Consider the following 60948-nt stretch of genomic DNA (forward strand, 5'->3'; position numbering starts at 1 on the left):
TGTGTACGTGAAAAATGTTATTTGAAACTCTACATCCAATATTCGTTTGTTTTTCGCTTGCATTAATCACTGCAATATCGCAAGCACGGGTAGGTTTTTTTGTATTTTGTTTTCGATCCTCATGCGAGTTTTTTGGGTCTAGGGAGCGTGCGGGGTTTGTGGGTCTTGACTTTCTGCAGATGTTGGGCCCAACGATTTTTTTAGGGCTCTACTCACAATTTCCCTTGCACTCTCTCACCCAACGTCCTATCTTCGCCCAAATCAGTACCCGTGCAGAGTATGGTCAACACTACAAACAGACCGGCACGGCGGCGTCACCTCTAAGACGGCCTATTTCTGCCATGATGCACTCGTGCCCCGGGGTGAGTGACTGCATTTACGTTGCGTTGTCTATAGGCTCGGTAAACCCTTAACACAATGCTGGACGTTCAGCTATTTAATGGAAAAAATGACGCATTACCAGCCTTCTGAGAGGGGTTTTTGGCAAAGAATATTCAATCTGCTGTAACATCTTGATTACGTATCTGGTATATGGTATTTAAATGTATTTCAAGCAAAGAAAACAACACAAGATTAAACGGTAAATGCAGTTTTAATTTCGTCTAAGGCTCTCAAAAAAAGACTATTCGTGGAATTTGTTCTAAAAAACAATTCCTTGATATGTATATACATGGCTTTTTATGGAGCCCATTATTTCATGTTCAAACAATATAAATACATTCACAAGCACAAACAATCATACTTTCTCTAAAATTTGAATGAAAAAATTAAATTCCTTAAAATTTGATACCCTTAAGTATTCCTGTGTGACCCCAGGTACGAGGAACGTGACCAAGAATAATTATTTCATCCGCCCTAATTAAGAACTGCTAAGTATCTTCTGGTATATTCATGCAATTTCCGATATATATTTATCTCACTCTTGCTATTAGCACGCATGAGTGTTTCGTGGTAGAAATAAGCAAAATGGTGTTAATTACCCGTGCGGGTTTTGAATCCGCTATACCTACTACATAAAGGAATTTTATTACAGAAACATACAAAATTTTGCAGGTTTTTGTTTTAGTTCATTATTGTATTTCTTTATAGTGGAAGTCAATATGTGTTAAATGCATAATATGAATAGCCTTTATACTAAACAATTGAGGTTTAGGCCTAATGTCACGGTCATCGTTCTCGTCGAACCTGTCGCCTGCGACGATGGGCTCGGCGAGTAAATTAATACACGACCCAGCCCACTGAGTTTCTCGCCGGATCTTCTCAGTGGGTCGCGTTTCCGATCCGGTGGTAGATTCTGTGAAGCACGGCTCTAGCAACGTCATCAGGTTTGAGCCCCGTGAGCTTACCTATTAATTCGGCGAATCCAGAATAACCCCTCGAGGTTACTAGAATAGGTAGGAAAAAAAAGCCTAATGTCTCAAAGGTGGATAATGGGACTCACGTTGTGTTATCCATGATTCTGGTGCCCGCTTAACAGCGGATGGACCTTGAGCCTATTAACCGGTCGAAGCAATAAATAAAATTAGAATTTTTTTGAATTTTTAATAGAAATTCACGAGAATAGCTAATAAAAGAATTTATGCATTAACTTTATCGAAGCAGGCGATTCTGCAGAGAACCCTCGACAGATTTACGGTAATCGATAAACACGAACTACCGATTCATTATTATTAGCTGAAGGAAATACTTAAATATTGAGAAATCTTCCGCTTTTTTTTTCTGATTGCGTAGCGACAGTTTGCTTTGTTAATATTCCGAATTTTGTGTATTGTTTGCTTTTTTTTTATTGCCATTGTAGGCAGACGGGCATACAGCCCACCTGACGGTAAGTGGTCACCGTCGCTCATGGACGTCAGCAATGCCAGGGGCAGAGCCAAGCCGCTGCCTTAAAGCCATGCTTCGTGTAAAATATATTGGGAATAAACTTGCAATGAAAAATTAAGTAATAAGACGGTGTTCTTATTCTTAGAATTAGGTATTGATGTATTTACTTCCGATTGTACAAATATATTATAAAATTCGACATTATGTTTCTATTCTTATTCTATACATGTTTCTATTTATATTTTAATCATGTTCTATTTTTTTTAATCATAGCTGTACCCGTCCGCTTCGCTGGGCATTTCAAATTAACGTTATTATTTCTCACTCCCACAAAGATTCTCATAATTAACAACTGGTGTAGGGAGTCCAACACTTATATAAATATTAGCCTATCTATTAAGTACATGTATTTTCTACATGGATACCAAGTTTCAAGTCAATCGGATGCACGGTTCGGTATTTATAATGGAACATCCATAAAAACCACTGTAGATTTATATACTTAGTCTGGCCATAAATACTGTTACAATTAAAAATAAACAAAATATTACATTTGAATTTGGAATCTGTCATTTTTATATGATTGCTCATTGAGTTTTCTCATTTTGGCGCCAATACATTGTACAATATTTTGCGATATTAAAATGGAGTGGGGTGGTAAAGAGAACCGAATCACTGTGATTGCATTACACAAAGTAGGTATGGAGCCAAATGCAATTTTTAAAACTCTCCATACGCTTGGTATTAGGAAAATGTTTGTGTACCGGGCTATTAATAGATGCAACGAGACCTCCTCTGTTTGTGACAGAAAAAGATCTGGCTGTCCACATAGTGTTCGTACGAAAAAGGTTGTCAAAGCAGTAAGGGAAAGAATTCGAAGAAATCCTGTCCGAAAGCAAAAGATTTTATCTCGGGAGATGAAGATAGCACCTAGAACCATGTCACGTATTTTAAAAGATGACTTAGGACTTGCAGCCTATAAGAGACGTACTGGTCATTTCTTAACTGATCATTTAAAAGAGAATGGGGTGGTAAAATCGAAACAACTACTGCAGCGGTACGTAAAGGGAGGTCATAGAAAATTTTTGTTTACGGATGAGAAAATGTTTACAGCTGAGCAACATTTTAACAAAAAAAATGACCGTAATTATGCTCAAAGCTCTAAGGAATCTTCCCAATTAGTCGACAGAGTGCAACGTGGGCACTATCCGACTTCAGTGATGGTTTGGTGGGGTATTAGCTATGAAGGAGTGACTGGGCCATACTTTTTGTGAAAAACGTATCAAAACATCGGCACAAGTGTATTAAGATACCATTCTTGAGAAGGTAGTGAAGCCCCTTAACAACACCATGTTCAATAATCAAGAATGGTCCTTCCAGCAAGACTCGGCGACAGGTCATAAAGCTCGGTCTACGCAGTCTTGGTTGGAAACGAACGTTTCGGACTTCATCAGAGCTGAAGTCTAGCCGTCGTCGAATCCCGATCTTAATCCACTGGATTATGATTTATGGTCAGTTTTAGAGAGTGCGGCTTGCTCTAAACGCCATGATAATTTGGAGTCCCTAAAACAATCCGTACGATTGGCAGTGAAAAATTTTCCCATGGAAAGAGTGCGTGTTTCTATTGATAACTGGCCTCAACGTTTAAAGGACTGTATTGCAGCCAATGGAGACCACTTCGATTTTTATACCTTTAATTGTTTTATATTTATGTATTAAACTAACACACTGTTAAAGTAATAAATGTTATTTGCCATAGATTTTTTTTTGTTTTTTTTTGTAACAGTTTTATGGCCATACGTATTAGTATATACTATGACTATCAATGGCTTTTAATTATTATTGTCATGTGTCAAGTAGTGACAGCTTCACCCATGAAAATTATTAAAATGACGGGCTATTCAAAACGAAAAGTTTTATTGGAACTAATGCATATCCACATCTCTATGACAGTTACTCACCAAGAGAATCTGTCTGAACCTTTATGGAATTAAAAATAATATCTTACAGTACTACTACTTGTTTAAACAATTCACTAGTTAGCTGCAGGGCGGGATCGATGGAGACAGTTGGTTGACGAAATCGGACGGAGTCACGATCCTCAGCAGTGAGGAACCGATCGAAGAGAGAGAGAGAGAGTTAACGACCACGAAAATTGTAGAACACAAAATACGTTTACACGTATAAAATTAATATTCTTAATCACAAAATTGTCAAAACCAAACGGCTTGGAAACATCAACATCACTACATAGTATAAAACAAAGTCGCTTTCTCTGTCCCTATATCTGTCTGTCCCTATGTATGCTTAAACCTTTAAAACTACGCAACGGATTTTGATGCGGTTTTCTTATAATAGATAGAGTGATTGAAAAGGAAGGTTTATATGTATGATAACATCCATTAAATAGTGGAGAAATCAATAATAAGTAACAGTTTCCAAAGCAAAGCGAGGGCGGGTCGCTAGTAAATACATAAAACATATCTTTAACTCTGCACGTTTGAAGTTACTTGACAACCGAACGGTATTGACCCAAACTCAATCGTTAAGCCCAGAAAAACGACAACCGCGTGAGTACGTACACCAAAAAATAAACAAGTACCCGAACCAAAATAAACATTTCGCCCGCTATTTTATCGCATTCGAGCAGACAAAATAACCCGAAAGAAATCGCAAACAAAATAAAGTTTACGTCCACCGAAAGCTGTACTATCATTGCTTCGCAACTACGCGCCGGCGTTGGATTTTATTATGTTTATTTATATATTTTATTGAATAAAAGGGTACATTGTTGTGAGATTATCGTATCGGGATAGCGATAGACGCAAATTACATTCGATTTTGAAACGAGAATCGAGTTAAGCCTATATTCTTTTTTTAAATTGTTCTATCTGGATGGGTGTACCAAACTGTTTGGTGGTAATCGGTAATTGGTTGGTAGTAGCTTATCGGAATTCAGATACTTTTTTACTTATTACTGTAATCAATGGGTAGATTAGTACATAAACAAAGTCTTGGGATGGGGCGGTGTTCAATATAATTATGTTGGCTATGGAGGATAACTCCAACATTTTTGTGCAGATGTAATATTGTTTTTTTTTGTTGATTAATGGATGCAAGCTAGAAACACAAAAATATCTTGCTAAGTTTTCAGAGTGGTAAGTAAGATATAATAGTAATTCTTCTTCTTATTCCAGTGCCTCTTCAATCCTGAAGGTTGGCCGTTAGCTTCCTGTATTCCTTTCTGTCAGCAGCCAGCCGGAACAGCTGTTCGACGGAGGCAATACCGGTCCACTCCCACACACACTATAATAGTAATGGTAAGTAGAAAAACGATGTGCTTAAACGTTCATAATTCAGTCTATTAACTGTACACACAAAAATCAATTTTAATAATATTTTTAAAAACATTAGCGATTGCGTGCCCTCTTGATCCCGCTTCATCACAAGAAAGATTCTTTTACAATCCTAATGCTAATACGGTTATAAAACTAAACTTCTAAGCATTGATCTTCGATACTCGTAAACTAGATAGGAATCGACGCTCAAAAACGGCGCGCAAAGAACAGACCATCGTAATTTTCGACTTCAAGACTGTCGTAAAATTTCAATTCTGTTTGTAAATAAATAAGATTTTCAGCTTCGGTAATGTTTTTTTTTTTGGAACGAATTTCCTTATGTGACGAAGCGGAGTGGTACACTAACCGGGAAAAAACGTCCGTAACGTAAGATTTTTATTATTTATGTATAGTCTTAGTATGATGGCTATACAGCGTCTAATGTTTAGTCTACGTGATGACGGTTATTATTATCATTCATATAAACAGCTGTTTCTTTGTATATTATTATTGTATATTTTTTATAAATCATTGTGAATAAAATAAAGTTGATAAACTTTGTAAAGTATTTTTTTTATCAATAAAAAAATCATAATAAAAAATGTATACCCGAATAATTATTTTCTTTATACCTCGAATAGAACTTAAAATTAATATTATTATAATAAGAAGCTTCGATCCTATCCGATGTCCCACGACACCACACATCTTTTATTGTGTTGGTTCATCGATATATTTTTCTTAATCTTTTGAATTTAGTGTCCGATGAAATAATCATTGCTTCTAATGAAATATCAGCTGGGTATTTTTTTTGTTATGACTAGACTTTTTACTGGGGGTAGGACCTCTTGTGTGTCCGCACGGGTAGGTACCGCCACCCTGCCCATTTCTGCTCTGAAGCAGTAATGCGTGGGTGGTGGTAGTGGCGATGGGTAGGTGGGTCTTGGCATTTACGTTGCAGATGTCTATGGGCTCCGGTAACCACTTAACATCAAGTGGGCTGTGAGCTCGTACACCAAGCTAAGCATTAAAAAAAATTACCAGTTATCTTCTTAGGTTTTTTTATTGCCTTTGTAAGTATAGGAGCATACTTCCCACCTGATGATGAGTGGTTACCGTCGCCCATGGACATCAGCAATACCAGGGGCAGAGCCAAACCGCTGTATACCGCACCTTATTTTTGTCGTCATAGTTCGTCTATTGAATAGATTCTCATTTTGAAATTGGCATACATAATACTGAATTCTCGACCGGTTTCCCGATTTCAAACCAAACGTTCTGTCAGTTAGATTGATGCGGAACAGCGACAGAGTGGCGCGGTCGAGTGAATGATTCGTACCCCGTAACGTATGCGCGTCCGTATTTACAATGCTCTTAATCGGAGTCAGTTAACCGACTATAGCTCAGATAAAACCGTCGAAAATACCCGCCGACATTTATAATAAATAACGAGGAAAAAAAATTCTGGGAAACGGTGTTTTTGGAAGCGACGTGAATAGCAAGGCCGTTCTATTCACGTGAATAGGAACGTTGATATGACGTAGAGAGAACTGAAATGTTAAGACCAAGAATAAGCTAAACCAATTATGGTCTTGAAGTATATGAAGAAGTTATACGTTAGGGAGATTATAGCACGTATGTAACTTTGATATAAGGTAATAAGCGATAGAATAATGATAGTAAAAACATGCGAGTAATCATTGTTGAATGTGGGTGATAGAGTTAGTGAATCAGTCAGAGCGTTTGACCGTATTACACTACGCACTCATTACCGATCCTGCGGACAGAATGGAAAGCAGTCGACGTCGCTCAAAACACGTCGTTTCGGATCCTCCCGATCCACTAACGGTGCTTTTAGGTACCTCAAGCACCGGTCATCGTTCTCGTCGAACCCGTCGCTTGCGACGAAGGGCTCGACGAGTAAATTAACCCACAGACACATCCCACTGAGTTTCTCGCCGGATCTTCTCAGTGGGTCGCGGTTCCGATCCGGTGGTAGATTCTGCGAAACACTGCTCTTGCTAGAGCTAGTGTTAGCAAATTCTCTCAGGTTGAGCTCATGAGTTCAACTACTCGTCAGCACGAATAGCCCCTTAGGCTACCCACAAAAAGGCTGGGGGGGAAAAGTACCCACATTTGGCTCATAGAAATAACGGTAAGTGAATACCGGATTTCCAGTGTACACACAATGTGTTTTTCTTTTCTTAAACACTTTTAAACGAGCAATAACCGGATTCCACAAGAAAAATTGTGCTTTAAAAGAACCGGTATTTCGAAAGTCGACTCTGACATTTAATTTTTTCGATCTTAAATTCCAAAGACGACGATGCCCGTTCTGAAGTCATAATAAAATTTTTAGTCCGTTCATACCACAGAGCTGGGCATTCTTTAGAATTACGTATTAAATATTTTTTTAATGAGATTCAAGGCAAATATAGTTTCTTCGTCGGTATTCACGACTCGCAGTCAATATTAAAAGTAGTTTTACGGTTAAGTAGTTAATTTCGAGTTTTTATTTTATTTTCATCATATTATTATTATATAATTTCGGAAACATAGTTTCCGTGGTCACGGACGATTAGTATCATATCGTCGAAATTTGAAAATTTTCCTTCCTTTTCTACCTATTTGCTGCATAAGGGGCTATTCCAGCTATGCCCGGACGGGTAGGTAAGCTCACGGGCTCGACCGGAGAGAACTTGCTAACACTACCACTATCAACAGCAGTGCTCTGCACTTAATAGTCACCACCAATAATTACTAATTATTAAGATGTGAATGGTTCAGAATATACCATCGCACCGCCCGTCACTGGAGTAGAGTTCATCCATCCATAAAACTATGATTACTTTGTGAAGAGCACATAAAATAAACGAGTGCGAACGAGTAAATTGAAATTTAAAGGCTGTAAATTGTTTGAGAAGATACCACCATCTCGTTTTTACCATCGCACCGCCCGCCACCGGAGTAGAGTTCGTCCATACTACCTGGAGCCACTGCGGTCATCCACAGTGCGTTTCCAGAGGTACCTATTTTTTGCCACGTACCATCCGGCTTTCAAATGAGCTCCCCTCCACTATGTTTTCCGAGCGCTATGACATGTACTTCTTCAAACGAGGATTGTGGAGAGTATTAAGCGGTAGGCAGCAGCCTGGCTCTGCCTCTGGCATTGCTGAAGTCCATGGGCCACGGTAACCACTCACTACCGGGTGGGCTGTATGCTCATATGACTACAAGGGCAATAAAAAACAGGTTATATAGTTGAATGGTTTGTGAAGTTTTGAGAACATTTTTTTATTTCCATAGAAGGCAAATTAGTTCACTTGACCCATAAGAATGTCAACTGTATCTTTATATTTAACAGAAGCCTTATTGCAGGTAAATGATTTCACGGAATAAAATGCCCGTTTAATTAGAAGAAAGGGAAAGTCCATGTTTTAATGGAACTTGATTTACTGTATGTCCGAAATGTAAGAGATTTCCAAATGAAACGTGTCCTTTTTTGGGTCAGGACGAACTCGCCGGAGTTCCGCCTACGAATTGAGGTCATATCGAGCGAGGTATCTTGGAATTGAAGCGACCAAAGTCCTCGGTTGCTCATACAAGGCAGAACTCAAGCTATTAGATAAAGATAAAACAAGCCTTAATTCATATTTAGGTACATACTATTAATTTTTTTTCTTTGCATTTGACATTGGCTAAGATTGTTTTGCTTTCGCTTTAACTCAGAAGAACATCAAAAAACTGCAGGTATGCCAACATAGTATGGAGAGAAGCATGCTAAATGCTAAAAGAAAGGATAAAATAAAATTAAAAGATATCCGTATGAAAACAAAAATAAAGGATGTATCCATACACAATTAAAAAATTAAAGTGGAAATGGATAGGTCATTTAATAAAAAGCAAAACAGAAAAATGGGCTAAATTAGTAACTGAATGGTACCCTCGAGAGGGGAAAAGATTAAAAGGACGACCGTTCCAAAGGTGGGTAGACGACATAAAAGCCGTTGCAGCCGTGGACCGGTGGTGAAGCGGTGCAAGGTAGCTCCTGTGTGCCGCTCACGGTGTGTCTCCCGAGACGAGGTTCTACGGGATTTTCCCGGGGATGAAATCCCGTCTTAACATCAGTACGTGTACCGCCTAAGGCGAGACTTTCGGCGCGCATCGCGGTACCGTAAGTAGTCGGTGTGGTGGCACTCGATGGGGTTTAGTCGGTAGTCGTTCTGCGGGGCAAGTGCTTCGCGCGCCTTTTTCAAGGCGTAGTCTCCTGTGAGAAATTGGGGGAGGTGAAGGACCTTGGCCCTTCTCTTCTCCCCTTCTTCCTCTCAGGAGGCGCCGGAGTCCGACATAACCCGGTCCGTTACCCCCCTCGACCGGGTATCCGTAAATGGATTCCCCAGCGCTAAAAAAAAAAAAAAGGCTCTACGTGGACCGAAACTTATGGCAGGATTTGGGGGGGGAGGCCTATGCGAAAGCAAAATTCAAGCTATTATCAAATTTTTAAATAAAACACGACCCTTCTACGGATTTATGCGGCAAGTTCCTGCGACCATCCGTCGCGAGTTCTCTTAAAGGCGCTGAAGTAAAATTTGTTTAAGTGCTCGCATTTTCAGGATCGCACCTGACGTTTTTTTTTTATTGCTCAAGTTGAAAACAGTATTAAGCGTTCACGATCAAGAATCAGGATTATGAATATTAAAATTCTAAGAAACGATGTTAACGGGTAAGATATTTTTTTGTTTCCTCACATATTTTATTGGAGCTTACGAGTCTTGTGGGGAACACATATTTTCATTAACTTACGCTGGTGCTGCTTTATTTAATCCATTGAAGCGATTATTACATTACACATCAAAAATTATTGTGATATTGACAATCTGTATGTCCGAGTAGAGTTAGTTATTCGCTAAATATTCAATTACAGAATCAGTTAGTTGTATATGTAATTAGGTAATTTTTTTTCTGTTCGATTTCATTAAGAAAATGGGCATCAGCCTGTCGGATTTAAGCATCGGCCTGGTCAAATCGCTCGATACTCTCGCTCGCTAGGGTCGTTATTGAGGCCACGGCAAGACTGAACAATATTTGAATTTAAATTACGAACACCTACTAGAACGAATTCCACCTTACATTATACTATTCACTACATCCTGCAAAGCAAAACTATTCAATGAGGAAACACGGAGCAACTTGGCTATTCGAAAAAAAAAATTCAATTACAGAATCAGTCAGTTCTATATGTAATTACGTAATTATTTTTTTTCCGTCCAATTTTATTAAGAAAATGGGCATTAGCCTGCCGGATTGAAACATTGGGCTGGTCGTATAACTCGATACTAGTACGCTAGGGTCGTTATCGTGGAGGCCACGGCAAGACTGAAAAATATTTGAATTTAAATTACGAACACCTACTAGAACGAACTCCACCTTACATTATACTATATCCTGCAAAACAAAACTATTAAATTAGAAAACATGGAGCAACTTTAATACTCGCAAAAAAAATTTTAATCAGACTGAAAAATCCGGCCATTAAAACTCGGCGTCTAGTTCGTAGTAAAGCTGTTCACAACGCGGTGGCTCCCCCTGGAGCACCAAACAGAAAGTTGCCAAATTGAATTTTACGATTCCGCCTCTGAATGAGCTCCGAAGGTGTGATTGTGGAATATAATTGAAATACAAACTGATTAATCACTACATAGTATAAAACAAAGTCGCTTTCTCTGTCCCTATATCTGTCTGTCCCTATGTATGCTTAAATCTTTAAAACTACGCAACGGATTTTGATGCGGTTTTTTTTAATAGATAGAGTGATTGAAGAGGAAGGTTGATGTGTATAATAACATCCATTAAATAGTGAAGAAATCAGTAATACATTACAATTTCCGAAGCGAAATGAGGGCGGGTCGCTAGCACACTTATAAATTTAAGTGCTATATAATCTAACGAAGATGAATTATTTTATATTAAGATCCGAAGCCTGAGGAAACAAGGACCAGAGCCTGCAGTGGAGGGACTGGCTTAACCTGGTTATTATCATCACCTGATCTTACTAATACGTCCTCTCGAAACATTCCACAAAACATTACCTCTGCCACGAAGGAAGAGAGTTCAAGCTTACTGGTGGTAAGACCTCTTGTGAATTTTTTATTGCTTAGATGTGTGGACGAGCTCACAGCCCACCTGGTATTTAGTGGTTACTGGAGCCCATAGACATCTACAACGTAAATGCGCCACCCCACCTCGAGATATAAGTTCTAAGATCTCAGTATAGTTACAACGGCTACCCCACCCTTCGAACCGAAACGCATTACTGCTTCACGGCGGAAATAGGCGGGGTGGTGGTACCTACCCGTGCGGACTCCCAAGAGGTCCTACCACCAGTAATTACGCAAATTATAATTTTGCGGGTTTGATTTTTACTACACGATGTTATTCCTTCACCGTGGATGTCAATCGTGAACATTTGTTGAGTACGTATTTCATTAGAAAAATTGGTACCCGCCTGCGGGATTCGAACACCGGTGCATCGCTACATACGAATGTACCGGACGCCTTATCCTTTAGGCCACAACGACTTAATAGGAGAGATGAGTAGCCAAATGCGATTATACAGAATTTAATCTTAACCAAACAAATAAATTTCCATTTTAAAAGTAAATCCTAGATATTTGTATATTTTTAAAAAAATCAATATATTTTATTTAATATAACATCACATAAAATATATCAATCAAATCAAAGAAGTATTACTCCGAAATTGGCTCAGACAGTAAAGACATAAAAAGGATTGAAACAATTACTTTGAAATACTCTTAATTTGCTTTCAAAAGATAAGTAAGGTAAAAGTTAAATATTGGTATTTTGTACGCTGATCATTCGATAATCATTTTATTTATAGATCTGAAACATTGGCTATTTTGTACCCCAAATAATCGTTAATGTAATAATTTTATTGTTAGATCTGAATTTGATAGAACGAATTTTAGTACGATTTGTTGAAATAAACTGATTTTGAACTTTAATAAAACGTCCGAGTTTATCGACATCTTATCTTCCAATAGCTCACATCTAAATGGCAGGTGATTGTGAAGATCCTCTATTCGAATTATTATAGAGTTATATTTCACTAGCGGCCCGCTCCGGCTCCGCTCGGGTCCTTAACAAAAATGTCAACGATATTTGACGTTGTTTTATTTTTTTAAATATAAGAACACTTATTGCGGCGTAACTACTCGTATAATAGTTAGACATAAAATATGTTGTCGCGACACTTTTTATAAATAATAATGTGCTCTACAAAGTTGTTGTAAATTATTTATTCTATCATCAATAGTTTTCGCAGGGCACGCGATGTAAAGAATATTTTAGGTAATGTTTTTACACCTTGGGTTACATTATTGGAGTTTTAGTAAGGATCCCTAATTGTTTTCAATAAAAGATTATGGCCTATGTCACTCGGGAATAGTGTAGCTTCCAAACAGTGAAAGAACTTTTCAAATCGGTTCAGTAGTTTCAGAGCTTATTCAATACAAACAAGCAAACAAATCTTTCCTCTTTATAATATTAGTAGGTATAGATAAATGTTGTAAATAGTGAGATAAAATAATTTGCGACATATTTTAATGCAATATTTAAATGTTTTTCGCTCTTTGCGACGTAATTTAGTGCAAGTCTAGACTATCTGCAAAATATACGGTGCTCGAGAGAAAAACTTAGTGAGGTTTATCTTTTAAAATGCAGGCTCTAAAAAGACAAGCGTGTCAGAGAAAATATATGTATTTTTTGTTTTTTTTTTTTGAAGTAATTGGGCAGATAAATTTCCAGTGTAACTGATACTAAGCGAATTCAAAGCCCATAGGTACTAAGTACCATATTCTCATTGCCTGATTTTTTATTATTTTTTCTACCTAGCTGAGAGCCGTGAGAGGCTATTTCAGCGTAACCTTAACTAGTAGGTGAGCTCACGGGGCTCGAACCTGACGACGTTGCTAATACGAACCCTAGCAAGAGCCGTGCTTCGCAGAATCTACCATCATATTGGAAACGCAACCCACTGAGAAGATCCGGCGAGAAACTCAGTGGGCTGTGTCTGAGGGATTCCCTGTAATAAATGTGAATGGAACTACATATATTGCAATTGCTAAAACCAATAGATAAAATAGAATTTGTCGTGATTATAACGGATTATTCTTAATTTAATTAATTAGTCAAGAAAAGTATATAAAAGTAACAGAAAGAGGGAAAAGGAAATACGTTTGTAACTAAAAAGTACAACTCGCGCATCATCTTAATGGTTAATTGTATTGTAAAATAGCTCTTATATGCTTCTAACACAAAGTATACTTTTTTTGAGCAAAAAATATGTTTTTATTGCCTTCTACTGCAAGTAATATTGACGTAGACCTATTACCACCTAAAATTCAATGTTCCCAGTTTCAGCTCAGAGTTCTTTCACTTGTAAAAGAATTTCACGGTCTCATTTTTCAATATTATTTATTTACATACTTCTCAAACTTTAGTTTGTCGAGATATTATAAATTACTGTTTTACTTTCTTCTTTTTTTGCCATCTAAATACATTACTTGCGAAAATGCTTCACTTTTTCTACACAAAAATATTTCACAGTTTCCCGCGCAAATGAAAACAAAAACCTGTCGAAATATAAATAAAAGGAAAACAATATCGACCTCAATAATAACGACAAAGGACCGGATATAGAAACCGTAGATCCAATCAATGCATCAAAGAATAAAAGATAGAGAATCAATTTCACGGTAATTGCATCACTTTTCACTGCGCCACCCATTAATGTAACCTTTTTTAATCCGGTTTTTTCCGGTCTGGAACCGGATATTGCCGGAGGAGTTACGGGCCACTTACACGAATGTATTGAAGAGGCCTTCTGGACACTAACAACTACTTCTCGCTTTCCTAACACATTTAACGACTTCTAATAGATTGAGATTGGGATGTATGGCCACAATTTAGTTGGTATCTTAACTTCTCTATCGGTGTCTGTTTTTATTTAATTAATCTTGATACTTTTGATTTCATGTTTGATTATTAAGATCTGTCCCATTCTGGATCAAATACATTCGTAGTAACAAACCTATAAAATTTAATTGAAGATTATAGTTTTTTTGGAACAAAGTTTCTTATGGGACGATGTAGAGGGGTACCCTAACCGGGAAAAAACGTCCGTAACGTAAGATTTTTATTAGTACACAGTGTACGACTTAACTTAATATATACTAACTTAATATATATAACATAATACTGTAATAACGTACAAAAAATAACATATTTTTTATCATTCATTGACCACGATCTCAGAGCGTTCGTTTGCGCAATACACGAACTCTTATGCAAACAACCGTGAATGAAGTGTACCACTTTAAGTTCGCACGTTACTGAATGACCGTACCGTGGGTTGTTGCGAAGCCTCCAGTTTTATTTTCTTTTCGTTCATTCCTATCCGGTGTCCCACGGCACCACACTTCTTTTTTTGACAAATCCACAATAATACAGGGTGGCCCATAAGTCCTTTGATATGAAAAAAAATTATTAAAATAAAACTAATTACATTATGAATTAAATTTTTATTTACATAAAAAGCTTAAAAAACGGGAATTATTTTTTGAAAATAACATCTCCTAAATGTAATCCGTTGCGATCACGGCACTCTTGCAAACGACGTCTAAAATTGTCGATGACTGCGCGGCACGTCACTGCTGAAATGCTTGTCATTTCTCTGCGGATGTTTTCTTTTAGGGCCTTAATTGACCGCGGGTTTGTGTCGTATACTTTAGCCTTAAGGTAGCCCCACAAAAAAAAATCCATCGGGGTCAGATCTGGACTACGTGGAGGCCAGGAAATGTCTCCTCTCTTAGAGATAACTTTGCCAGGAAAAAGTTGACGGATAACGGGCATAGCAGTGTTAGAGGTGTGAGAAGTGGCCCCATCCTGTTGAAACCACGTCCTGGCATTAAAGCCTGAAAAGTTTTGCAATTCTGGTATGAAAAACTCTTCGATCATAGCCACATATCGCTTACGAGTTGACTGTGTCGGATTTTCGCGAATAGACTGTGTCACTGTGTCTATGTTTTGTTCCGTACGTGACGTCCTTGGGCGACCCAACCGCGGTTTATCTAACGTCGAACCGGTCTCCTCGAACTTAGCAACCCAGTTCTTAATCGTTTGAAGAGTTGGAGTGTCGTCAAAGTTGTGTAAACCTTTGTGTTCTCGAAATTTACGATGCGCAACGGTTGCCGAATTGTCGTTTTTATAAAACTCGCGCACACAAAACGCACGGTCCGCTCCGGTAAAACGCTCCATCGCGACTAAATTCCCAGAAACCGAAGTTACTCCCCCCGTTTCCCCTGCACCGCTCACGCGCGCCCTGTTCGTTTTATTCAAATTTTACTTTTCAAAGGACTTATGGGCCACCCTGTAGTTACATCTAATTTTAAGTGTTCACCGGAAGCTATAGATATCTCCATTAGCCGTGAAAAGAAAATTATAATTGTAATACTTAAAGGTTGCTGTATCCTTGAAAGCGTATCGTATAACTGCTTTCTCGGCAAAAGCAGCAAGGACGGCGTTAGCTACCCGTCTGGACTTATTAACATTATTTCGAGTTTTAAGTCCGTTTATCTTTAATAGTTTTGTCCATTTCGATTATCCATATATATATATACCTAGTCAGGTCATAGATTCTGTCACATGTTTAATGTAAACAAGTTACTGAATAACTATATAACTGAAACAAGTTTATTTATTATGTAACCATTCATATACCAAAATGAACTTAACAAAACATAGATTCTTATGACACTAAAGTTTATTCAAAATGACCTCCGTGATTTTGAATACAGGCCTTCAATCTGCGCGGCCAGTCGTCTATCGCAGCACGAACGAGGTCCATGTCAATATCGGCGGCTGCCTTAATCAAGGATGTCTTGTGTGACTCCAAATTGGGATGAGGCTTTGAGCACGCCTTTTCCTCCAAGTGTTTCCATATCTTGTAATGTAACGGATTCAAATCTGGACTGGAGGAGGGCCAGTCTTCGTGCCGGATTAAGTCGATTTCACGCGCCGCCAGCCAGTCTTGTGTGCTCTTCGCTCTATGAGCTGGCGCCGAATCTTATTGGAATACCCAGTGCCTGTTATTGAACATGGTATGAGAAATAGGTTCCACAAGGTTCGTCAAGACTGTATTTTGATACACAGCTGCATTCGTTTTTACACCTTTGTCACCAAAATGTACCTCTGTTAAGCCTCAATAAGAAACTCCCAACCATACCATGAGCGAGGATGGAAAATGACCTCGTTGTACACGCAGAATACGGTTGCTCGCTTCTTCACTACTGTGTGCGTACACCTTATCATTTTGTTTGTTGTAGCTCTCTTCTACGGTAAAAATTTTTTTCATCCGAAAAAAGAATTTCCCGATATTTTTTTCCCGCGTACCGCTTCAACAAAGCGCGGCATCTCTTCAGTCTCAGGTCCATTAGACGAGCATTCAAACGATGTCCTGTTTTTCTTCGATATGCCCGAAGCCCTAAGTCTTCATTTAACACCCTTTTCACCGTGGTTCTGCTTAACCCCATCTGAACGGCCAACAGTTTCTGCTTACGTTTGGGATTTCTTTGAATTCGCGCCTTCACAGCTTTTATCACTGCTGGAGTCCTAACAGACCGAGGGCGACCACTTCTTGACCTGTCATCTACACTAGAGTCTTCATTGTATCGTTTGATGGTACGATAAACGAATCTTTAGGTTATATTCAAAATTTTCAGTATGTTAAAAATTTGAATTGGTGCGTAACCGCAACGATGCAACGAATTACTGCAACACGGTCTTCTTTAAGCGTCCACTCCATATTTAAAAATGAGTAAAATTCTAAAAGTATACATTTTTATTTTCATGAACAATTCGAAATTCGAATTCAATAAACTTTTTTGTGGCCAGCATTCTAAAAGAAAAGTTTTTACTGTGTGACAATACTTATGACCTGACTAGTTATATATAGTTATATTGGTATACCCAAAGCAATTCAGTACTTTTTCTCTTTGATTGGTCACACGGTTTTCTTTTCTTTTATTGCTTACTACCAAATTATTAATAAATTATTTCCTTACATTATAAGTTAGATTAGTTTTCGTTATCGTGTTGTTTTATCGTATAGTTGTAAGGAACGTTGTGTATAAATTCAGCACTTTGTCTTGTTTTGTCGTGCGCACATAGCCTATGTTGCAAGCCAGATTTTGTTTCTTTTTACATGTCTTTTTATGTATTTTTTTAGCTTGTGATGTGTATTGTGTGCTTAATAAATTAATTAAAAATTACAAGGCTTAGTGTTATAAAAAAAATTCAATAATTTGTTAGTTTTCCAAAATAAAAATTCTATAACATAATAAGAGAGAAAATCTAATACGTACTATATGTTACCTTGAAACGTCCGATTAAGGTCGAAATTCAATCAATAGGTGACGTCTAGATTCTTGTATAACTTTTAATATTAATACCAGCTCAGGAGCAACATCGAATGTGACTTGCTTTTCAGCTTAACGTTAGCGTTAGGCAGCACAATAATGACAATAATGGCAATCCAAAATGGCAATTGACCCATACCATAATTAAATTGAATGAATTGCGTACCTACCACAAAATACTTAATACGACGGATTGTTCATCCTGTTCTAATACTCACGTTAGAGAAAGATGGAGATACTAGCCGGACATCTAACAAAATCCCCGGGGCAAAATGATAAAATATTTCTATATAGTTTACAAGCAAAAGATTTTCCGCTAATTTCGTAAGATTCAAAAGAAGAAAAAAAATATTTTTTCTACCTTCAGAAATGTACAGACAAAATTTCAAGTTTTCCCTTTACGACTCAGGTGATTAATATATTAATGTGATTCCTAAGCACTGAATAGTAAGGTAGAATTATGGTCTCGCGGGCCCAACGGTCTCGGCTCGTCTTTAATTCGAAAATGGCGTGTAATTAATTCATGATCGTTCGAATGTAATGAGAAATTATACTCTAATGATTTCAACCGAGAGACTGTTGAATTTTCGAATGCTTAATGAGTAAACGGGAAGTAAGATTTGATGTTTCAGAAGATTTTCAGATAAAACAATGTTATCATTCCATGCCCTTGGAATTTTAGGCTAATTAGAAAATAAGGCTTTAAAAGTGAAAAAAAAAAATTGTTTAAAAAAACAAAAAACACGCTTTATATAAAATTGAGAAAATAAATTTTAATAAATTTAAATTGAAAATAGTGTAAAATATATTTTATTGTAAAAAAGCGTGTTTTTTTAGTTTTTAAACTATTATTTATTTTTCATTTTTTAGTAAAATTTTCTATTAAAGCGTATTTTTAAAACTATTAAGTACTTTAACATCAATTCCTGCCTTATCGACTATAGATAAAAATTATATAAATTGGCAAAAATCTTATTTTGCAAATTGAATAATGGAATAATCTTATCAAATTAGTGTATTGTCATCGGTCCTGGATAAATCTACAAAGTTTGAATGAAATCTGGCCGTTTAAAGTGGGTCAAAATCGCGTCTAAAGGAGTCAGTCACAAACATACAAACACCAAGAGATGTATGAGTCCTTGGCGTAAAAAACTAGCATGATAGTTGAATCTTTATATACACAATACGCACTACCACTCCGACTCTTACGCACTCTTGCAAAAACTACCAGAAATGGCTACAAGAGGAGAACAGATAAAATCGAAGCGGCTTTTTTTTTTTTTTCCTACCTATGCTGATAGCCTTGAGAGGCTATTTCAGCTTCACCCTAACGTGTGTAGGTGAGCTCACGGGGCTCAAACCGGAGAGTTGCTAACACTGACCCTAGCAAGAGCAGTGCTTCGCAGAATCTACCACCGGATCGGAAACGCGACCCACTGAGAAGATCCGGCGAGAAACTCAGTGGGCTGATCGAAGCGGCAACTAGTAGTCATTCGTGCCCGATTAAATTTTTTGGAAGAATTATACATGAAGTAGGAATCAATTGGAACCTTAACCCAATAAACTCGACCTTAATTATAAATAAACTTCATTAATATGCAAATCCCGAGAGTTTTATCTGTTAGCCATCAAACATGGCGGCGCAGGTTAGAGCCGATGTCCATTTTCAAAAATAACACGCTCCGAGCGATATCCTATTGAAATTCAATGTTCAAGATGTACTCACTTTATCTCCTTAATTTCAAAGTCAAATCTTTAATCCTACTAGTATTCCGAGCACGGAATCTTCTGACCCTAACGGTTTTATTGCAATAGCGATCCTTATTCGTAGAGGGATAAAGTGTTTTTTACAACAACACATTGATAATTTAGATAGCCTCCTCTCGTGATAAAATTTGCGAGATGAGTCTAATTATTTGTAAAAAATTCGTGAAGATGCTTCAAATTAAGAGGATTTTTACACTTTCTCAGTTGGTGTTATTTTAAATAAACTAGCTATGTTTATTGTAGTCGATTGGGGTTGAGTTAACGGTCTACCTGGTGTTATATGGTTACAGGAGCCCATAGGCATCATAACTTGGATGCTTTTACCGCCTTGAGAGTCGAGGTCAAAGTCCAGGTGTTCTATGAGCGTCTTTGCTATTCTAGAGAAATAAAAGTCTAATTTGCGTGGACTAGTAATTACGATTATGTTTGCAAACTATCATATACAGTAGATTGGGGGAATAGGGACTAGACTAGTAGAATAGGGAAAAATCTGGGATGTCACAATACTTTTCTCGAGTCCTTAGAGAATTTAACTTTGTTGAACTGAAAATGACTTTTATTTGTTGTTTAAGAATATTAAATAGTTTAACTTAGTCATCAAAGTTTTGTAACTCATTAAATAATTATGTTAAAAAGTTAATTACCAAAAGTTAGGTACCTACCCAACAACTAAATAGTGCCAGCCCTATCGACAAACTATTGTCCCCATACGTAACCCGATTCACTCTAACGCTGGGGTGAATAGGGACAAATTAGTTTTTTGCTATTTTTAAGATTATACTTTCAAAAACTATATATCAATGCATTATAAATAAAAATTTAAACTACCGGAACCATTATGATCTCCGTTTTATTACTATAACTACAAAAAAAAAAGGTAAAAATCAATGTAGAACTTACGGCCTGGCCACGGGGATCGGCGGTGCGAACAGCGAAGCGGTGGACGAGGCGACCATTCGCGCAGCACCGTTTGCAGGCCACGGGTACTCACGTTCGCCGCCGCGACTAGTAAGGAAGTCCGACAGCGAAATGTCTATATCGAAATTATCTCGATATTGCTTACAAATTAATAGTTTTTTGGTTCAGGACCTATTATTTGGAAAATATTGTGAAGTACATGATTTGAATAAGAATCGGAGTATACCTATAGATGGAGAATTCCACAAGAAGTACGAGAAATACTTTGGGTGGCTAGACTTCCAAATAGCTGGTCTAGCTAGTACTTCAGCTTTTTTTTTATTGCTTAGATGGGTGGACGAGCTCACAGCCCACCTTGTGTTAAGTGGTTACTGGAGCCCATAGACATCCACAACGTAAATGCGCCACCCACCTTGAGATATAAGTTCTAAGGTCTCAAGTATAGTTATAATGGCTGCCTCACCCTTCAAACCGAAACGCATTACTACTTCACGGCAGAAATAGGCAGGGTGGTAGTACCCACCCGTGTGGACTCACAAGAGGTCCTACCACCAGTAATTACGCAAATTATAATTTTGAGGATTTCATTTTTATTACACGATGTTATTCCTTCACCGCGGAAATCAATCGTGAACATTTGTTGAGTACGTATTTCATTACAAAAATTGGTACCCGCCTGATATTCGAACACCGGTGCATCGCTCAACACGATTGCACCGGACGTCCGTTAGGCCACGACGACTTTAAAAATAAAAAATAAATAAAAAATTTTAAAATTTCGGCGTTAATTTTTCGCGGCGAAAACAACTAAACTCATTTAATCACTGTACTATTCGCCGCGACTACCGCTCGACTCCGTGGCTCGCGCCGTCCGTATTCATGCATTTGTTTTGCTCGCCCGCCGCATTGCGCGATTCGCTCGGTACATTTCGCCGGTCGCTTCGCCGGTCGCCGGTGCGCGTGGCTTGTTAGGTACATTTCTATGCGCTTATTTTAGTCGCTAGACGCTTCGCCGTTCGCACCGCGCGAATATTCGTATCGGCGAATGTCCCGTGGCCAGGCTGTTAGAAGGTGTCCCGATTCCCCCCATTTTACGGATAGGCTAGCGTATAAATGAAAAAACATTCGGAAACGTGGTCACAAAAATAACAAAAGTCAGTAAAATACACACAAATCGGCCAGGCTGTATGACGGGCTTTTTCTTTAACTTAATACACAACCTAAATTCGTTCATAGCGAACAAACTCCCTAAGCAACAATAAGCAACTAAACACTTAACAATTCTAAACCATTTCTAAAATTAAATTTTCTAATAACCGAATTCGCAAGCGGACCTTAATACCCAGGTACGCTATTTCCGCTCGAACCCAAATTTTCACCTTACGAAAACACAGCATAAAGTAATTATCGATTCTGCGACAATCTGCGGCAGTGTGCTCTCGGTTTTAATCAAATTAGTGAAAGATAGGCTGTTACTCGGATGACTCTTCGGTAAACAAGCGAAATATTAGTCGGCAGGGGCTTCCTTGATAAGCGGCTGCATCTTATTTTAAAGTCAAATCGGCAATCGCAAAATATTCAAAGCCCGCTCGCTGTTTCGACTTGCAAATTGTAAAGACTCCGTTGTGTATTCCCTTGTCGGTAGTTCACCGTTTGAGGGCAAATATATAGGTTTACATTAAATCATAAAGTCAACGATGCCGTGCTTAGGTTGTCTGAAATAAGACTCTTAAAGAAGAACGATTTAGGTATTGGTGTTTTGAATTTTTTTTGTTAAAGAATTTGCAGATTCATACATGAAGGATTTACCTGATAATACTTTATTCTCGTAAGGAGATATGGTGCGTCTCAAACTTTCGTTTGTCGTCGTCGTGGCCTAAAGGATAAGACGTCCGGTGCATTCGTATCTAGTGATGCACCAGTGTTGTTTGTTATTTTATTTAAAACAATTTTTATTTTATTTCTATCAATCAAAATATTCACCCATGGTATAGATGCACCTCTGCCAGCGCAGTTGTAATCAATGTCCTTCTTGAAGAAGTCAGATGTACGGTAGCCAACAAACTCATCAAAGGCATTTTGTACTGCCTCTTGGGTAATGAAGTTTTCCCTGCCAAGAAGTTGTCCAAACTTTGGAAAAAGGCGAAGTCTGTCGGCGCAAGGTATAGTGAGTACAGTGGATGACGCAAAATTTTGCAACCCTAGTCTTGTAACTTAAAGACCGTCTGTTGTGTTGTGTGAAGATGAGCGTAGTCTTGCAGGAGCAGCGGGGGTGAGCGAGTAACCAGGGGTGGCCGGATTTTCGCTAGCTTCTGCGTCATTATGTTGAGGTCCTCACGGTACATACTTCGTAGTAATGCTGGTAGCAATTGATAAGAAGCTGTGTTAAATTATACCGGCACTAGACCACCGAACAGTGACTATGACTTATTATGGGTAAGCTGTCGTTTGGGACATCGCCTAAATGCTGGACCAGGATTTCAACTAACCACCAACATGATGACCGCTTCTTCTTTGTCGTATCACTCGTGTCACATGGGTCGCGGTTGTCATTCGGTATCATTGCTATGGGCAGATGTTATGCGCCTCACGAACAATCGCCACTTCTCCCGGATTGTGGTGAGCCTGGTACACTCAACCGCCAACTACGGACTTGACTTAATCGGCCCATCGCACGGGCGACGTTCCACGTGGTCTGGTGCTTACAATTACCTAAAAGAATCTATTTTTCTTCACAAAGGACAATGCGGTTAAAAACCCGTACGTTTCTGTGTCTATTAAACAACGCAAGAGAGACATTAACGCGCTCGTCGCGGCTGCAGTCATTCGGTTCTTGAAGCAGCCACAACAAGGTTTATTATTTTGCCAATTTGATGCAAGTGGACCAATATTGTTTTGTTTGACGGCCGGGGATCGGACGTTGAGAGAGAGTGATCGATGGGGCTTAGTCGGTAGTAGTGTTGGAGTCCGAGATAACTTGATCTAAACCCCATCGGCCGGGATCACACCATTAAAAAATTACTTATTATGACGCTTTTCAAGTCTCAAGGCGGAGGCGAACTTTCATATCAATTAGGATCGGTTTATAATCTATAAACAAATAACAATAGCTTTGGTTCTTTATCCGACGTTCTACTAGTAAAAATATCTAAAGAAAAAACCATTTTGTTTTCCAATATGGGACGATTCTCTCATCAGTCCCAATAACGAAATAAACAATGTATCGCCCTATAAAGTTGACAGTGGAGAAATCAGCTTGCGTATTTATATTCGAAGTATTGTATTCACGTTTTAAAAAAAAAACATATGACATAATTAAATTTAGTGATTAACTACATATTAATACGTGAAGCAAAAACTTTGTATCCCTTTTTACGAAAATTGCGTAGATGGAGGAATATAAAATTTCCCACACTTATAGAGAACATCGAGAAGAAGTGCATGATGCTAATTTTTTTTTTAAATAATGCATAAAAGATACATTAAATCAATAAAGAAAACATTACACACACTACATACCATGTATTTGACACAACACATACATATTATAAATTTTTTATTGTCAATTGTCAAACTTTTGTTAGTGTTTGAAGTCTGTGGTCAAATTGAGAATAGATGAATATTGTTTGTCTTTATTAGTATAGTGTAGTTTTGGCGAAATCTGTGATTATATTATATAACTATAATACATATATAAGTATAGTATTTGACAATAGAACCATAATAATGTTTAAACATAGAATTTCAATTGATTAAAGTCGAATTTCGACTACTGCGGGACCACTAATCTATATTAATATATTATACCATAGTATAAAGAGGCAGTTTTTTTTGTAAAATGAAGTTGCAACATTCTTTGAAATTTCTACTAAACGCAATCTCTCATTTTGTAGGCCGCATCGGAGCCTCGAGGCGAGCTATTCCAAAGTAAATAAAATCAAATTCTAGAGACAATTTCCTCTCGAAACCTTCATTATATACCGTAACAAACCATGTTATGTCTTTAACTAAGCGATAATAAATGGAACTTAATGACCCCATAAAAACCATTCATTTTTTTCTGCGAACATTTTTATGACCATGTGAAGATTTTGTATTCTTATTATCAGTGGAATAAAGTCAAGAATCGGTTTTCTTTTTCTGAGTACATTTTCGTCGAGATTGTAAATGGAGAAATCGTATTGTCAGTTATGACTGTGTGAATTTCATTCTTTTATGTGCCGGAAGTGACTTCAAGCGTTTGTGTTCCATTGTGTTTTCCTCGTCTCTTAATTTCGTACAAATTTCTCCATACATGTTTTTGAGTTGTAGTTAACGGGTAATGAGATATGATAGAACCGTATCAGGAGTTTAAAAATATGACGTCATTTGTGTTTACGCGACACGCAGTCTTTAAGCAACCGCCATTTATAAATATGATGAAAAGTTAGAGACAATTTAAAACTCAACAATGTACGGCATTGTTAAATTTATTTCTGCCGTGAAACAGTAATGCGTTTCGGTTTGAAGGGCGAGGCAGCCGTTATAACTATATTGAGACCTTAGGACTCATATCTCAAAGCGGGTGGCGGCATTTACGTTGTGGATGTCTATGGGTTCCAGTAACCACTTAACACCAGGTGGGCTGTGAACTCGTCTACCGACGCTTGATGGCTTCAATGCTTCCCTTTATATCACTTCAATTCAGTTTATTTCATTTAATTACACTCTCTTTCTCTCTCTTTCTCTTCCCAGCTATTTAGTCAGCTTTCCTTACTTTACTCCTCCACTTCGCTCTGTCTTCGACATCCTCGTCAGCAACATTGCATTCCCTTTTGTCCTTCAGCACTACATCCTTCCACCTTGTCTTGAGTCTACCTCTAGGTCCGGGGAGGTGGGACAGTAGTGCCAAATTTCCGATGTAGTAAGGTGGCTTCCTTTTTCATTTTATTACACTGCGTTTCATATTAGTAATATTCACGATATCTTAATATCTTAAAAATATTGAATAATCTTAACTATGGCGAGATATCAGATTGTTATCATGATGAAACAAGAAAGCAAAACATCGTTTTCGCTTTGCTTACGACACTAGTAACTGTCATATTGCTTATAAAGAACGCGTTAAAATGTATCATGACCGACACCATGTTTGTCTTTCTGAACATTCACCAAATTATGTTTATATTATTACGTTCTTCTTACAATGACTTTCCTCTGTCAGTAGGCTAGCTGATTATTTTGGAAAATCTCTTTTTGTGAAGTTAATTGATGTCGCCGATTTTATTAACGTGTACTTATAGGGCACTGCAATTAAATATAATAAATAATAATAATAAATGTTTACTAACAATCACGCCACGTTAACCGGTCCCGTGGATAAGTTCGTAAAGAACTTGTGTTACAGGTACCAGATAACGGAAATAAATGTAAGATTTTTATTATACACATACATATATTTAATATACATCCATAACCCTGGAAAAGACATTTATATTTATCATACAAATATCTTCTCTTGGCGGGATTCGAATCCGCGACCCCGTTGTGTAGTGACCATGTCACTTACCACTACACCAGACGGTCGTCGGATTGAAACATCATTGTTGATTTAATTCCATAAATTTCATAAATAAAACTCGTTTATATAATAACGGATGTTAGACGTCCAAATATTTCAGTTACAGCTACAGTTTGGCACGGTCGAAACGATTTACGGCCCTCGGTCAAATCCCTAATTTTATTCAATCGTTTTCAATTTCCCTCCGACGATACAGCGGGCATATCGCGTGTGCGTTATTTGTATTTAGAATTTACTAGAATTTACTAGATATTATTTGTATTTATAATGGCGTCGAATTTTTCCTAAATCGAAAATTCTAGGCTGATTTGGCAGGCAATTTTACCTAGAACGGACGTAATTAATGTGAGTTTTAATTTGCCGTTTCCATTATCTGCTGACGCTGTGAGAATGAGTCCGTGACAAAAAGGGACGAAATAGCCGTTTATAAGCCGAAATTTATATTTAAAAACAAAACGTATATTGGCCCTACTGATTATCACATATAATTCAATAAATAAATAAATAAATACTTACTAACAATCACGCCACGTTAACTGGTCCCGTGATAAGTTCGTAAAGAACTTGTGTTACAGGTACCCGATAACGGAAATAAATGTAAGATTTTTATTATACACATACATATATTTAATATACATCCATAACCCTGGAAAAGACATTTATATTTTATCATACAAATATCTTCCCTTGGCGGGATTCGAACCCGCGACCTCCGTATGTAGTGACCATGTCACTTACCACTACACCAGACGGCCGTTTAAATTAAAGATCATTATAAATATTTCTACTTTTGAAAAACTTTAAAAAGACTGCGCTAAATTTAAGTTGAATCAACGCATCCCTGCAATGGCCGAGGAATAGTAATGGAGTTGAATAACATCGAAATATAGGTATATAGTATTATATAATCAGATAAGCTCATGAGATATTCTTCGTTAAAGAAAAATAATCCTGTTCCTAATCAGTCGGCGTTTGTAGACGGTTGTATCCCTAATATTGCAAGCGGTAGTGGTAGACGGTAACCGCTTACTAGTTTTTCCATACCTATTCAGTGGTAGCCTAGGGAGATATTTCAGCTACGCCTCGACGAGTAGGTGAGCTCACAGGCTGAGCCTCAGAGATTTGGCTAATACTACGCCTAGGTAGAGCAGTGCTTGGCAGAATCTACCGCCGCGCCGGAACCGGATCCACTGAGAAGATCCGGCGAGAAACTCACTGGGATAGAGAGTAACAGTATTTCACTAAAGCAGCTCTAGGTTGCGATAGGGTTCATTGGTAAAACGGCTTATTTTTTTTTGGTCAGGAGGGAATCGCCGGACTTCCGCCCTCCACTGGGGACGACGAATGGAGTATGTCGGAGTTGAACCAACTAAAACCTCCTGTCGCTCAACAACCAACGTCCACGCCTCGCATGAGACAGAACTCTCATGATAAGGCAAAGGGGCCGGACTGGCTGTCAGGGGTCGGTGCCACGACCACCAGCCCTCTCGGTCGGCAGACTATCCGAAGCCCACCTAGATGGCGCCGGTTAGAGTGAGTGGTAAAACTGCTATCTGAATCATTGTTTTTTTATTTCATACACGAGTGAACGAGGTGATAACTAAATCCTATAATATCTAAGTGAATTCCGTCACTAGTCTTGATATATGAGGTCTGAGACTCAATTTGTATAATATAACGCCGGTCTCACCATAAATAGACAATAAGAGCACCCATGAATGCTAACTTAAATAAAAATAATGGGTTCGTTTAAAAATTCCCGAGCAACGACTTCTTTGAAGTTCGAAGTCAGTGTAATGCGCTGAAAATGGCGTCAGTGAAAGAATAAATCGTAAAATGCTTCTCTTCAAAATCTTTTTTTTTTAAATATCCGTGACGTTAATAGCCGCTGACTTTTAATTTCGAGGTGAAACACCCGCAACTATAAAGTGTAAGAGGCCCTTAGATAAGAAAATAAGATATTTAATTAACTTTTTTTTTTCTTTGGACGCGGCGCGGTGACGCCCGTTCCGAACTAATTTTTTAATATTCCTGGAAGGTTAACGGGACCTCGGAGGGTTAATTAAATGAAGGGAGCGCTTTCCCAAGATTATTTAATTATGTACAAAAAGTCCAGTAAAACTTAACTTGAAATTGAATTCAAATAATTTGCATTAGCGAAAACCTCATTAATGGTAGCCTGAATTTTAAATTGTGGTCATAAACATTTCTCTACCAATAAAACGCACATATGAGTCGACTATTATCAAAGGCGGCAATCTGACTTTTTGGACAATGATTGGTAAATCAGAAAAACGAATTATTGATTTTGTATTCCATTGGCAGTCACAAAACTCTTCGGAACGACATCTTAGATAAATAACAGGTTAACTATTAACCTTTATTTAATGCAGGTTTTGAACCGTATTCTTTGAAGGAGACGATTATATTGAAATAAATCTGTATTGACATATCAATAAAAATTTTTTGTCCAAATGTACAGATTGCCGCCTTTGATAATAGACGACTCATATATTAGATTGATTGTTGTAAACGTATTTAAGTAAACTAGTGGTCCCCGTGGTAGTCGAAATTCGACTATAATTAATTGATATTATAAGTTTGTACACTATTATGATTCTATAAAGATACTTCTATAATCACAGATTTCGCCAAGACTACACTTTAGACAATAAAGATAAAAAATATTACTCTATTCTCAATTTGACCACAGACTATAAGCAATAAGAAAAGTTTGACAATAAACAAATAGTTTGCATTCGTGTGTGTGTCAAATACATGGTAGTGTGTGTAATGTTTTTTTTATTGATTTAATGTATTTTTAATGCATTATTAAAAAAAAAATTCACATTCTGCACACCTTCTTTGTGTTCTCTATAAGTGTGGGAAATTTCATACTCCTCCGTCTGCGCAATTTTCGTAAAAAGGGATACACAGTTTTTGCTTCACGTTATATTAATATTAGATTTATTGAATTCGATTACGCTGAAAGTTTAGTTTATCTCGAAACATCCTCGACTCAAATTCAATATTCTGAGTTGTAAAAAATCTCCTTCACTGGGCAACACTCGAAATTATTAAGAAAATTTTTTTCGCGAATTAATTTACATACGTCAAAGTTCTACGATTTCGCCGATATTTTCAAAACTATTCGGACTATATGTTCTAGTGCTAGTAAAACACACATATAGTATTGGTAAGTTTTTTTATTGTAAAAGAAGGATTACTGGTGGCCCGGAGGCCTTTCCAGTTTCACCAAGACAGGTGGGCGAGTATTGGCTCAGTCATGATAATGGGATTTGCTTCGACTAGGTACCGGATCTCCGGATCCGAGAAACTCAGCGGGCTGATGTATGGATTAGGTTGCACGTCGAACACTTTGTCAAGTTCGACGAATACGGTTACCAGAATCCCTAAGCCTGCTCTGAATGTTAGAGCTGAAGACGTCTAATGCAAGAGTTATTGGATCTAATTGATCCGTAAGGATGTGTTGAGTAAATTTCAAGGCTACGTTTGAAAGAGGTAATAATCGCTGCTAGATATTGTAGATTATAAAGGAGGGAATACAATATTCGTCCTTGGTAAACCCACTGAGTTTCCCGCGGGATCTTCTGAGTCGGTCGCAATTCCAATCCGGTGGTAGATTCAGCGAAGTACTGCTCTGACTAGGCCTAGGGTTAGCAAATTCTCTCAGGTTGCGCCCGTGAGCTCACCTTCCCGTCTGGGCGTAGCTAAAATACATTCTTAGACGTCAAGAGAATAGGGCGGGAAAAAAGGCGGAAAAAATGTGTAAAAAAATTATAATAAAATAACCTGAGGAATAAGTAATATTTTCCTCTTGAAATTGTTTTCATTGTTTTCTTGTTCCCTTTCCAGTATCCCTGACAACACGTTATGACATGAAAGCGTAATAAACATAGTCACTTTAGCCCTTATGTCACAGACGTATTGGATTACAACAAAAATTTTACCGCATTATATTTTGACTAAAATAGCGCCATCTATGAACTATATTCAAAATCGCTTGAGATCCAATTGTGACTGTCATGCTGTTTTCTCAAAATGCCGCTAGATGACAGTGTTATAAAAGTTAAACCTCACAAATTTGGCTAGAAGGTGGCAGTGTAGTAAAAAAAATGCAAACTCATAATCGTTCTGCTTTTTGCATGTAACATTACCACGTGGTCGGCATAACCTACTGTTATTATATTTTAACTTGGTCTTTATTTTGATAATTGCTTTCGTCCGTAATTGGCGATCAGGCGACTGTATGATATTTTCATAAAGTACTTAGCAACCTCAGCTTTATAGTTAGTACCACGAGCCCAGCCAATCAGGCTAACAAGTGGCTTAGCGGCCAAATAAGGGCATGTTCGTTTGCCTAAACTGATAATTAAAAAAAAACATCTTACTATTTTTTTAATTCTACCTAAGTTGGTAGCCTTGCTTAAGAGTCTATGTCAGCGTAACCCTAACGTGTAGATGAGCTCTCGGGGCTCCAGCCAGGAGGCGTTGCTAACACTAGCCCTAGCAAGAGTAGTGCTTCGCAGAATCTACTACCGGATCGGAAACGTGACCCACTGCGAAGATCCGGTGAGAAACTCAGTGGGCAACCTTGCTGAGTTATACAAGCTATGTGTGTGTATTTGAAGAGGTGACCTTCATGACTTGTTTGACTTCTAAGCCTTGCTGATGTCCATGAACATCGACGACTACTCACCATCAGAGGGGCGTTTTATAAAACCACCTAATGATAAATAGTAAATGTGACATACACACATTTTACATACACAATTTATAGTCGTCTTGGTATAAGACGCTTGGTGTACTCGTATCGAGCGATACGACTGAGACGATGTCGGAATCCCGCAGAGCAAGTGCCAACTTTTCTAATGAAATACGTAATTGATAAAATATATTCGCGAACTACTTCCACAGTGAAATAATAACATCGTGTAATATTAATCAAGCCGGCAATAATTGGAGTACAACTATACGATTGAGACATAGATGGTTCAAGTCGATGGTGGGAATGATTTTGTCAGATGGGTCCCGGTAACCACTTAAAATCTGGTAGAACATGAGGTCGCTCACGATCGCGAGCTGCATACAGCTTTGACTCCTCGGCTACGGGTCTTCCGCGCAATGTTTCGTTCAGATACGGAATCTTACTTATTATCTTCCCTTGTAAGAGACGAATAAACATTTTTGAAACACAATGCTTTAAAAATGTTTAAAAAAAATGGCTCTTTGAATAAATTTCAATTACTTGTTACTAGGCTGCACTAAAAGTATCTAGAATGGAATATTTCCACTGTTCCTGTCATATTAAAATCTTTTTAATTGAAAACTCCTTGGTTTTAAAAATGGAATACCATTTATTTGTTTAAAAAAAGATTCTCGGTCTTGTCACGAGGTTTTGTCAAACTTGTTTAGTCGTTGAGAAAATGGAATTGACTCAAGAAAATTCAAGAGCGATAATTTATTATGACTTTCGAAGTGGTTTAACACAAAAACAGTGTGTTGACCGGATGATTTCTGCATTTGGTGATGAAGCCCCATCCAAAACCACAATTTATCGCTGGTTTGCTGAGTTTCAACGTGGAGGTGTCAAGCTCAGTGATGATCCCCGTCAAGGTCGTCCAAAAACTGCAGTCACCCAAGAAAACGTTGATGCTGTGCGTAAGCTGATTGAGGAAGATCGACATGTGACACACCGCAAAATTCAGGCAACTTTAGACATTGGCATGAGTCAAATACAAATAATCTTGCATGAACAATTAGGTGTAAAAAAGTTGTTTTCCCGATGGATACCGCATTCGCTCTGTGAAGAGCAAAAAGCGGCTCGCGTAACTTGGTGCGTCAGAACTCTCGAAAGATTCCACGCAGGATCCTCAAATGCTGTATACAATATTGTATCAGGTGACGAATCCTGGATATACGCGTACGAACCCGAAACAAAAAACCAGTCACGAGTTTGGGTGTTCGAAAATGAGTTAAAGCCAACAAAAATTGTTCGTTCACGGAGTGTTGCAAAAAAAATGGTGGCCATGTTTGTCTCCAAAACCGGCCATGTTACGACTATTCCTCTTGAGGGACAAAGAACGGTTAATGCAGAATGGTATGCTAGCATTTGTTTGCCACAGGTCGTTTCTGAACTCTGTAAAGAGAACTGCAACCGCCGCATCATCCTCCATCACGACAATGCGAGTTCTCACACCGCGCACAGAACCAAAGAGTTTTTAGAGCAAGAATACATAGAATTATTAGACCATCCGCCGTACAGCCCCGACCTAAGCCCTAATAATTTCTATACTTTCCCTAAAATGAAGAATAAGTTGCGTGGACAGAGATTTTCATCACCTGAAGAAGCTGTGGACGCCTAAAAAACGGCCATTTTGGAGACCCCAACTTCCGAATGGAATGGTTGCTTCAATGATCGGTTCCATTGTATGGAAAAATGTGTCAAATTTCGCGGAGAATACTTCGAAAAGCAATAAATACATTTTTAAATAGTAATGTTGTGTCACTTCGTTAATTCCCGAAATTTTCAGTGCCGCCCTCGTATCTATACTTTGGTTAACAAAGCTTACGCCCACTGGCCTATGCAAACAAAAAATGATAATGATGGCATCTTCTTATGTTGAATAAGGACTGCCCTATCCTTTCAAACCAGACTGCAAATCAGAATTGAAGTCAGCAGGACTCACCTCAGCTATTGGCAGATTTAGGCTTATTTCACGACCTTCGTTGGCCGTGGAAGTGATTCGTGAACAAGTGGTAAACACATTTTACCAAAAACTTTGGTATTCGCATCTGTACTTTGTATTGTCATTCATACCACTTGATATGAATACAGCAAGGATCGGCCGGATAGCGGTATCTACCCGTACGGGCTTATAACGCCGTACCACCAGTAAATAATAATATTATTAAGAATACATAAATTATTAAATATGAAACTCTATGCCGATATTGAGATTTAATTCAAAATATAAACCTTAAACTAAATAAATCAACAACAAAATTTTACTTAAACTATTTATTAATTTAATGACTGTGAGATTTTTACGTAAAATAATAACTACATTACATTTAGTGAATTAAATACAATATTACAGTTAAAAGCATAACACAGCCTAAATTTATGTTCGCACCGGATTTCAAGTAATCTGGGGTCTCTTTCTCTTGGATACTGCGATGAGCTTTAATTTTATCAGGTTTAGCTTCAACTGAGGTAGCGTCGGGAGCAACAACGTGATTTTCAGGGGGCTTTGCTACAGCTGCAGCCATTTTTGCAGTTGTGTGCCCTTGCGTGACGCTCGTTTCGGTGGTAAAATATTTCGTTGTCAATTTTGGATCAGGTTTCGTTGTGAGTTCTTTATTTAACTCCGTTTTCACAGTCGTGGTGGTGTAAGGACTCGGGGCTTTGGTGTTAGCAGCGGTTGGACTTTTTCTGGTTGTAGTAGTAATTTCACTTTTTGTTTTCGTACCTTTTGTGCAATTCAATAAATCTCTGACGTCAACGTAAAAGAATTTTCCCTCAAGTTGAGTATCATCGTAATATTCGTATTCGGGATTCTGGAATTGGGTCTCTTCGTCTTCCGTGGTCTGCGTGGTATTCTTCTCTATCTCCTCGGTCTTAGACCAAGCTTCTCTTAGAGCAGCATCTGGTTGGCATTTTAGGTTGTTGAGCGCAAGTTTCAAATTTTCGTTTTGTGTCTTATTCATTAACGACGTGAACCAATCCAACTGGCAGCTACACGGGAAGTTGTTGTCTGAAAAATGAGATACGTTAATTAATGAAACACGTATTTAGTAAAAGAGAAAGTTGCAGAAAATCCTTAAAACAGGCGCTGAAAGAAATACAAAAAATTTATATACTTTGAATCCAATAACTAAATCGCGTTGTTACTTCAAGACACTTTTAATCAATTAATATATAGTAATAGTACTTAAATACTATGCAATGTACTAAAAGAACATGTCGCTAGTAATTTACAAAAAAAATCTGATGATCTTACCGTCCACGTCCAGAGTGCTAATACCACCATAGAAATTGTTCAAAATAGGAGCCATAACTTCAGCTTTTAGTATCTTTATTTTATTTCCTCTCAAATTTAACGAAATGAGACTCTTTAGACCTTCAAATACTTTTAAATTGTCTATATCCACAATATTATTGTGCGCTAAAGAGAGTGATTGCAAGCTCGATAGACCAAAGAATGCTTTGTTGTCTAGCATCTGAATCTTATTTCCGTCCAAATTCAAAGACCTTAAATTCACTAGCGGAAGGAATGTATTATCGCCAATAACCTCTAAACTATTGCTGCTAAGATCTAATTTCTGCAATTTCTTTAATCCAGAAAATGTTTCGCTATTCAAGCTAAATATATTATTTCTATCGATCTCGATTTCTTTTAAATTGCTTAAATGCACAAACGCTCTGTCGTGTAGCGTCGTAATCTTATTGTTTGTTAAATAAAGTTTTTCTAATGAGGGTAAATGGACAAACACGTCTCTGTTTATTTCCACTATCGCGTTCGTGTCCAAACCAAGTATAGCGAGGTCCTTGTGATCTGCGAAGGCGTTTACTTCTAATATTTTAATTTGATTGCCCCTTAAAGTTATTTCCTGAACAGCGCTTAGATTAGCAAAAGCGTATGCTCCAACTTTCTCTATATTGCCATATTTAATGTCTAAGTTGAGTACCGATTTAGTGTATTTCAACGCCTCAGTCGGTATATATTTCATGGTGATATTGTTCTTTGTAAAAGTTAGTTTGGTTACGTCTTTAAGGTAGTCAAAGGCTGTCCAGGTGTCATCTTCTGGCTTTACGTGCTCAGCGAACAGGAAGCAATCAGCGCTTTTAAATATCTTCGGATTTTGATTGTCTTTGGTGCAGTAACATCGAACGTCCAGTGTGTTATTGTACACTAGATCACAGATGTTAGGGCGGGTGGCCCTTTTCTGATGGTGCGTTGATTTAGACTGGACAAAAGCAGTTGCAACGCACATGACTGCGATCACCCTCCAGAAGTTCATGTTGGTTGACATCTGAAAATGCAGATGAATGGCAGGTTAATAATCTTATATTTAGAATCATTGCGACCTAATAGTATTCATATATTAGTACAGTACCCGGCGATAAATATTGCACTTACATCTTTGGAAAGAGAACATCGGCTATTTTCGGTTTCGTAGAGCGTTGTCTCTGTCGGACATTAGCTATGTGACGTTTGTCAGTCTTCTTTGTCTCATTTGCAGTAGTATGTGGTGGGACTGTTAGTGTTTCGTGTGACAGAGATAACGCTATACGAAGCCGAAATTAGCTGATTGTCTCTTTCCAGAGGTCGATGTGCAATATTTATCGCCGGGTACTGTAGGAGTAACTTATTTTTAAATGACTGATAAGGGATTTTACGTAATGGCTATGGCCTTCTTTCGTATTCTCCACTCTAGAAGACTAGCTCGAACGATGAACCGTTCACCATATTATTATAAGGTACTTTTGTAGAAATAAAAAAAAAAACTGTCATACAAAGAATTTCAACTTCTATTTTACTTTCAGAATAATGATTAATGAAGCGTATTCGTTTATCGGTTGATATAATTGATTTTATAGTGAAATTTAACAACAACAAGCATTTATCTGTAATTTTTCAAATATCAATTAATTTTTTTAGTTATGTTCATTCAAAAGAGGCTTATAGAAAATGTTTCGTGGGCGTGAGTATTTCATGACCATATTATTTAATTGAAAAATGTATTAAAAGTCTGCATGGGTAGATCTTATTCTGGTTCTGCTTATTTCTGGAACTAAGTAATAATAGGATTCAGTTTAAAGAATGGGGCTGTTATATAAGACTTTTGATTGATTGAATTGATTTTTAATGTAATGACTATTAGCTCTCGTAATCAATTACATCAAATGAATTTAGGAGTCGTCGTAGTCTAAAGGGATAAGACGTCCGGTGCATTCGTATCTAGTGATGCAACGGTGTTCGAATCCCGCAGGCGGGTACCAATTTTTGTAATGAAATATGTACTTAACAAATGTTCACGATTAACTTAAACGATGAAGGAATAACATTGTGTAATAAAAATCAAACCCGCAAAATTATAATTTGCGTAATTACTGGTGGTAGGACCTCTTAAAAGTCCGCACGGGTAGGTACCACCGCCCTACCTATTTCTGCCATGAAGCAGTAATATGTTTCAGCTTGAATGGTGGGGCAGCCGCTGTAACTATATTGAGACCTTAGAACTTATATCTCAAGGTGGGTGGCGCATTTACGTTGTAGATTTCTATGTGCTCCGGTAACCACTTAACACCAGGTGGGCTGTGAGCTCGTCCACCCATCAAAGCAATAAATAAAAAATAAAAATGAGCCGTGAATTAATTCACATATAATTAAAAGTATAACTGTATCAGAATTTGTTTGTTTGATACAAATGAGGAGCGGTTTCCAATTAATTTAAATATACCAGTATCCTACTTCATACATTAATGATGGACACATTCATCTATATGTATTATATTATTATATACATAGTTCTCCGAATTGATGAAGACACGTTTCCATAAAAAAAAAAAAAAAAACTGTACAAAAAGTTTAAGTTTAATATCTCTATCAGGATTCAGTCTAGCCGGATGAACCAGAAACAATAGAGCGCTGCAAAACAGTGAATGTCGAATACTCAACAGTATAATCAAATGGAAATAATAGAGAACGCGAAGAGCTTAAAGCTTATGTTCGTTCAAGCAAAAAAGGCTTACTGAAGCGGAGACAGTCGATATAGTAAATCTCGCAGGCACGCCCTTCAACTGGTCTGTGGCGTTTTATTATGCGTAAGCCGGAACGCACGAGATGTGAAAAAAAGAATATAGTCTGTGACACTAGACCTTTTTACCGCCAAATATGAAAAACATAAAAATAATTTATAATGTGTTAAGTAACTAATTTAATGTAATTACTTTATGCCGCTATATCAATAAAATTTATATTGTTTCAACTGTGGTGTTAATTACATAAAACACGACCAGGCGAAATAAAGAAGGGATTCTATATGCACTCCCTTAGGTCTTTCCCAAAGAGATGGGGAAGAGGAGACCTGTATTTACCGGATGTCTCGTTGATTTGATTACATTAATAGCGCACCTAATTGTTTAGGCAGATAATGTCATTCAGCCTCGAACTACATTTACTAGTTATCAACCGGTCAACCTGTGACATTATCAACGCCAAATTTGTGCATAGGTGTGCTGCAAAATACTGTAAATATTTGGTTTTTGGCCGGTGAAGTCATTCGTCCGTATTATTTTAAGTGTTTTTAGAAAGCTATACGTTGGTGTGTGATTAAATGCTTACCGATATCATTGGATGGTCTTTGATAGTGTCTGTGTCGACATACTGTAGCTCATGGATATTAGTGATGCCAAGAGTACAGACAGTAGCTGCCCGCCTGTTCAGGACTTGAAGACTTTGTTTAAAGAAGGACGCGTTATAGATCAGAACCAACCCACCAACCAAACCACTCCCCTCTTACCCATATCGTCTTTCACGCAATCCATCCATTTCTTCTTAGGTCTACCTCTTCCTCTATATCCTTCCAAATTCATAGTTAACATTCTCTCTGGCTATCAAAGTATGAGAGTTAATATAATTTTACCGTAGTTTCACTCCTAAGCTCCTACTAGACTTACAAGACTTACTAGTACACTTACTAGATTCTATAGTTCAGGAACGTGAACCTCTCAATCAATTATAAAACAATAGCTCCATTCAGAAATAAGATGAATAGTAGTAGTACCTACCAATGTAGGCTTGAAATATCCTAATATCAGTAATAGAGGTCAGCAACTGGCAGCATATCAGCAATTTACTAACATTGTGATGTGGAGACATACCTATTTTGAAGATTTATTCCATTTTAAAAGTTTCACATCCGACATTATGGTTTTGAATATACGAAATATTCATGTCGATTATTGTAGAAACAGGGCGTCGGTAATTTGCGGCGGCTTTATGATAATGGCGATGTAACAGCAAAGAGAATAACTAAACGATGTTTAACATTATATTTCCATAGTTTAGAATTTTGACTCAATTTAAATAAAGAAATACCTAGTCAGGTCATGAGTATTGTCACACAGTAAAAACTTTTCTTTTAGAATGCTGGCCACAAAAAAGTTTATTGAATTCGAATTTCGAATTGTTCATGAAAATAAAAATGTATACTTTTATAATTTTACTCATTTTTAAATATGGAGTGAACGCTTAAAGAAGACCGTGTTGCAGTTATTGCGTTGCATCGTTGCGGTTACGCGCCAATACAAATTTTTAACATACTGAAAAATTTTAATATGACCAAAAGATTCGTTTATCGTACCATCAAACGATACAATGAAGACTCTAGTGTAGATGACAGGTCAAGAAGTGGTCGCCCTCGGTCTGTTAGGACTCCAGCAGTGATAAAAGCTGTGAAGGCGCGAATTCAAAGAAATCCCAAACGTAAGCAGAAACTGTTGGCCCTTCAGATGGAGTTAAGCAGTACCACGGTGAAAAGGGTGTTAAATGAAGACTTAGGGCTTCGGGCATATCGAAGAAAAACAGGACATCGTTTGAATGCTCGTCTAATGGACCTGAGACTGAAGAGATGCCGCGCTTTGTTGAAGGGGTACGCGGGAAAAAAATATCGGGAAATTCTTTTTTCGGATGAAAAAATTTTTACCGTAGAAGAGAGCTACAACAAACAAAATGATAAGGTGTACGCACACAGTAGTGAAGAAGCGAGCAACCGTATTCTGCGTGTCCAACGAGGTCATTTTCCATCCTCGCTCATGGTATGGTTAGGAGTTTCTTATTGGGGCTTAACAGAGGTACATTTTTGTGAGAAAGGTGTAAAAACGAATGCAGTTGTGTATCAAAATACAGTCCTGACGAACCTTGTGGAACCTGTTTCTCATACCATGTTCAATAACAGGCACTGGGTATTCCAACAAGATTCGGCGCCAGCTCATAGAGAGAAGAGCACACAAGACTGGCTGGCGGCGCGTGAAATCGACTTCATCCGGCACGAAGACTGGCTCTCCTCCAGTCCAGATTTGTATTCAAAATCACGGAGGTCATTTTGAATAAACTTTAGTGTCATAAGAATCTATGTTTTGTTAAGTTCATTTTGGTATATGAATGGTTACATAATGAATAAACTTCTTTCAATTATTTTACATTAAACATGTGACAGAATTTATGACCTGACTAGGTATAAGTCATTGTAAGTTATTTATATTTCTATTGAATAAAACAGTATCATGCTAATTTCAATGAATGATTAAAGTAACAAAATAGTTTTTTTTTAATTAACGATTCTTCTTTTTCTTTTTCTCCATCGTATCCCACTCGGTGCGATCGGTACAGCTAATTTTTCTCTTCCATTCTCTTCTATCAGCCGTCATCTCAACACTCACTCCTCTCTCTCTCATATCGTCATTAACACATCCATCCATGCCTTCTTCGGTCGATTTCTTTCCCCTCTACCTTGCACAACCATTTCCATACATCTCTTAGTCACATGCATCTTCTCATTACGCATCACACGTCCATACCACGCTAGCCGTCCGCTCTTTAATTTGTTGATTACCGGGGCTACTTTTACACTTCCTGTGATATCATTCTTTATCTTGTCCATTCTTGTCACTCCACACATCCATTTATTGACGATTAAGAATCGTAAATTAATTACAGATTCAGGTATTGGTTTTGTTTTTCAGTTAACTTGCAGGCTGAGGTTAAGGGCACTCACTTTGTCTACGGTCTCTAGGTACCACTTAACACCGGATAAGTCTAACTCGTATGCATAAATACAACAGGAGAGTAAAATAAGTTTATAAATAAATTGTATACACTTAATGTTTGAAAAACGAAATAAAATATGAATATTTCAAATGTTTTTTTTTTTTTTATTGAAAACTCTACAAATAATACGTTTCAGTATTTAGCTTGCGAGCGAGTCGTGAGCATTCCAAGCTATTTTTCAAATTTCGTAATCGGAACAAGTTTAATGGCTTTGTTTATGGGGATCGGTGCGGCCCACATCGATGTTCATTCGACGATTAGTTACATACAACATAAAATAGAACATAACTTACTTATGAACATTCAGTGAAGACATGCTTCTGTATTTCATTGTTAGTGATTACACTAATACATTAATCTACAGTGGTTTTTACGGATGTTCCGTTATAACTACTGAACCGTGCGTCCGATTGACTTGAAACTTGGTATCATGTAGAAAATACATGTACTTAATGGATAGGCTAATAGGTCTTTATTTATCGAAATGTTAATATTGTTATGAAACAAACTAATGCATTTTGTCCTAGGTGTCGGAAAAGCTATTGGATTTTTTTAATTATTTATCATTACGATAAACGGAGGACCTTGAAAAATAGTAGATTTTATAGGCTTCTCGCAAAGTTCGAGTTCCAAATAAGCACCACACATCAGGAGGCTTGGGAATCATCGAAATCATACCATGGAGGCAGACGCTAACGGGCTCAGGATGTCCAGTTTTGGAGACCAAAGCTACCGTTACTAAGTACATGCATTTTTTTTTATATTGCTTAGTTGCGTGAACGAGCTCACAGCCCATCTGATATTAAGTGGTAACTGGAGCCCATAGACATCTACAACGTAAATGCGCCACCCACCTTGAGATATAAGTTCTAAGGTCTCAGTATAGTTACAACGGCTGCCCCACCCTTCAAACCGAAACGCATTACTGTTTCACGGCAGAAATAGGCGGGGCGGTGGTACCTACCCGTGCGGACTCACAAAACGTCCTACCACCAGTAATAATAATTAGTGGATGGCCACTATCCGTTTTGACCACAATCCGTTTTAAATCTGTAAAATACACCGTTTTGTTGATACCTATCAACGAAAAACTACAACTAAATATCTCTTTTATAAGAAACACAATAAAAAAAATCAAACAGAATCCTAGAGAATATTTAAGTCATAACACACGCATGGACCGCTATCTGACTCAGTATTTCTTGGATGTTAATTTCATTAACATTATTTTTAACGAGTGATTCAAAGTTTGATTACGGTTCGTATGGTTGAGTTCATCGGCCTAGTAGTCTCACAATCAATCTTATAACAACAAACATTCATGTGTTTACATTGCAGCGTAATGTCGGCGATGTAATTCTTAAAATATACTCGTATATTCGAAATAACTATTTATTGACGGCGGATTCGGGTTTAGATATTATTGAACACCACTGACGATAAACTTCAACAGACAGACTCATTATTGAAATACGGTGAAATAGTAAAATTTATCGAATTTTACTGGTGGTAGGACCTCTTGTGAGTCCGCACGGGTAGCCACCACCCCGCCTATTTCCGCCGTGAAGCAGTAATGCGTTTCGGTTTTAAGGGTGGGGCAGCCGTTTTAACTATACTTGAGACCTTAGAACTTATATCTCAAGGTGGGTGGCGCATTTACGTTCTGGATGTCTATGGGCTCCAGTAACCACTTAACACCATGTGGGCTGTGAGCTCGTCCACACATCTAAGCAATAAAAAAAAACAAGAAAAGATACTCGTCCCCGCGGAAACCTCCAAAAATATAGAACCAGCGCACCGCCGTGGTGAAGATTTGTAAAGATTTAGTTTTTCCCACTACCTTTAGTAAAGATTTAATCACTCCCGTCAGTTTCACAAACGCTTAAACTTGTTTGTCTTGTTTGTCTTGTCTTCGATGTCGAAACGAAGTAAATAAAAAAATAATCTAATTTTCCCCTCAGTGAGGTGGAAAGTAATACAAGTACGAGACCTAAGAAACTAAATTAAAAATATTGATAGAAATCTACAAAACTAAGACAATAAAACATCAAACAAAGAGCTTCAGCTGAAAATACGAAAAAAAAGCAATCATGAAATTAATAAAAATTCCGTGAAAATGTGATAAACAACTGTAACATCAACACCAACAGTTACCCAGAGTGAGATTACAAAAATGAATATACTGTTAGTAATCAGTTTTCACAGCACTTTGCTTACATATAAATTTGGCAGCGTTAAGCCTACAATGAATTAATTTTATCGAGATCAGCTATATCGTTCACTAAATCCGGTCATGGACGAACGCTTTAGAACGGGTTCCGTATATTGGAATTAAATGGGAAGTCCAGCGTGATGCCCGCATGCTAACCGATTATCGAAGTCCGTAGAAGGTACTAGAGAAAAGAAGTATGCTGCTATGGATGCGTTAAGGGAATCTATACTAATATTATAAAGAGGAAAGATTTGTTTGTTTGTTTGTTTGTTTCGAATAGGCTCCGAAACTACCGGACCGATTTGAAAAATTCTTTTTCCATTAGAAGCCGACATTGTCCCTGATGAACATAGGGTACTTTTAAATTTTTTTTATTTTTTTTATTTCATGTGTGTTTTAATGTTTCCGAAGCGAAGCGAGGGCGGGTCGCTAGTGTTGTAATAATAGCGTAACAATAGCGTAGCTTTCGTTTTGTATTTCTTTTCAAAAATCTCATATTCGTACCCACACTTATTTTTCTATTCACTGGTAGCCTAAGGGTCTATTCCAGCTACGCCCAGACGGGTAGGTGAGCTCACGTGCTCAAACTGAAAGAGTTTGCCACTAACCCTAGCAAGATCAGTGGTTCGCAGAAACTACCACCGGATCGGAATCGCGACAGAAACTTAGTGGATCACCCACGCTAATAGATTACCCTACTATTAACAGTGTAGAATCAGAGTATCGTGTCGAGCATGTCTAATTTAATAAAATTAAGATAGAGACGACAAATAACTATACATGATACCTTAGAACTTAAGGTGGGTGGCGCATTTACATTATAGATATCTATGGGCTCCAGTAACCACTTAAGACTAAATGGGCTATGAGCTCGTCCACCCATATAAGCAATAAAAATAATAATTAAAACAATAAAAAAAACATAATTTTGTAAAATTCCCTGTGTGCACTAGTCTTGAACTCATCAAAAGGTTGCACTAATATGCGATATTCATCGATATGACCCTATACCTACCAAAGGTTTTTATATCAACGTCGTTTCTGCAGCGGAACTCTAATATGCGAACGAGGTAATAAAACATACGCCCACTGTAAAGCAAGTGCCCGATTTGAATAATCTAAACGTATTGTTAACAATAAATATTCCGTCACCGATGAAGACATTAAACATGGGTGGTCACGCGTGGTCAGGCTTGTGGTCTTTTAGTGGTAAATATGACGGGCTCTGTGGCGTCATTGTCGAAAATAACATTTTAATACAGAAGGTTTTGGGTTCGTTTTTGTTTTGTTTGTAACGCAATGATTTATTGACCAGGTTACGTTTAATTCAGTTTTTGCAAATCGTAGACATCATTAAGATTACTTTTACACAACTGTCCGTGTCCGTAAGCAATAAAATTAGTTTTAATTATAACAAGTTTTTTTAATTTTTTTTAGATAGGCGAACCATCTCACGGCCCATGTGGTGTTAAGCGGCTATCGGAGCCCATAGGTGTCACAACGTATACGTCACCACACACATTGAGATATGAGGAAAAAATTACACATCCTTCAAGCAGGAAGGCATGACATGAAAAAAAATCTAATATATAAAAAAAACTAATATTAAAAAAAGAGACATGCCCGCTGAGTTTCTTGCCAATTCTTCTCAGAACGGAGGCTAGTTTTTGTGAATTGGCGGTAGTTCTTTTGTCGTTCAAAAAGAACGTACTTTCATTTATGTTGAATATTTTTTATTTATTTGATTTGATTTGACTACTTCGCAGCAGAGATAAGCTGAACCCCAGATCTTGAGTTAGAGTGTCTCAATTGCGTCGGTGTAAGAGTTCTGTAATCCTTCATATCGGATTTCATACTTATTTTTCTGGTTATTAATGGTGCGTGTCGAATATTTTTTTTTATTGCTTAAATTATTGAACGAGCTCACTGCCCACCTGCTGTTGATTGATTACCGGAGAACATAGACATCTACAACGTAAATGCCGCCATCTATTAAACATTAGTTCTAAGGTTTCAGTTTTTACAGTACAACGGCTGTCACGCTTTCCAAACCGAAACGAGTTACCGCTTCACGGCATAAATAGGCAGGGTGGTGGTACCTACCCGTGCGGACTTACAAGACGTCCTACCACCAGTAATAATAATTAGTGGATGGCCACTATCCGTTGACCACAATTCGTTTTAAATCTGTAAAATACATCGTTTTGTTGAAAATTTTCACGTACGTTGCGATCCTGGCAGGGTCGCCATGTGTTGGAGTGACGTAGGCAAAATAAAAGAGAACTGTTCAAGTCGACAATTCGTGTAATACTGTCATAATTTAGCGTGTGCAGTTACAAATATAAGGTTAGGCGAGCTGCACACTACACCATCTTACGTTAGTGGTACTACTGTAACAAAAACTTTCATTGGAAAGTTTCATATCACTCGAACAAACCGTCTGCAAGTGCACAAATTACGTACAAACAAACGCGGAAACATTTTTTTGCTAATGAATAAACAAACCTACCTAAAAAGCTTTACGTTTATTTCGTTCGCTAATTTGTCAAGTTAAAAGCAACTTTTTGCAACGCTTTCCCTAATTTTCTCTTTTTGCGGAAATTCTGATCCTAAAAGTATGCTCCCTTAGGTATTGTAAGCACGCCATTCGGTGCGAACAAGGCGACTGTTAAAACATCTGCCCTTTTTATTGGGTTCTCTTTTATATCATGGGTTTTAAAGCTCTTTACTGGATTTGCGGAAGCTTGGGAGTCTGGTGACCACAGCTTAGCCTATGGTTTTTCATTATGGAGAACAAAGTTGCGAATTTATAGGTCAGACCTTGCATATCTTTTTTAGAAACCTTGACTGATTCTTACCCTTACATGGTTATTAACTGACTTGAACAGATTACCAAGTGAGTTGAATCTCGTAAATCTAACCTAGTAAAATCTAGTAAAACATATCCCGAAAAAAGTATTTTCACATACCCGTGATCATGACGCTTACTTCTTCTTCTTCTTGATCTTATTATCCTACGTTATTTGGGTTGACGCAGCTCTTTTAAGATAAGATGAGCATAGGCATAGGGATTTGGCATGAATTTTACAACCGGGCGCTTTCCTGGTGACAACCCTCTTTGGGTACATCTCCAGTGTTATGACCATTATGACGTGCCATATGGAGGGAGTTTTTCAGTTCTTTCTTTTGGTGTTTCTTTGTCTACTTTTTTTTTGATTTGACATTTTTTCGACTAAAATTGATATTAAAAAATACCAAAGGGATCATCTCGGCGTTTGTAACAGCTGAAATACCGGGATATACGTCGTATACGTGGTATTAAAAATGTCTAATAATTGAAAAACTAAGTAATATTGCTGAGTATATAGATTTACATATACATATCTAATTGCGAAAACTTAAAATACACTTTTTTATTGCACACCACTCGGTAACGTCAAGTCGTTTCCAACTTTTGCGACAAGGTCACGTCACCCCTCGCATACGGGGCAGACGACGAGCGTGTGCCCCGCCGTGTCCACCATGGTGGCACTCTGCCGTTGGCTCGGCTCCGATCCGGTGCAGGAACTCACCGAAGCAACCGTGCCCAATGAGCACCTGCGTGAGCTAGAAAGTGAGGCATCCTCTGTCACAATTCACTCAACCCGAAAGGACCGGGCGAATCGCCTCAACGGTCCTACGACCAGTCGAAGGATTGGCGAGCTACCTGGAACATGACTCCAGCACGGATCGCCGAGATTGGGCCCTCCGAGTTCTGACCTTTATGGGGCTGCGACTTGCCACGTCCCGGTCACGAAGGTCAGCCCACCACTGATAGTCAGCAGCGAGCGCTTCCGCCTCCAGGACCCAAGGTGGCGTCCCAACCAGTACACACGCCGCCTCGAAGGAAATGGGGCGATAACCACGGATGGCCTGACCACGATGGTGCGTTGCGGCCGTTACAGCAGCTTCGCTACCCCTACGGCCAGGGACTGGTCACACACGGGCGCCCTGTATAGAGCGGTTGATTGCACCACCCCTGTATAGGGCACGTCACCTGGTCAGGGCCCCCTATGTTGGGCAGAAGCCGGCTTAACGCGCCGGCCATCCCCAACAAACGAAGAACCAGGAAAGTGAGCACGGAAGGTCCAACAACTGTCCAGAATGAGGCCTCCAACCACGATATGGGCATCGATAGGTGGCACATTCCTGGGCCCGTGGAACCACATGGCCTCGGACTTAATGAGTACCACGTCCAGGCCCAATCTCCTGATTTTCCTATTCATTCAACTTATTTTAATATTTTGACTGGCAATGTATTAGAATAAATTCGTTTTTTACATTAAAATTAATAAAGTAATTAAATAATTTGTATTCGCTTATAGAAATTTGACCCGTAAGTTTAATTGCCGAAAATTATATAAACTACAGTTAAAAACCGTTTAGCGCACGGATATATTTTCTAGATTAACACAAAATTACATCGTAAAAGACATCTGCGACTCCGTGAACACATATGAGTAATGGGCCTACTATTTTAACGACATAGTATGTGTGAAAACGTTGTTATTATGTAGAAGCTACCGCGTTGAATTGACAGTCGTCGAATGGTTGGTTGTCTGATGGCTTTCCATCACGACATTGGAATTATAATTAAAATTTGTGGTTTACATAAAATAAAATTTGTGGTTTTATTACTGGTGGTAGGACCTCTGGTGAGTCCGCACGGGTAGGTACCACCACCCTGCCTATTTCTACCGTGAAGTAGTAATGCGTTTCGGTTTGAAGGGTGGGGGGTAGCCGTTGTAACTATACTGAGAACTTAGAACTTATATCTCAAGGTGGGTGGCGCATTTATGTTGTAGATGTCTATGGGCTCCAGTAACCACTTAACACCAGGTGGGCTGTGAGGTCGTCCAACAATCTAGCAACAAAAAAAAAATATTTTAACTAATATAAATTCGGAGAACTTATGAACAATATAACATAAGTATAGCCAAACAAACACCTTGAGATACGGGGATATGGTCTTAATAGCTTGAGAAAGACAGCCTTTTTTCTACTCTTAAGATCTGGATCTTTGTTTAGTGAAAGAAATAAAGCCGTGTGGTCTCATAGGACGTAGAATTTTATATCACAATTTAGATACCTAAGAAGTTATTGCAAAGTAATCATCACCCTTGTGGAGAAAGGTGCTATATACCTAGTCAGGTCATAAATTCTGTCACATGTTTAATGTAAAATAATTGAAACAAGTTTATTCATTATGTAACCATTTATATACCAAAATGAACTTAACAAAACATAGATTCGTATGACACTAAAGTTTATTCAAATGACCTCCGTGATTTTGAATACAGGCCTTCAATCTGCGCGGCCAGTCGTCTATCGCAGCACGAACGAGGTCCATGTCAATATCGGCGGCTGCCTTAATCAAGGATGTCTTGAGTGACTCCAAATTGGGATGAGGCTTTGAGCACGCCTTTTCCTCCAAGTGTTGCCATATCTTGTAATCTAACGGATTCAAATATGGACTGGAGGAGGGCCAGTCTTCGTGCCGGATGAAGTCGATTTCACGCGCCGCCAGCTAGTGGTGTGTGCTCTTCGCTCTATGAGCTGGCGCCGAATCTTGTTGGAATACCCAGTGCCTGTTATTGAACATGGTATGAGAAATAAGTTCCACAAGGTTGGTCAGGACTGTATTTTGATACACAACTGCATTCGTTTTTACACCTTTCTCACAAAAATGTACCTCTGTTAAGCCCCAATAAGAAACTCCCAACCATACCATGAGCGAGGATGGAAAATGACCTCGTTGGACACGCGGAATACGGTTGCTCGCTTCTTCACTACTGTGTGCGTACACCTTATCATTTTGTTTGTTGTAGCTCTCTTCTACGGTAAAAATTTTTTCATCCGAAAAAAGAATTTCCCGATATTTTTTTCCCGCGTACCGCTTCAACAGTGCGCGGCATCTCTTCAGTCTCAGGTCCATTAGACGAGCATTCAAACGATGTCCTGTTTTTCTTCGATATGCCCGAAGCCCTAAGTCTTCATTTAACACCCTTTTCACCGTGGTTCTGCTTAACCCCATCTGAAGGGCCAACAGTTTCTGCTTACGTTTGGGATTTCTTTTAATTCGCGCCTTCACAGCTTTTATCACTGCTGGAGTCCTAACAGACCGAGGGCGACCACTTCTTGACCTGTCATCTACACTAGTCTTCATTGTATCGTTTGATGGTACGATAAACGAATCTTTTGGTTATATTCAAATTTTTCAGTACCTATGTTAAAAAATTGAATTGGCGCGTAACCGCAACGATGCAACGCAATAACTCCAACACGGTCTTCTTTAAGCGTCCACTCCATATTTAAAAATGAGTAAAATTCTAAAAGTATACATTTTTATTTTCATGAATAATTCGAAATTCGAATTCAATAAACTTTTTTGTGGCCAGCATTCTAAAAGAAAAGTTTTTACTGTGTGACAATACTTATGACCTGACTAGGTAGAAAGGATTTTTTTTCCTACCTAAGCTGGTAGCCTGGAGCGGCTATTCCAGCGTAACCGTAACTAGTAGGTGAGCTCACGGGGCTCAAACTTGACGACGATGCTAACACGAACCCTAGCAAGAGCCGTGCTTCGCAGAATCTACCACCGGATCGGAAACGCGACCCACTGAGAAGATCCGGCGAGAAACTCAGTGGGCTGTGTCTGAGAGTTAATTTACTCGTCGAGCCCTTCGTCGCAAGCGACGGGTTCGACGAGAACGGTGACCGGTGCTTGAAGTATCTAAAAGCACCGTTAGTGGATCGGGAGGATCCGAGATGACGTGTTTTGGGCGACGTCGACTGCTTTTCATTCTATAGAAAGGAATGAAAGGACTACGATATGGAAGAACGAATGGCGAGTATTACTAGGTCTTATCCATTTGATCTTTTTTGTCACTGAAAAAACTAAACACACAATAAATGTCTATTATTTGAGGTACTAATAATTAACCGACTGCTGATTTTTGCTACTCATATAACTGTACTAATTTTATCGGTGTTACCTCTTAGATATACGAGTACTCAAATTTCATCAGTAAGTATTGCAGAGGCAATGCTAATTTATAAAGCACGTGTAGCGTTTATGCTGACTCCTGCGTTAGCAAATGCTATTTGATTTAATTTATATAACTGAGAATATTTATCACGTGAATGGCTAGACGCAGATTTTTTTTTTTTTATGGCTTAGATGTGTGGGCGAGCTCACAGCCCACCTGGTGTTAAGTGGTTACTGGAGCCCATGGACATCTACAACGTAAATGCGCCACACACCTTGAGATATAAGGTCTAAGGTCTCAGTATAGTTACAACGGCTGCCCCACCCTTCAAACCGAAACGCGTTATTGCTTCACGGTAGAAATAGGCGGGACGGTGGTACCTACCCGTGCGGACTCACAAGAGGTCCTACCACCAGTAAATGCTATTTAATGTTTCACTATGATCACTGATTCATTCGCCCAGTTTTTATAAAGCGAATTATAGAATTAAAAAAGGCTCGGCATTAAATGAATTTCACGTTTATTTTAAACGAACCAAGATTAATGGTGGTAGGACCTCTTGTGAGTCCGCGCGGGTAGGTACCACCAACCTGCCTATTTCTGCCGTGAAGCAGTAATGCGTTTCGGTTTGAAGGGTGGGGCAGCCGTTGTAACTATACTGAGATCTTAGAACTTATATCTCAAGGTGGGTGGCGCATTTACGTTGTAGATGTCCATGGGCTCCAGTAACCACTTAACACAAGGTGGGCTGTGAGGTCGTCCACCCATCTAAGCAATAAAAAAAAACGATATATATATATAAAATTCCTTTTTAGCATCGATTATTGAAACGGAACGTTTTGAAGAGAATCACTGAATCATCACTTACGAAAATCGTGCCTATTCAGGTTACACAAACATTGCAGCGTCTTGAACAACGCGAACGAGTTTTATAATGTAACAACCGTGATTGATGTGCATCGAGTTCAGTGGAAGAGAATAGAAAAAGGAGACGATTATAATTTTATAGATAGTTGAAACAGACTAATGTGGCTCAACAGTCTTCTGTGACCCAACGGTGGGTATACTTCAACAATTTTTCAATTTTTTTAATGCTTAGATGGGTGGACTAGCTCACAGCCCACCTGGTGTTAAGTGGTTACTGGAGCCCATAGACATCTACGACGTAAATGCGCCACCCACCTTGAGATATAAGTTCTAAAGTCTCAAGTATAGTTATAGTTCAAGTATAGTTACTTTGGCAGCCAATTGATTTTCCTGCTTATGTCTATACCCGGAGCAATAGGATTTTGCTATCTGAAAGGCAGTTATCCGATTCAATTGCGACCTGGACTAACGAACAAGCAAAAAAAAATTACGTAACCCAAAAGCTTATTATGTTAGTAATTTAAAAAACTGTATTCTGAATACTTATCATAAATGTATCCAATATATTACATCATCGATAATCCTCGATGCTGTCGGTCGTGGCCTCTCTGATTTATTTTCTCTTGGACTATCTTGCGTCAGCTCACTCTATCCTGGACTGCGTGGATGCGCCACCTTGGACTAATCTGTCGAGGGTAGAGCGTATTCTATCTCGTCCGACCAGAGCATTCGACCTCTCGTTAACCTTACATTTCAGGCAGAGACAGTCACATTCTTCCTGGCTTTTTTAGGTCCACCGTTACGGAATTTATCAGTGAAAATTTAATATGCCAGATATCGCCCCAAATAAAACTGTTCTCTCTACAAGTATATCTCGAATCGTCATAACTTTACCACCCAATTACATACAATTAATACAATAAAATACAACATAAAAATTTCATACTAGGCTTGACTCTAAATTAACTTTAATTTAATTGCAAATTTTCAATATTATCTTAACAATATAAGACTATCTATAGCAAAATATTAATAATTATTTCTGATATTCCTACGTATCTCCGCTTGGCTTACCAAAATATTGTCTCTAAATACACATTACCCCAATTAATGTTTATTTAATAAATCATACGCTTACATCTTCTTTGTACAGTTAATTGGGTTAAGGGAATGACAAAACATTATGCTTGCCATCTCGGCGTGAAGTTTAGGGAATAAGGTACAAGTTGCCCTTAACTTTGCTATTTTGAAAGCTTTAATACAATGTTTCTAGGCTAAGTTTTCGCCGAAACGGCCGTGGCCACTTGGTAATGTACGCAGATGTGTGTAGTTAACCTGAAAATTTAATAGAATAAAGAGGTTGTTTTATCTGAGATATTCCTAGGTATAATGCGAGTTTTTTTTTTTTTGCAATTTTGTGTAATATATTACAAAAATAAAGTTTTTTGTAATATTTACAAAATTTGCGTAATCAATATTCGAATTTAGAGTTTACAGTTCATCGAGCAGTTGAAATTGGTCGGTAGCCCTAGATGGTCTCAACGTTATTGTTCGGAACTTGTATATATGCAAAATATCATGAAAATTTCGCTAGCGAGATTCAGGCATCTGTCCAATACCTTGTGTTCTTAGATTTTTTTCCTACCTATGCTGATAGCCTTGAGAGGCTATTTCAGCTTCACCCTAACGTGTGTAGGCAAGCTCACGGGGCTCAAACCGGAGTGTTGCTAACACTGACCCTAGCAAGAGCAGTGCTCCGCAGAATCTACCACCGGATCGGAAACGCGACCCACTGAGAAGATCCGGCGAGAAACTCAGTGGGCTGTGTTTATGGGTTAATTCGCTCGTCGAGCCCTTCGTCGCAAGCGACGGGTTCGACGAGGACGGTGACCGGTGCTTGTGGTGCCCAAAAGCACCGTTAATGCATCGGGAGGATCCGTAATGACGTGCTTTGGGCGACGTCGACTGTTTACCGTTCGGTCTACAGGATCGGGTATGTAGTTTCCAGCGGCCACGACAAGAAGGTTCTCATGTCGTGCCGCTCGAAATGGCGCAGCGATGCCGATTGTAGATAATTACTGACAGAGTCGAGCTCCAGGTCATCGTGGAGATCCATGTTCCTCAGGAACCATGGTACTCCAACGGCTATCCTGCAGAATCGGGATTGAATTATCTGAAGGGGCTTCAAGTCGGTGCGGGCCGCGTGAAAGAACACTGCGCTTGCATACGTCATGACGGGGCGTATGCAAGTTTTGTAGAGTTTCCTTATTTCGAAGGGACAATTTGCTTCGCTTAGAAAGCATAGGGTAGAGACATCCTAATATGAAGGCGGCACGGTTGCGTACCGTTTTAAGGTGGGGACGGAATGTCATCCCTCTGTCGAGGGTGACGCCTAGGTATTTGACTTTCGAGGCCCACGGTAAGGGCTGGCCAAAGAAAAAAAAAAAAAAAGAGTAACGGGGGGGTTCTACGATAGCTACCGATATTAGCTCAGTTTTATTATTGTTTTAAAAAAATACATAACCACTTAACAATGCCAGGGCCCACTTCATTCATTAAGTGGTTACTACAGTCCACTTTATTCAATAATGCACAATGACCCGATAGGTGCGTTGGGACTTGGAGTGTTTTGAGATATACTTGTAGTTATTACTACTAGATATACTCGATGCTATTAATGGTGGTAGGACGTCTTCTGAGTCCGCACGGGTAGATACCACCACCCCGCCTATTTCTGCCATGAAGCAGTAATGCGTTTCGGTTTGAAGGGCGGAGCAGCCGTTGTAACTATACTGAGACCTTAGAACTTATATCTCAAGGTGGGTGGCGCATTTATGTTGTAGATGTCTATGGGTTCCAGTAGCCACTTAACACCAGGTGGGCTGTGAGCTGGTCCACCTGTGTAAGCAATAAAAAAAATTGTCTTACATGGGAACAAATCGATCGATTTCCTCATTTAACGGAACTTAACTTCTTAGTATCTGCTAGACAGAGACAGAGACAAAAAATAGTAGGTATATCCGAAAGCAAAATAACTTTCTCCAAGAATCCGACCGGGAATCGACCCTGACCTCATTTTATATGGTCTGGGTCAATAAGCACTTTTGCTGTTATTGTTGCCATGTGAGGTGAGGTTCCCACGCCCTTGATAGTACAGAAGGAAAATTCTAGGTTAGGGACATTGCTTGTGGAACAATTGATTTATTGTTTGAATAAGTCCTTATAAAATATATATATATTCTAAGTTTGTAATAATGGCCGCTAATTCTGTTGCTAACGAAATGATAAAACAGGTCCTCCCACGCCACAGGACGTAGACGATCTAAAATCTGTTTGCTTACATTTCGAGCTGTACCAACTATTTTTGTACAAGGATACCGACTTTCATAAATCTAGATTTTTTTTTATATCTTACAGAATTTAGACAATATTTTGGGTTAGAGCTGGCAAACCATTGGCGAGTTCGATTTCTTGTCGTGTTTATATTTTTGTAGTTCAACTAGCTGACCCGGCAAACTTTGTGTTGCCGGGTCAGCTAGTTGATGTAAAAAATAAAAATAAAAATTTAGGGGTGGACCACCCGTAACATTTAGGGGGATGAAAAATAGATTTTGTTCGATTTTCCACCCTGGCCGAGCCGTTTCAGAGGAGTTGAATCACGCACACCGTGACACGAGAATTTTATATATTATATGTAGATGAAAATTCACATATAGTCGATTTTTAACAGAAACTTATCACGCATGAGAGCTGCTTTGATTTTTGGTGAATTTGTATAATTTGATGTAACTGTTGTAATTTAGAGACTGAGGCGGAAAGCCTTGTGAAGGCAGTCAAAAAGAAATACAAATAGATACACGCGTAGCTGCTTTAATAAAAATAATTTGAGTATATGTAATTGAAAAACACTATGTTACGCGCTGGGGTTCGGGATAAATAAAATTCCACGGAAGTATAAATTAAAACTGTATTTGCACTTAGAACACTTCACAAACACTTTAAAGTTCTCAATTCAATTCTTCCGCTTCACTTCAGGTGATCCGTTCGCTGGTTCGCTTCAAGTAGTTCCGGTTATTGACTGCGTGCGATATCTGCAACGCTTTTGTAGTTGAGACGAAATCCATAGAATCGTCGAGAATATTCCACAAAAGCCGAGTACTGTGTTTCCGCTGTCTGACAATAGATGGCGTTGTACTTCTCGAGCGTTCTAGGTGCTACAAGATCCTTCGATATTCGTTTGACTATTCGGCGATAGATGGCGTTACTCTTACCGGCGTAACAACTACAAGAGGCCGGAACGAAACCGCAGACTTGGGCCGGGTCATAACTTATTCTCAACAGACGTACTACAGACGAGCAATCCGGTCGGCGGTGTATCGCGTTCCGGCAGGGTGGTTCTGACCCAGCTGGGTATCCCGGAACACCAGCGGCACAGACTAGACGGCCTGACGGGCCGCTGTACCCCGGAGAACGGCTTCGTTAGACGATCCCGGTCGGGCGTCCTCGGGATGGCGTCACAAGTCTGGTTGTACACGTTGTGTTGACCGCGAGATACCTCTACTTAACCCGGGCTCTGGCCCTGGGCGGAGGTCGGACGTAAGGTGAGGGAGTGCAAGTGGAGGGTAGGGCTCTAAAATATCCTTGGGCCCGCAGTGTGCTCCCAACATCTGCAGACAGTAAAGTCCCACATACCCCGTGCGTCCCCTAGGCGCGGATCCCTCGCATGAAGCTAGGACCCGTGCCCGAACAAAAAAGTGCAATAACTTATTCATCTACATTTTATAATTATTGATTATTATTAAAGTTATAGCAAAGAAACTAAAGATTTAGAAGAAAATACAAGGATCCTTAGTAAATTTGACGTTGTAGGGTGAACAGTCTGTTGTCCTTCACATTTTCAATCCAGAAAGAAAACTAAATTGACATTTACTCAATGTTGAGTTGTTTTGTTGCCTTTGTAGACATTTTTTATATATTATTATTATTTATTGCTTAGATGGGTAGGACGAGCTCACAGCCCACCTAGTGTTCAGTGGTTACTGGAGCCCATAGACATCTACAACGTAAATGCGCCACCCACCTTGAGATATAAGTTCTAAGGTCTCAGTATAGTTACAACGGCTGCCCCGTCCTTCAAACCGAAACGCATTACTGCTTCACGGCAGAAATAGGCAGGGTGGTGGTACCTACCCGTGCGGTCTCATAAGAGGTCTACCACCAGTATTAGTACAATGGCAGTAGTAGTACAAATATGATTAAACAGCCCACATGTGATGAGTGCCATTCTTCGTGCCAACTTTTCACAATTATGCAGGAAAATCGCGTAGACGTTATTTTCGGAAGCCATCTGGCTTGCAATAACCAGCTGTGTGAATACGCCACAATCGAATTACTTAATTAAAGATAATAAAGCTTTTGAAAAGAAAGAGGGGGAACATGTGTGCGTAGTCAGAGTTTTTTTTTTTTTATAACAGCTAAGAGGCAAACGAGCAAGACGGGTCACCTGATGGTAAGTGATTCACCGCTGCCCACAATCACCAGCGACGCCAGTGCGTTGCCTACCCTTCAGGTAAGAATATGCTCTTTTCTTGAATAACCCAATGTCGCAGTTGTTGGGGAAGACCGCTGATGGCAACGAATTCCAGAGATTTACTGTGCGTGGCAGAAAACTGTTTTTAAAACGCATTGTAGTGGAACGCCAACCATCCAGATGGTGCGGATGTTGCAGAGCGTTATCTGTTAATAAGGTATTGAATTAATCACTTCTCAAGCCTCAACGTGCCGTCGAAAGACCAAAGGCTTTACTTTCCTTATTGAAAGAATGGCTTTGAGGATTCGCATCGTCTTTTGTTCGGATTCAATTCGGGTCAGTGCCAGATATTCGGGAATCGAGAGTCTGGGCGTATTTGTTCTTAAAGACGTACGTAACGAGTTGATAAGCTCATACCGATCTGGTATTCGACGATACCAATCCAATATCCCTAACGCAATAAGCGTTCGAAGTCTCAAGTGCATTGATATAACGAACATCAAAACGACAGCTTCGCGATAGAAATAGACAGAGCGTTAATCTATACTTAATATATAAAACTACAGTGGTTTTACGGATGTTCCGTTATAACTACTGAACCGTGCATCCGATTGACTTGAAACTTGGTATCCATGTAGAAAATACATGTACTTAACGGATAGGCTAATGTTTATATGAGTGTTGGACTGCCTACACCAGTTGCGGGGGCGTTAATGATGAGAATTTTTGTAGTGGTGAGAAATAATAATGTTAATTTTAAATGCCCAGCGAAGCGGACGGGTACAGCTAGTAATATTATATTAACAATGTACGCCGTAGAAGCAGAGATAAAGACACAAGAATTTATTGTACTAAACGAACATTGCCCCGAAATACGATAAGAACGAGTAGCGCTAACACATGCTATTGCACTTATTGTTTGTCATAGAAAGTACATCGCTCCGACACTACGTGCAATGAATATACTATAAATCTGATAAATTTAAATATAAAATCCTATTTATTTGTTTTTTTTTTAATCGTTTTGTTGACACATTGACTATTGTATTAAAATGCCATTATTGAGAATATTGAAAACATCTGAAAGACAAAGCGGGATATTTCAATTGCCATCAAACATAGTACAAAGATTCTGAAAATCATTGAATTTCAAAATACAATAGGCGGTCTTGTTGATAAAAATCGAGTTTTTCTTCTAAACGTCTTTTGAGCGAAAAAAATAATTATATTTGAAATAGGTAAGTAGATAGGGGCGCACTTATCGCAATTTATAATACAACGTTATAATTTAATTAATCACTTGGTTTTTTTTATAAATTAGGTGGGTGGACGTGCTCACAGCCCACCTGGTATTAAGTGATTACTGAAGCCCATAGACATGTACAACGTAAATGCGCCACCCACCTTGAGATACAAGCTCTAAAGTCTCACGTAAAGTTACAACGGTTGCCCCGCCCTTCAAACCGAAACGCGTTACTGCTTCACGGCAGAAATAGGCAGGGCGGTGGTACCTACCCGCGCAGACTCACAAGAGGTCCTACCACCAGTAAAATACTAATATAATAGTAAAAAAATTGTTAGTAAGATTATTTTAGTTATAAAGTAGTATATAACGAAACTATTAACAATCCTAAGAGCTAATTGCAAATATTGAATCACTCCAATATATGACAGCATTAAGCTCTAATATGAAAGCTACCGAACAAAATAGGGGATGACGTAAATTAATAATGTTTCGTCTCTCAGTCCTTAATTGCATTTGCTTGTCAATTAACTGACAACCCTGACAGGGAGCCAATCACGACACGGAATATTGCGGCTCACGGCTGCTTGAAGCTTACAACGTACATTTGTTTATATACACTAAGTGTATGGGTGGTGGAGAAGTATTTAAAAATAAGTGAAAATGGCAAGATCTTGCAGCAAGCGGGCTTAATGTCTCGGTAAACCAACAGTCTGAATATATTTCTTTTTTTAAGTGTACCTTAGATGAAACGGAATATAAAGGTGGTGGTAGGATAACCTCAAACTATGTCTAAGGGAATTCCCTGTGAAGAATTAAGCACAGCTGAAAACAGTCTAGTAGACGCAGAGATTCCAAACGCTCATCAAACCTAGTTTACCAGAACCGTCTTAATCTATAGTATGTATTTCGAATACATAATCTTTCAAATCTACGTTTAAGTCGCTCAGTCAACTAAAAGGGCTTGCTTCTTTACCTGAACGAAACAAAAACTTTACAGCGATGCAACGGTTTTCGAATCCCACAGCCAAGTACCAATTTATCTAATGAAATAAGTACTTAACAAATGTTCACGATTGACTTCCACGGTGAAAGAAGCGTGTAATAAAAATCAAACCCGCAATATTATAAGTTGCGTAATTACTGGTGGTAGGACGACTTCTTAGTCCGCACGGGTAGGTACCACCACCACCTTGCCTATTTCTGCCATAAATCAGTAAAGCGTTTCAGCTTGAAAGGCGGGGCAACCATTGTATTGTATAAAACTGAGATCTTAGAACTCATATCCCAAGGCGGGTGGCGGCATTTACGGTTTAGATGTCTATGGGCTTCGGTAGCCACTTAATTACCCATCCACCCATCTAAGCAATAAAAAAAATGAATGCAACCGTAGCAGAACTAAAGTCGAACATTCGAGATGATGGCGCATTGATGAAAGGGTTCTGGGTTGCATGGTTCGAAAAGGGCATCTTTGGCTCCTACTTAGTAAATGGGCGAATCACATGACCTCGTCTTATTTTAAGTAAAACATAAAAAAGTCAAACTTCTACGACTTCCTTCTGTCAAGGAGAAAGAATTAAAAAAAGATACATAGCCTGGTTTTTTCACAGCCTCTTTTTTGTATAATTTTTTTTGCATCTTAATTATTGAAGAGCTCAGTGAAAAGTGGCTACTACTAAAACCCGTAGAATTGAACGTCGTGGTTCGTAGACCATCCTTAATTATCATGAAGTTGGAAAAAAATCGAAGCCAAGAATTTAACGATTGTTCCTCAACCCAGAATCGTTGGCCAAAGAAATAGGCAGGGTGTATATACCTGTCAGAAACCAGTCGGAAGATGCTCTTATTATAAGACCAGTGTATTTTAAAATAATTATGTGTAATTGATAAATAAACGTCTTATTTGAAATATACCTTAAACAAAAAAATAAAATCAAATCGAAAATAAGACGGAAAAACGATTAAAATGTTTAATAATAATAGTTTGAAAAATCGTATGCCGCATTGCGATCTTCCAAATCGATTTAGTTTACACATACGAAAGCAAGCGTCATAGCTCGTAAGTTTAGGTATACTCCTGGAAGTAAGATTTACGTCGGGCCCATATCGATTCCCTGACAGCCTCTCGGGGCTGTATAATGAATCGATTAGAATGCATTTGCCTTGAAACCTTAGGGACGTTTAGGTGAGCTTCCTTTACGTAACAGAGATTTATGTTTTGACATTTATTTATCTGTCAAATTTATTTTTGATTGTCGAACAGTTTTATTAAATTAAAACTTTTTGTTACTGTACGTATTTGGCGCGCTTTCTAGTTTTGAAATGTCATTTTTTAGAATTCAGTTTTGTCTTTTTAAAGCATTCAATATTACAAAAAATTGCAAACCGATTCAGAGGCGATCGTCTAATAATAGCTATGACACCCTGCTTCATTTCACATGTTTTAATTATGGATGTGCATACGTGCTCTTGATCTCACTACTGACGAACGGATATCAGAGCTCATAAGCCTCGTGACATACCGATATCTACTTGGAGACAAACATTCATATTATTTTCTACGTTTATTTTCAATTGCTATGGCATTTGACAAGCGCTGTTATTGCTGAGGACCGTTTTCCACAATGAGGATATCACGCCCATCCGCTAAATGAAGCTTATAGAAGTAGTATTTTAAAATGTTCATGCTCCCGTTATGGCGGTCGTTCAGGTATTCACTTTACATCTAGTGGGCCATGTAATAGAGGTTTTTTTTTTTTATTGCTTAGATGGGTGGACGAGCTCACAGCCCACCTGATGTTAAGTGGTTACTAGAGCCCATAGACATCCACAACGTAAATGCGCCACCCACCTTGAGATATAAGTTCTAAGGTCTCAAGTATAGTTACAACGGCTGCCGCACCCTTCAAACCGAAACGCATTATTACTTCACGGCAGAAATAGGCAGGGTTGTGGTACCCACCGGACTCACAAGAGGTCCTACCACCAGTGTAGGGTGTAATGCAGCATCAAAAAAAATTATTTACATTTCACTGACACGAGGCAAAGGCCTCAAGCCGCAAGGTGACATTGCATCGCTGCAGAAATGAATGATGTTACCAAATTTCACATACTATATTTATGTTTTTTTTTTATTGCTAAGATGACCGGCAAACGAAGTCACGGCCCACCGGAATCGGCAAGGAAGATCTCTGAAAACGCGCTGTGGATGAACGCAGTGGTTCTAGACTACGTGGTTGAATTATAATAATATATAATAATATACCGGTAGTGAGCGGCAAGATACTAAAAACGAGATGAATAAATCGTTTCAAACAATTCCCAAAGTTATTTTGTTTATTATTTGTTCTTATAGAAAAAAAAAATATGCATCTACAAATAGGTATACATTTATCAATTAAATGAGTAACAACTATATTATTTAATTTGATAACCTATAGCTTGAGTTACAGTCGAAAACGAAAAAAGTATTTAATTCAAAGATTATCTAACAAAAAATTCAATCTTACATTATGCAATACAATATATTTATATTATTTACTACATTTACTTACTATTTTAATTATGCAACATTTTCGAAAAAAAAATTGTGTGTTAAATTATTATTATTTTTAAAACAAATATTTAGAAAAAAGTATTTACTCACATTAAAAATGACAGTTCCAATTTTTTTTTAAAAACAACAGTCTAGAGAGTCACTACAACATCATTACACTTTTAAAATTTCGAACGAGACACATTCTTCGAATTCGCTATGTCCGCACAGGAAACACGTCTACACGCCTTCGCGGCCTTACTTGAACTAAAGCACAGATTAAACTCACTAGTTACTGAAGTATGAAATGATATTTCCAGCTTCGTACGACAATGTTCTACCTAGAAAAATATTTTCAACAAATAATTACACTATTGGATTTAGAAGAATGATTAAACAAACATAGTGAATCATGTAAAATAAAAATATACTTTGTCTGAAAACACTAAGAACTGGCTGGACCGATGTGACAATTTCGTAATTGAAGTCCGTAATATTCCACGTTAAGTTTTTAGGTTATGAAAAAAGAAAAGAAAAACTTTCCCGAAAACGGAACGATTCAGAAATTACTTAAATTTTTATTGGACAACGTATGTAGGGTGAGTTAGTTTGTACAAATTAATTCACTTTAGGCAGCAGGTTGGCTTTGCCCCTGGCATTGCTGACGTTCATGGGCTATAGTAACCACTTACCGTCAGGTGGGCCGTAAATACGTCTGCCTACCAGGGCAAAAAAAACCATTATCGATATTTTTTGTTAGCGTTTGCTCT

At 38.4% G+C, this 60948-nt stretch overlaps 1 protein-coding gene across 1 annotated transcript; it reads right to left on the reverse strand.

Annotated features, from left to right (window-relative positions):
* Positions 1-32931: 32931 nt before the first annotated feature.
* LOC114239871 (uncharacterized) lies at positions 32932-60449 on the reverse strand. Its single transcript, XM_028170289.2, has 3 exons — positions 60290-60449; positions 33929-34961; positions 32932-33682 (listed from the first exon to the last, which is right to left on the reverse strand). Exons 2-3 carry the CDS (start codon positions 34959-34961, stop codon positions 33000-33002), a joined length of 1716 nt encoding a protein of 571 aa, XP_028026090.2. The 5' UTR covers positions 60290-60449; the 3' UTR covers positions 32932-32999.
* Between the last annotated feature and the right edge of the window lie 499 nt (positions 60450-60948).

Source organism: Bombyx mandarina, chromosome 18 (genome assembly GCF_030267445.1).
Source record: "Bombyx mandarina strain Sakado chromosome 18, ASM3026744v2".
Lineage (NCBI taxonomy): Eukaryota > Metazoa > Arthropoda > Insecta > Lepidoptera > Bombycidae > Bombyx > Bombyx mandarina.

Bases quoted from the DNA above. Each gene is read 5' to 3' on its own strand.
- LOC114239871 (XM_028170289.2), bottom strand. From the start codon at position 34,961: ATGTCAACCAACATGAACTTCTGGAGGGTGATCGCAGTCATGTGCGTT. The intron at 33,683-33,928 runs GTAAGATCATCA...CTCATTTTTCAG, and splicing joins TAGCACTCTGGACGTGGACG to ACAACAACTTCCCGTGTAGC.